The 72,089-nt window shown below is 41.6% G+C and overlaps 1 protein-coding gene across 5 annotated transcripts; it reads right to left on the bottom strand.

The window, feature by feature from the left end:
• Nucleotides 1-14,450: 14,450 nt before the first annotated feature.
• KMT5B (lysine methyltransferase 5B) lies at nucleotides 14,451-46,273 on the bottom strand. 5 transcript variants are annotated; one of them, XM_030039116.2, is made up of 10 exons: nucleotides 46,083-46,273; nucleotides 37,695-37,940; nucleotides 36,695-36,842; nucleotides 26,698-26,863; nucleotides 25,228-25,337; nucleotides 23,049-23,215; nucleotides 22,361-22,380; nucleotides 22,041-22,177; nucleotides 19,252-19,448; nucleotides 14,451-17,296 (listed from the first exon to the last, which is right to left on the bottom strand). In XM_030039116.2, exons 2-10 carry the CDS (start codon nucleotides 37,852-37,854, stop codon nucleotides 15,828-15,830), a joined length of 2,574 nt encoding a protein of 857 aa, XP_029894976.1. In that variant the 5' UTR covers nucleotides 37,855-37,940; nucleotides 46,083-46,273; the 3' UTR covers nucleotides 14,451-15,827. The 5 variants fall into 5 exon arrangements, with proteins under 5 accessions (XP_029894976.1, XP_029894975.1, XP_029894977.1 ...); XM_030039115.2 differs by having other exon boundaries at nucleotides 37,695-37,937; nucleotides 46,083-46,244; XM_030039117.2 differs by having other exon boundaries at nucleotides 14,451-17,298; nucleotides 19,263-19,448; nucleotides 37,695-37,937; nucleotides 46,083-46,244.
• Nucleotides 46,274-72,089: the final 25,816 nt, after the last annotated feature.

The following is a 72,089-nucleotide window of genomic DNA, read 5'->3' as shown; positions in this document are numbered from 1 at the left end:
CATCCTTGTTTCAGTGGACATGTAATTCTGCGGGCCTTTAGTGATTCTTCAGCTGTGGAGGTCCAGAGTCTAAGGTCAGGCCCTCATAAATAGGAATTTACTCATGCTCAGCTGACTGATGTTGCCCTTTGAATGGACACATCAACAATATGAGTTAAACTGCCTCACCCACTTCCACTTACTCCCTCCCTTTTTTATACCATTTTTGTCAATGCAAACTGGAAGCAGAGTTACAACCCAGACCTGCTAGAGTGAACTTTGGCTGCAGTGTGAACTGTTTACCCTGACCACTGGGTAGTATCACCCACCTGGCTCCAAAATCAACATGAACTACATGATCTGATGGGCTTAGATAACATTCACTAACAGCAAACTGAGCAACACTAGAGAAGTAAACTGTCGTACTCCAACTACTGCCTTGTGAATTGCAACACCGTTCAGGTGTAATATACTCCTCTACCCAAAGAAAGAACACACACAGCTTTATAACTGAAATCCCACTTCACTCATGTACAGAAAAGAGGACTTCAGGATGGGCCTAGATACTGTTAAATTGGAGTATTGGGGGCTGCTTGTAACACAGGCTGTTTGCAAGCACTTGATCACACCTGCTTGTACTAACTTAAAAGAAGCTACACGCTTAAAAGTTTACCCCCTTTCAGGCTATGTCTCTAGCACTGTAGTCTCCTAGGATGGCTGTTAGCACTGATACCTTGCACTGTTCTCAATCTGTCCTTCAGAACTCTGCCTGATGCTCCCTGGAAAATTTCCCAGAGTGGTTCAGCTGGCAGTAGCATTAAAAATCACAGCATGTGTCTGTAGACTTCTTTGTATCAAACATTCAGAGATAGCACACAGCAGAGATGTAATTGTCACAGCTTTGCTCTTAAAAGACTGCTTCCATCTCAGAGTATGTCTTTACCAGAAAGGACCATCTCCAAGCAGACCACTGCAGATCCCACTCCAGTGAAAATAGTTTGTTCCCCTAACAGCTGTATAACTTCAAGCCTTTGCTGCAAAATCCACTACTCAAGTTTTGCCCTTAATTTGAGGGTCATCCCCACACAAAACCTCTTAAATCTTTCCGCTGGCACATCAAGATAGAGAGTAACACTATTATTAGTGCCAATCACTGCTATGACAGCCTCCCTGCCACACTAGTTTCCCAAGACTGCTGTTGAAGAGATACCTTGCGCTGTTCTCCTCACCTTGTCCTTGAGAATTCTGCCCATTATTCCTTGGAAATTTCCCCCGAGCAGTCCAGCTTACAGCAGCACTTAGAATCACAGCACATGTCAGTAGATGGTTTTGTATCAGATGTACTGAGATACAACGCAGCAGAGGCTTGATTATCACAAGGTTAGCTCTGTTATATCCCCTCCTCATTATTAAAAAAAAAAAAAAAAAAAAAAAAGGAAGGAATAAAGAAAGAAGTAAGTCATCAGCAAGAAACCGCAAACCCTTCCTTAAGCAGTAACCAGGCTACCGTTTTTTGGAACTTTTCCTGATATAACAAAAGGCACCATGAAGACAGGAACTTTGGCAGCAGTGGTTTTGAACTCCACAATCCCTAATTTTCCTCTGGTTTTCTATGCAAGCGTCACTGGAAATATAATCGACTGCTGGGGAAACAGTTAACCTCCAAATAGATATCTAAGCAGCAGCAAGCCTCTGGAAGTTACAATTGCTAGAACTGAAAGAAGATTTTCACCAAAGCGGCCCCAGATTCCTGAGTTAACCGGTGTCCTGTTTTGCCCGATCACTCTCCCCATGGTGACTGCGGGAGCTGCAGCTGAGCCATTGCTCTGTGGCTCGGGTCAGCGATGAGTGAACAGGATGCAGCACTGGGAAGGATCTGACTTGAACCCCGGGACCAGCGAGGGAGGTGTGGGCTGTGGGACAGGGCGTTGGAAACAGCCTTGGGGTGCGCTGCTGTGGGAAAGGCAGTTTAAGAAGGGAAGAAGTGCGAGCATCTTCACTGAATACCAGCCTCAAAGGGCTGGCGCAGACAAAGGTACTGCAATATTACGAGAGGAGTCAGAAGGTGAAGGAAGAGGAGTTGAAGATGAGGAGTGTGAAGGAGGAAGGCGTTCACTGCAACGCAGCAAACGCAGTTTAGCTAGAGCTGGAACGAGCTGATTCATTCCCCTCGACATTTGAGTGGACTGCTCCCTCTCCTGGGGAAAACTTGCCAAAAGAAAAAGAAAAAAAGAAAAAAAAAGAAAAAAAGAAAACACAACCCAAACCATTTCTTCAAGCAAAGTGCACCCACAGAGCTCGCAGGCAGTCAGTCCCCATGCTTGCAGGTTCGAGTTGGAGAGGGCAGGGTGCCAGACCCCCATGCTGCTTTTCCCAGTGTGTGGCTCTGTCCTGGCCAGAGGAGCCCAGCGTGGTCGAGCAAGCTGTAACCTCCAGAATCCGGTGCAGAGCTAAGCATGGCTCCAGCCTGCGCAGACAACAGCAACAGTGTCTTCCCCCTGCGATGGTACTGCTGCCAAGCACCACCCAGACCATCCTCCACGCCCAGACCAGTGGAGTTACCCCGTAGCGCAATAGGCTAGGATCCAGGAAAGAGGGCTTGCAAGCACTTTTCAGGGGGAACGCTGGAGTGGAAACGCCACTTTTCTGGGAACTGGACAGAGATCATCAGTTCCAGTCATAAGCGCTGGTAAGGACTGACATTTTTAGCCATAGAAATAAATTTCAGAGTCTGTGAGCAAGCAAAAGGAAGGACACTCTCGAAACAGGCTCTTGTGGTGAGAAAGATTCACTACCTACCTACCCTTGACTCCTTTAGGATTCCAAAGTCCAGTTAAAATCTTCACAATGAAGCTAGCTCAGAAGATCTTCCAATAAGATTAGAACCAGGTGGTGAAAAATGGTACGTTACAGCAGCCAGTAAGTATCCATATGAAGCAGCCCTGGAGACGTGAAAGGGTCTGCTGAGCTTAACAGCTCATGAGCATGTACCATACTGGCTGATACTGGTGCATGACTAATGCCCCTGTAGCCTCTTCCTTCTAAATCCTTGCCCAGTTGATGATCTCTGCTGTAGAAAAGTTACAATTTAAATACACACAGTTAAAAATGAGAGAAGAATTACTTCCGTTTTACAGAGGAGAAAAGGGGGACAGGTATGCCTGTAAGCAGGAAGCAGTGCCAGAGCTGTGAAAAAACCTAACACTTTCCAAATCCCTGGAGTTTGACCAAAGTCATCCACCTTGCCTAGTTGCACGTGCTATGCCAGCTTTGTGGAAGCTTTCATCCGAGAGATGCCTTGCTTGATTCTTAATAGTCTGAGTCATCATATCATACCACATCGGGCAGTCACACAATCATCAAAGGTCACAAGACATACAGCCATTCCTCTGGGCTTTACAGCTGCTTTCCAGAGCCCAGACTCCTCCTTCTTACACCGTTTTGCAGTCAAGCGCAGCAGCACTCATGCCTGCCAAGCATGGGGAAGCCCTACCATAACAGTCAGGCCCTGTAAGAGACACATGGGGTTTTTGTCTACAGGCACCAACAAGAGAACCATAATGGATTTGCAAAATCTAATTAGCCTAAATAGATTCTTACTGACTGCAACTGCAGCTGCTTGGCAACATAGAAGGGGTGCAAGTCTCACTTTTACAGATAAGCTAGGTTTGTGTAGGAGGGCAGGGGAGACCTTTTCCAAAGATAAAAAGGAATGGAGGAAAGTTACTGTTGCCCTACATCTTCTACAAGCTAAAAAAGGAAAGACATCCTCTAATTATTTTACTGTTCTAACTATGGGAGTTATGGCTACCTAATTCAAGACTCATAATACATACATAAAAGTTTGCATAACTAGGAAGAGTCCTTGTCCTGAGGACCTTATAGCTTTATGAGACTTACAGGCTTTATTAGGTGACAGATATTATCACCCCTGTTTTACAGACAGAACACAGTTCAGGAGCCAGACTTCAAATGCTTTGGTAACATGTAAGGCAAGTCTAGTAAGGCAAGTGTGAAGGACACACTGGACCAGGAAAAGTAATAAATATAAGGTGGAAAAGTCCAAGACTATAAAAAATAAAATCCTTTGCAGCCCTCCCTGACCAAAGCAGCCGAGCAGTCCAATTCCCAGGCACTCAAACAAACTGCTCCTTTCCCCCAAGGACTGCCGTCTCTGCCCCTGGGGCTGCAGCATAGGATGGTAGCCAGCGCCTCAGAATCCACAGTGCACAGCCCTGTGCTTTGTCACCAACACACCTCTACCAGGGATCACGTATGCAAACTGGGCGGCTGAGGTGGGGGTGCAGGTTCCCTTCTGCCTCCCTTGGCCTGCTGCTTCTGGCAGAGGCATTTCTCGGTAAGCTCTGGAACAGCTCAGCTCTCAGGGCCCTTACCCCTCTGATATCTGTGACTACATATGCTTTAGATTTGGCAGAGCCTCCTATCTCCTCACCTTCCTTTCCGTGAGTCAGTTTGACTTTCTGGAGCACCCAACCTTAGCCAGACTTTCAGAGCAGATCAGTGTTTGGGTACTGTTCTGCTCTCTTTTCCTACAGAAGTAAAATTCCAATTCTGGGGCCCCGCTCAAGGGCACACAAACAGCTTTTAATAGGCAGCCGAGATTTCCTGCATCTCTGACCAGTCATCCCACTGGACTAGCCAGTCAGTGTCAGGGAATGCTTAAACCTGCACAGAAGGTCATCAAGTCTTTTCTCTGCACTTTAAGCAGCGTTTAGGAGATCAGTGCTATTTCAGAGCCTGTCACTTCTCTGCTGTGTTCCGTTAGGGAAGCCAGTTCATGTTTCTGTGCCCCAGTACCTCCATCTCTCTGCCACTGTAACTCCGATCTCCTTCACAGATCATTGTGATACATGGTAGATTATTGCTGCATTGTTCTTGAGAATTTTTGTTCCAAAAAAAGGCAGGGGCAAAAGTAAGAGTCCTGAGACTTAACCCCATGGTTTCTGTGAGAGCAGCAAGCCAGGGCTGCAGAACAAAGAAAAAGGGCGACAGCCTGGATTGAAGGATGGCCAGGTAGCACTCAGCTACATCTTTCACTATTTGTATTCCTCCATAGTTTTCATTAAGACTTCACAGAAATTAAGCTACTAGGTCAGTTTAGATAATAAATATCTTGCAGTGTGGGGGAGAATATCAAGTAAACCAAACATGAGAGTTCAGTATTCCAGAAAGAGATGTTAACTAGATGGCCGGGATCTTCCAGCTGCTGACAGCACATAGCACAGAGGTGCAACCCCTGAGCAAATATTGATTTAAAAGTACTGCATAGCAACAGAACAGGCAGCAGCTGACTTGTTCTCACTTGATTTTGGGAGCTGTAAGACCAGCCAACAACCCCTCCCCCTCAAGAACACATAGAACATTCCAGAGGCAAGTGTTAATGCTGGATCTTGACCAAGAAAGGATTCCTACAGACTCAGCAGATGAGAGGAGGATGTTACACTGCTTGCCTCCTTCCACTCCTTTCCCCACTAGCCCCATTCCTCCTGTGCTTGTACTTCCCCTTGTCTGAGGACCTTTATCGGGGTGGCAAGCGGCTCTCAGCAGGATGCAAGGCGCAGCGGCACACAGAGCCTGCCTGCCCTTGGCAGGAGTTATTCTAAGGGAAACAGCAGAAACTCAAGAGACAGGCATGGATAAGGCTGAAGGGGGAATCTCCTCCTGGTGGAATGCAAAAGGATTAAAACTAGCAAAAGCAGAGCTGCATTCAGCATCAAGTTATTCCCCGATTCCCCTTGCTGAGCACTGCTCTCTAACTCAGATCATTCGCCTCCCTCTGGATCACTGTTACCTGGTTGTTTTCTTCCCCCAGGTATTGTTCAGATGCACTCCTGGGGTATCACGCAGTAAAAAGCAATAAATGGCCAAACAGCTTGTAACTAAGACATACTGGTTTCCAAAAGGGACCGGGGCTGCAGGGCCGAGAAATCCCTCCCTTGGAATGTGAGTGCCACCTTGTGCTGGGCACGCTGGCAGTCAATGGATAAAACCCAACTTGTACAGAAAAGCAAACTAGAGGAGGGGGACGAGAAGCCATCTTTGCAGCAAAGCTGCATTAGGCGTTTTGGCTTTTGGAGATCTTTCCTCCTGGTATCAACCAGCATCACTCTCAATATCCTGCTGTAGGGTAGATTCTGCTTTTTGAAGGGACGGGTGGGCTACAGTGAGCAGCTCTTTGCAGATACACTCTGACCCCAAACAGCAGCACAAAGGTCTCACCCAGCCAAGCTGGGCCTCAGATGTAACTGTGCACAAACAGCATGGTTGGTGTCAGCTCTGTCCTCAGCACAGACAAGTCCAGGGAGAAACAAGGTGTCACCTCAGACAGTAAAATTCTGCTGAGTGTTACTGACATCCACAGTGGAGCCTGGTTTGCAACAGACAAACAGGTAAGTAATCCAGGTGTGGAAGATGAACCAATAAAATGCAACAAGCATTTTAACAGAGCAATTTCCAAATGCAAAATACTGCTATCCTAAACCAATGTGCAGGCGAGAGAAGCCAGCTGGCTTGCTAGGGGAAAAGAAAAGCAGGGTTTGAGTTTCTCCTTTATTTCTTTAAAATTCACTTTGAGGCTTTTACTCTAAAGATGGGTAAAGTTTAAGCCAGTCAAATTATATAAGGTACCTCAAATGAACTTCTGAAAATGCCTGCTTCTCTACACTGATTTTTAGGGGAGCTTTAGCAGAGTCAGCCTCATGGAAATGGTTTTTTTGCTTGCTTGTTTGTTCAGAAATGGGAGGTTATTACCGTGTGAAAATACATTTCAAAGTCAGCTTAAAGGACTTTGCACTGCTGTTGATTAACTTAGGTTTAATCTTTTTAGAACCTGGAATATTTTTGCAAACTGGCTATAGACTTAGAGACAGTATTGCTTTGAGTTTTCTTCACTTCAGGTTTTCTTCACAAACTTAAGAGGGAAAAAAAGCAGCTTCTGGAAAATATTTCTGCAGCAAAGTAGGAATTCCTTTGCAAACACCTTGGAAAGCAACAGGGTGTATCCCGTTCATGAAAACTGCTTGCAATCAGAATCCAGTAACCTGAATTTTGAAGTTAAGACTACAGCTAGGTACTCTAAGGATTAAAACGCCACAAGGACAATACTGTTTTATCTCAGAGCAAGAGAAAGAAACCCAGGAAATTCAGAATGCAAGTTATGTTCAAAAGAAATCTGACTGTGCCACAGAAATGCAAATAGAGCACACAGCTCTTACCCCAAAGGGTCTTACACAAAGCATGGTTCCAAAGCTACACATCTGAGCAGTCGCTCTGTCTCCAGCAAGACCAGAGATGCATAGAAAGGTTACCCTCTATGTACATACTCACAAGGCTGAGTCAAATCAAGAGAGCCATTTTTCCTTAAGTGATTAACCACCACAAATGCGTGTGGGCAGGGGGAGTACATCTCGGCTTCTCAACAGAACCTAGCACCGCATCCTGAAGGGGGAAAGACCATTGACTGAAACTGCAGAGTGCTGAAGGCAGACAGAACGCCACCAGAGTTGAATTTTGTCTTCCACTTCCCTCTCCCAGACTCCTGCCTCCTTTGGCATTTGCAGCGCACGAGCTCTGATGTAACAGGACAGATGAACATCGTTAGTGATGTCACCCAGTTCAGCAACTAAGGTAGCAAAGAGGTGCCAACGTTGGTTCCCAACAGCAGGGCCACTGTTGACTGCTTCAGTGCTGCCAGTACAACCTCACCAGAGGTGAGACTGCACCGCAACTGCACAGGGGTGAAGGTCTCCGTTTGACTGAGGCAGTGGTCCTTACGGTGATGCTTGGCACCAACCATCCACATCGGCACGGGGACAAACATAAGCACCTACCGGGAGTGCCATTCAGGGTTCTTGCTGACTGCTAGCTCTGCAGTCATAGACACAAGCTCTTAGGTGGTTTTCTCCAGTCTCCAGACACCCCTCTCCTCCCTCTACAGATGCACCACTTCTAGGGCAGCAGCTACATCTTGCATGCAGGTCAGCTGCGTGTGATGGAAGTATGAGATCAGAGAAGCCCTTGAAGAAAAGAGCTGAAGATGGAGTAAAACATTAAACTCCCAGATGGAAGCAGTAAGCAGGGAGCAGGACTGTGCGACCCAAATATTTCCCAGCAGGGAAGCATACCATTTAATTGGATGCTTGATGCCATCAACATGGTATCCATGTGCTCTGCCTGACAGAGCTGCGAGAAGGGGTTTGTACATATGAACCAATTACTGATTAGCCTAATAATGCTATCCATAATATTCGATCACAACACTTTTACTGACTGCATAATTACTGCCCAACCTAACAGAGAAGCATTACACACAAGCAGGCACGAGACAGCGATCAGCTCATCCCCTAACCTGTGTGTTCTCACTAGCCGACAGCTATCACTTCCCTTCCTTCCTACCAAACACTCCTCATAGATCTCCCCTCTTGGGGTTTCTCCCTCTTCAAGCCTCTGAAAGTCCCATATGTCCTGTCCATCCTGACACACCTTGCATGAGCAAAGCTGTAATGGCTCAGACCAAAACAGGTCCATCTATCGCAGCATGCAATCTCTGGGAGTGACCGATAATGTAAGGTTGGCACACAGGTAACACATCCACAGACTTCTTTTTAAGAGTAACACTGCCGCTGTTTCCTCACAACTGACTGAAGCTCAATGGTGTAAACTCACTCCCTGTTAAGTGACTACACTTACAAATACTACCATCAGTGTTTCATAGGTGTTTTACAAACCTAGGAAATATTAATGTTTTGTGTATTTTCTTCTACAAAGAATAAGACTTTAAGTTTTGGGTTTGGCTTTTTTTTAATAAAAAGGTAAGATGCTACATTTCAGTCTTTCTTGAAACCTTAAAAAATGTTCAGAACGCTTTTAATATCTCAATTCCTTAACCTTTCCTTAATGCTCCTCCCATGTATAGCCTGCTATTTTTCTTCTATCTTGAGTTCACACTTGATGATATTTGTATCTACCAAAATAACTGACACACACATATGGTTAGTTTCACCAGAAATTAGATTTGCTATCCTGTGCTGTAAATTAAAAGCAGATATACCAACAGCTTTGGGCTTTTTGCTAGAAATCTAATAAACCTGAAAAGATTTTCATTTTATTACACAACATATTCTCCAAGCTGGAATCCTTCCCCATTAGTCACTTACTCTAGACAGCTGAATCATCTCTGCTACTCAATACTGGCCTCAGAACTCAGAGTTACCTTCTACAGAAGAGGACTTACTCTAGGCTGAATCTTTATGCAATGCAGCATGGAACAGCATGGATTTGGGGAGGTGAGGTGAAACTATTTTTCCACTTGATTTTACAACACTCAATTTCAATATAAAAGTTAACAAGGCAGCTAAGAGAGGACAGGAAAAGATAAAAAACTATTCTGCCTCAAAACATATCCCCTCCTCCCTGCTGCCCCCTGCCCGAAGAATACAAAAATATTTATTTATTTCAAAATGGTTTTAAATGAAAGCCAGCATGCAGAAAATGCATGGGACATCTACAGATTTTTAACAACTCAAGATTTTAATAAACTGATGTGTTATTCAGCTATCAACAGATACACAGCTTTGAAAAAATAAAAAGAGAAATACACTGAATTATCAGGAGTGATTAACATGACCTCAGAACCTATGTTCGGTCCCATGTTTAAATGGGATAGAAGTAGTTTGGCATCTGGATTTCACTGTAGATCTAAAATAGCCAGACTATGCATGACTTTTCTGTGCCATGTCAAGAAGAAAACTTTCAGAAGCATTTAAGTCACTTAAAAGCCTAAATCTGGTTCTTAAAAGTACTGCAAACCCTGTCTTACTGTTCATGACTGAAGGCATCAGCAGTGTTTTCCTTTCTAGGGAGGTATACTCTGAGGTCATACCCGAGGTTGGATCTCAAAGCTTGCTGTTACTTCTGAAGTCGGAAAGTGTTGTTCGCTGAAGCATTGGCAATTTGGCATTATGGGAAGGTAACCCCTCCTGGACTGCTGTGACTGGATGGGCCATGGCTGATCTTCGGCTTTAAAACATTTTGGGCGGGCCTTGCCCTTGAGCTACAGGAGAGAACTTAATCTCTGGATCCAGAAAGACTATCCTTCTGTCTCGGCATCCAGTGTTATCCAAGAGACTTTGGTAACCCTGACCCTGAATTACCCAGTAGTCCTGTCCTAATGCTGTATGGACATGATTTACATAAATACGAGTAAAATCATGTCCTATCCAACACATTTCTACGATTGTCATTCTCTACCTTAGAACTACCAGTTTACAACCAATTCTGTTGTAAAACGTTGCAGCCAAACATAGTAATTGGAGCAGAAAAGACTATAAAACTAATTACATAATAGAATTGATTTCTGAAGAACATCAGAAAGCATCATTGGAAAAATCTATGGTTTGTTGGACCCATTGATAGCTCCGCACTTGACTGAAACTCACTGCCAAAACCATGAATCTTTGCTTGTTAAGCTAAAACAATTCCCGAGCAACACTGTTTAACTGGCCCCATACCTGTTTCAGCACTGACGCACCTGTACCTACAACGAGTCCTCCAACACCACCACCTATGCTCCTGTTTCTGTGGTGGGAACTGTTCTGATCAAATTTCATGCAAGGATGAATCCAAGTAAAATTACAGTTAAATCAAAAGTAGCTGCCTGGGAAGAAGTCACGGATTTCCTTTGCCTGTGGGGAGGAGGAGTAATGCTCAAACAACCACGTATACCTTGCAATAATAAAAATATTTCATGGGATTAGTGTAAATAAGGTATGTGAACTCAAGCGTGACTGCCACAGGAGTTCCCTTGGTAGGCAAAAAGCAGGAGCTACAACAGGCAAAAAAGCACAAATACATAGCTAGCATTGCTGCCATGAAATGATGCTGAAGAAAGACAACCTACCATAACCTTGTTAACTTGTGAAATCAAGAGCTTAGGAAGGGGCAACAGAGATTATACAAGGCCATCGGTTTACTTATGACCCAGCCCAAACAAGCGAATACTCAATGGGGAAGGGGATTTCAGAAAACACATGACAATAGCAGACATAATGCAAACTTGAGTGACTTTGATTTTACTTTTCAGTAAGTCTTATTCTGCACAGCTCCCAGACCTTCACCCTTTCATTCTAAAAAGGGCAACCAACCATACAAATATGGGGAGCAAAGGAATTCTGTTTCTGAGCATATTTTAAAGAGCATGCACTGGCAGCACTGGGCAAAACGGACAAAAAGAAACCAGAAAAAAACCCAGCCAAAAGCTGACATAAATATGTACTTTGGGGAGTACCTCGGGTGCATTTAACACATAGTGGCCGGCAGCATAACTGAACAAAGCCAATGCATTGTGAACAACACAGTAACACTCTGAACGACGGTAAGCTTCACGCAAGCTAATACCCGAGCATACAAAGTACATACAGAGACAACACCTACTGCCCAACAAATACACTGGAGGGGAAAAAAAGAAGAAAAAAGCATTTGCAAAACAGAAGAAAAAGACGACAGTAACAGGACATTCATGTTAATCTTGCAGAGAATCCACAGCAATTCTATCAATTTTTTCAAGTCCAAAACCCCCTGCTAGCACACTAGAGCTGGAGTTACAGATGAGGTAGAAAAGAACATGCTTGATTAGCTCAGAGGGGGACTCACTTCAGACAATATTACAGTAACATCCGACAATCACACGCTTCTGCTGTTTGGAGAAACATTGCTGCTTCCCGGCACAAGCAATTTTCCAGAAACTCCTCAACGTCCAGGGAAACGTCCCTGTAAACGTAAAGCAGGAAAGGCTTGATTCTTATTTGACTATGTCCAGTCAAATCACTCCTCCTCAAATAAATGTAAAATACCTTTCTGGATCACTCCAAAGAGACATGGGAAAGGTTAGGCTGCCCTATGCAAGGCAGACAGAAACGCACCGAATAATACCTTTTCTGTCTCTCTGGGATTGACATGAATAGTATCCAGTAAGACTGAACTGCCTGTAATGTATTTTGCAGTGATTTTACTGTACAGTAAGTCTGTGCAAGCTTCTACTTGAGCAGACTGCTTAAGACTGCTCCCTCTCTCATATGCTCACTGCATTTTTATTTTTTTTAAAGCTCACAATTTTTTAACAGTTTTGTGAAGAAACAGTATTTGTTTTCCTCTCACGAAAAATTAACACCTTTGCCTCTACCCTATTAACTCACCACATCAAAGGTGCAAATCAGCTATCAGTTCCATCTGCTACCCAAACATTCAAAATTTCATGCTAAACCTGTCTTCAACTACATGGCAGCTCAGTATGCACTGCCCATGCCAGGACACTCAAAGATCTGCAGCCAGCCTGCCATTTTCGTGGCAGTTGTAACGCTTCTTTTTTAGCCTCCCACCCTGTTACACGTAACACAAAACTAGCTGACAAAGGCCATCTGCAACACGGTTCCTCCCATTCTTCAACCCACTAAAAGATGTGCTGCGGTCACCCTAAACCTACCGAGCCTTTGCAACTTTTCTCTCCGGTATCTTGGGAAATGAGAGACATAAAGGCTAGACAGGGTCCCCAACAGCCAAGTCACTATTATCTTCACAGTGCTTTGTGATTTGAATTGGACAGCAAGAAACATCCCCAGGTTGTCAGGTTCTCATACAAGTGACACAAACATTCATATTCCCCTAGCAGTAAGGTTAGGGAAACAGCACAATCTGCCAATTCACACCTAAATGGTGGGGAAAAAAAATTCTGCGGCAGGATAAGGACAGAAGAGACGGGTTGTGCAAGCCCTGCCTACCTCATCAACTTGGGGGAATGCATTTAATGAAGGCGTCTGTAACACCAAAAATCTGTGTAGCAGGACATCGCTATGGACCTGTCTACCCTGGAAATGACTAAAAGCTTTTGTTCCAAATTCTCCAAGAAGGTTGTTCAATGAACAAGAGCAATCCCGAGTTCCCGATGCCCAAAGAGCTACTTTTACTTACTTCTGCATCAGAGAAAAAGCAAAGCAGCTCTCATTAAGGGGTTGTTCCTACTAACTCATGGTTCACACATCTACTCCAGGCAAAAAGCTTCTGCCTCTAAGGGCAGGATTCTCTTCCAATGTCTTTACTACCTGTTTCATGATCTGCTTTCACTGCTTGAGGCTGGTTTATCAAGCCCTTAAATTTGCTCTTGAGCATACTGGTCAGTAAATGCCAACAACAGCTGGCAATGTGTACTTGCTGCACCCCTTTTCCTCGAATGCCCAGGTGAATGATGTTTCTGCAAACCAATCACCCCTTCCTAGAACCACCACGACTGCCAGAGGACCGTTCAGCACAAGTCTGCAAGCAGGAGCAGCAGGGAGACAGAACAGCTGCAAGAAAAACTGGCTACAGAGCGAAGTAGGAGAAACTGGTATCCCAGAGCACACTCCAGGAATAATCTGTGAGGCACCGAACAGAAAGCATGCAGCTGCTCTCTTCAGCTCTTTACCTCTTTCGCCGATACAGCACATACTTGCAGGGCACACCACCCAGTGAAAATGCAAGTGAATTCTCGAGGAAAGAGCTCTATTACTGTTACTTGTCATCAACTATTTGCTGGTAAACTTCCTACTACAAAGCAAGCCCTTAATAACACAGCTATCTTCCCTGTAACCCAACCTTTAATAACCCATTTTTGTATGATACAGTACAATTAAAAATCCCACAAGACAATCACCATAGCTGACTCGCTACTCAAAAATGTCAGCATACTTACCAAAGCTTTCGTGTTCAGTCTTCCATGAAGTAAAAACCTGACAGAGATTGTGCATTACATATAGACCAACCCATTTTTAAAAAAATATATATACTCCATACATGAGACACAGCGGGCTGTTAACAGAGACTGGACATTGTAAAAACCAAAGTTACAAGTATTATGTTTAATTCTACACTTAATTCTCTGCTAAGAATACAGAAGGGAAGCGAGATGAAGGCAGATTCCACGAGCTGATGTGCAGTCTAACAAATTACTGAAACGCATTTGAAAGGATTTCTTTGGAAAAATTCTTCATTTCTGTGAGGGTCAGAGAGATGGGCCAAACCATTACAATCAGCTCACATGCATATTCACCCACCCATTTCCACTAATGCTCTCACAACTGGGTAATACAGTGGTCATGTAACTCAAGCTCTTGCTCTTCTGGGCAGAAAGGGTTGGACTTGACATGAAAATACCGTTCAGCTAACAGTGGATTCAACTAATCCAACAGCACACATTTTATGATGTGACTTCTGTTTCTACACCCCTAGATAAGAAAAAAAAAAAAACACAACAAAAAAACCCAACTCTAAACCTTAATCCATGGTTGAGTAAAACCACAAATACCATAGACCAAAGTGCTATACAGTTAAGTCAGCTATGACATTTTAGACCTGTTTCAAAGAAATGGCTTATAAATGAGCCGATTTATACATACAAACAAGTCCATTGTGCCCAGAAGTTTCCTAACATTTTTATTAAAAACAAAAGAGCCAAAAAAGATTGCCCTGATACTCTTCATTGTTATAAAGCAGACTCTGAAATATTAAGTGAACTACGTATGAGCAAAGAACTCCAACTGATGCAGAGTTTAAAACTAGGTTTACAATTTCCTATTTTATTGGCATGGATGTATTTCTAAACTTAAAAACCTTTCTGGCAAGTTATCTCAATTTCTTATGACAAAATTTCTCACAACACACAAATATTTACAACATATACATATTTTTTCAGTCTTTTACAACTGGTTCTTAAAAGACAAACAATTTATAGGTTACCACAGAACAAAAGCTGTGACTTAGTTGTTTTTAATTTCATAAAACTATCATAAGTTAAAGTGAATAATTTTCTTTAAATTCCTTGTAGCATTTTACAAGTGCAACAGAAAAATATGAAGAACCAATTTAGGATAGCTGCAGTTCATTGGATAAATGTTGCCCGTTGTAATCACATTATTTCACAGCAAATTCTTGAAAAAATAAGCACCAATCATTCTTGCAAAGAACAATTTTATCTAAAAGTATTGAAAAGTGTTAAATACAAGGTGTTTAATTTACATAACAAGCAATAAATACACCATATCCAAACTTTTATTCTGCATACTGCTACCCTTGTACATATAATGTACTAAAAAGTCAGCAAATTGTCAACACCTTTTCTTTTTTTTTTTTCCTCTTTTTTTAAAGAAATCAATTTGACTTCCAACCAACGGTTTGCTACTATAACAAAGGCCACAAACAGTACGTCTGGGACAGCATACAGTGTTAAAACTGACAAACTCCAAGGGGGAAAAAAAACATCTAGCAAATAAATCGAAAAGCTGTAGATCATTGCTGGTGATATTAGCATATACTAGAAAACCTTAATATGCTGCTACTATGATTTTTTCAAATTGTTTAGTCAAATATCATAAGAGCAAACTAATGCTCTTACTGATCAAAAATAATTATGTAGCCACACTGTATTCTCATTGTCCTGCATGGAAAGTTTTGATGCAATTTCATAACTTTGCTTGAGCCTTTATTTTACAACAGAGCATTACCTCTAACTCAGAATTGCACATAAGAAGGCTATTAAAAAGTACAATAAAAATCTGCACAAATCAGACTTAAGAAGAGTCAGTATGCTGTACACTTTCTACAATATTACGTTGATAGGTGAATAAACAATAAAGAAGTGCTGCCACTAAGTTTTTCAGAAAGTTCTTCAGTTGAGGAATAATCAAATGGAATTTTTGTTGTTTTTTTTTGTTGTGGGTTGTTTTTTTTTTTTTTTTTTTTTTAATTTTTTTTTTTTTTTTTTTAAAAATGACATCCAGGTCAGTTTACGACCTATAAGCTTATGCATTGAGCCTTAAAGACTGATCTTCTCTCCTCCTGGAAGAAATATCAATATCTATTGAATCCTTGCCAACAATAAGCCTTAATCTCTTCGCTGGAGGAAGAGGAATAAAGTCATCAAATTCATCATCATAGTCATCTTCCTCTTCATCATCCTCTTCTGATGAAGATTCATCTGCTGTTTCCTCTTCATAGTGACCATAATCATCTACTTCCATTCTTGACTCCAAAAGGGAAAGAGTTTCACTACAACACATACCATTTTCATGAAGGTCCTCAGGGTACGTCCCTCTGTTTTCTTCCTCTCGTTTTAGCTGTATTTTTAATTTTGTTGAACTATTGCCTGATCCTGAGTTAAACCCATTATTTAGCTTTGCTACATATAAATTATTATCTTTTTCATGGTCTTTACTTAATTTGATGCTTATTTTCGAAGAATTCATTCCATCACCTTCTTGGTCATTTGCCTTGCTACTGCTATCGTGGCGTCTACGAAGAGTCAGTTTAGGGATCCCAGAGCTATTTTCAAGGATAAGCTGTGCATCATACCTCGTGATTCGTCTTTTCTTTTTACTTTTTGCAGTTCTAAAGCTGTCTTTTGCTTTAAAATTGTCAGATGTTACAACAGAGCAGCCACCAGATCCAGGGATACAGTCTTTATAGCCAACAGGTGTGCCCACCACATTATTCCTCTCTCCAAGCTCTGAATGTGAACTAATCAAATCTGGTACTTCATCTTTCACAGGTGTATTGTGCATAGTATCAGTTTCTTCTGTTTTTGCAGATGGTTTCACAAGCTTTCCTTGTCGAGATTTCTTTTTTGATATGCCTGCATCATTTTTCTGGCACCTAATCTCCCCTTTATGTGATGGTCCATGAGCCACATCATTTTCATTTACCACATGAGACTGCTGCTCTAAAATGTCCGATTGCGTTCCAGTCAAATTATTCTTATAGCTATCCAATGTATTTGGTTCAAGCTTTAAGTCAGAGGTCTCCTTCAAATTCATCCTTGTTCTCATTGACCTCCTTGTTATGTATGTGCAGGGTGGTATATCACCATGCTCATGAGCACCTTTCACAGAATTCAGTTTATGTTCTCTTGCTGCATGCCTTGTTAAGCATCCACTAGAGACTGCAACTTTGACTGGTCCCTCCAATTCTTTATCCTTTTTAATGGGCAAGTTTTTATACAAAACTACTTTAGGCTCTTTGAGAACTAGATTTCCCATTTCGAGCTTTCTAGAAGCGTTCTTTTGCTCTGGCCTTTTGCACTGATTTCTCAACTTTATCTTTGAAAGTAAAGGCTTTGCAGGCTTTTTCAGTCTCTTTGGTACCCTGGAATTATTTATATGAGTTAGTTTAGATGAGGTAGAATTTGATGATGCTGGAATTCTTGATATAGACTGTCTTGTTAATGTTCTATTTTTGCTGTTCTTTTTTACGCCAATTGAAGATTTTCTGTTAGCTGCAAAAGAAAAAAGTGGTTTTGTTATGACAGTGCTTTATCCTGAGTTTCCCACTCCCAAATACAGTAGTTATTTCATTTATTTTAAACACTTCATCAAAATCTGTGAAACAGGCTAGACAGTACTCAGTAAGGAGTGAGACTGCTTAACTTGCAACTCAGACATGAAAGGAATTGTCAAACAAGTCAAAGGTACACCTAAATTCCAGGTATACTTCCCTCACTGCCCCCAAAATACTAAGTTTAGTTTTTACTTAATTTCTTCTTCTACCATTTTTTTTAAAAATCCATCCCACATTGTCCACAGTTTTTACTAAGTATTATTGAAGCAAAATCTGAGGATCAGCATACTCTAGGATTAACCCCAGAATTTTTTCCTACAGAGGGAGGAAAAAACCCCCCAAACCTTAAGTACTGTAATGGTGTCCTGGTTTCAGCTGGGATAGAGTTAATCTTCTTTCTAGTAGCTGGTACATCGTTATGTCTTGGGTTCAGTATGAGAATAATGTTGATAACACACTGATGTTTTCAGTTGTTGCTAAGTAGTGTTTATACTAAGTCAAGGATTTTTCAGCTTCTGATGCCCAGCCAGCAAGAAGGCTGGAGGGGCACAAGAAGTTCGGAGGGGACACAGCCAGGACAGCTGACCCAAACCGGCCAAAGGGATATTCCACACCATGCGACATCATGCCCAGTATATAAATAGGGGGGAGTTGGCCGGAGGGGTGGATTGCTGCTCTGGAACTAACTGGTCATCAGTTGGCAAGTGGTGAGCAATTGCATTGTGCATCACTTGTTTTGTATATTCCAATTCTTTTATTATTATTATTGTCATTTCTTCTTATTATTGTAATGTTTTATTATTATTGTCTTTTTTTATTACTCCTCATTATTTTCTTCCTTTCTGTCCTATTAAACTATCTTTATCTTAGCCCAAGAGTTTTACTTTTTCCTGATTCTCTCTCCCATCCCACTGGGTTGGGGGGGAGTGAGCGAGCGGCTGCGTGGTGCTTAGTTGCCAGCTGAGGTTAAACCACAAGAAATGGTTTCAGTTTCAAGTATCCAGCTGTCTGTCACCTACTGTGGTAAGCAAAGGGATTTTTGTCCAAGCAAAGCTGCAACTCTAAAGTTTTGTAATTAGAGATCATAAGAGGGTTTTGGGAAACTTTTTTTTCTTTTTTTTTTTTTTTTTTTTAAATATCACAGCAGCAAACAGGAGCCAGATGGGACCATAATACTTTACATAGCTCCAAACCTGTCTGCTAGTTAAGTCAAAGTTTAAGTTATTTATTTTTGCCTATACTGAAGGTGGCAGACATGGGGAATGGGGGAAAGTAAATAAATGATACTCACTACTCCATGAAGAAAAGTCTTTCAGGAGCATCACAAACAAAAACCCCTTCCAATTTCTTCCGAGATTACTAACTGCGCACTTTCACTTCAGAATAGGTACCTGAACTATATCAGTCCTGGATGTGGAGAGGGAATAGCTGCCCAATTTAAAGGATCTCTAAAGGAAATGACTATTTGTTTAATAATCTCTACTAAGAGTATTTATTTAAAAACTGTTTTCGTACAGAATGTAGATAACTCAAACTACGTAAGTTTTCTTTCCTAAACTATACTACTACATGTGATAGTTTACAGTATTTTGAAATACATACATTACTGATAGAACTTTAACTGACATGTTCAGAAATATGACACTAGCTATTTGCTTTTGTTATAAATAAAAGAAAACAAAACAAGAACATACCAACCTCTTGTTCTTGAAACACTTACGGAAAAGTGAATTGCTATTTAAATTGCCTTTAGAACTGTAATTTATACAGGAATCTTAAGACCAGCATCTGAGATGCATCTCAACACTAAGAGAGAAATTCCATGACAGTGTAAGTTTTTCACGGTTTTATGAAACCTTTAATCCTGCACTCCAAGCTTTTCCCCTTACTTACTTGCATTAGCTTTTTCCTGAGTGGTATCTGCATCAGTGTTAGAGCTGACGGACTGGCTGTCTGAATTTTTGCTGCTGTCACCCAACTTTTTAAGTCTGTTCAATCGTTTATCTGTTTCTCTCAGTCCATATTTACTATTAATCACAGGAGTAGGTGCTGGCAATCCAACTCTTGACTTAAAAGCACCAGTTCCACGTCTACAAAGAAAAAGAGGACATAATGTATTAATAACTCTTAATATAAACTTAGAACTGTGTTTCATATACAATAGTTTGAATCCCAGGTATATTTGGGATACCAATAACCACTGAATTTATTAGCATTTTGTGGGCTGCTTTAACAGGATATCCATATACTCATCTCATTTTAGTAAGATGTGCAGAAAAAAACCTTCATTTATTTCTTGCAAGAAGAAAAGTTGCAAAAGTAGGTTTCCCTTGCTTTACTTCTATTTCAGTATCATTTCACAGTCAAATTATACAGGTGAAAATGAAATATGCTCATTCAAAATACTACTTAGCTTAGATAACAACTTCAATTTTTTCCTAATCACAGCAGGCTAGTACAAATATGTCAGCTTCAGTTACAATGCTTCTTACTGCATCAGCAAGAGTTGAAAAGTACAGAAAATGGAATAAAATTATCACATAGTTCTGTGTTCCTTTGTAACTGAAAGACTCCAGTATGTATGTATGTATTTACCATGAAAATGAAATGGCTGAGCAAACCGAGAACTTTTTTTTTTCCTAAGTAATCACAGAAAAGGATGAAGATTAATAATTCCTGTACTTGCACTTCAACCACTACTACTAGGATTCCTTTGATACTCTTTAACAATCCAGTATGCTTGCACTCTGCAGAATTACTAAAGACAACTTCAGTGTGGATTCCAGTGTGTTGTACTGGAAGAAAATCTACAGAACTTAACGAAAAGCATACCAAAAAGATTAGACAGGCTCTCAAGCTCCTCAAGGTTAATTATTATGCAGACACAATACTTGTTCTCAAATTAACTGGTATTTGTTTGATATGAAATGTTCTTTCAGTATTATTTTGTATTCTGCAAATTACAGGCAGCTTAAGATACTAGACTGAACCTAGCACAAGCAACAGCCACTTTAGATCAGAAAGTAATAGTGCTATAAACAACCACAACTGTCTTCTGACATGTCATCTTTGGTGCCCAGTTGTCTCAGTTAGCCAGCATGAACAGCAGGCTCACCTAAAACCAGTACATGCACATATGTAAAGATATGCAATTTTCTTGGTGATGACTTTCAGAGACTTGGAAAAAAAATTGTAGAGCCAACCCTCCCAAACGTACTCCACAGATCCTTACAAGTCTAGCAGTTTAACATTACAAATTAACACCCTTTACGGCATAGTCAAAATTGGGTCACTTAAAGATGATTTTTTTGTGGTGTACAAAGCGACAGTTGCCTCATCAGTGTTGGTAAGGACTAATTTTTCCTTGCTCAACTTTGCTAAATTAAAATCTCTCATATTCGATTGCTGTAACACAGCCTTGTGACCGAAAAACAGATTCCTAAAGTTAGAATTACCCAAACATTAGCTTTAAAATATAACTTTCCTGTACTTAAAATACGAAGATGACAAGTTAGTGAAAATGTTCAGACACATAATATTGGTTTGTCCTGAAAGAGAAAGTATGTCCGTATTACATTAAAATCAACAATCAAAGGAACTTGAGCAAAAAGAAACATTATCACTCCAAGTAACAAGGAAAGAACAATCATTGTGCCCATTTATTCAATACTAAACACCTCCCAGGACCGAAGTACATTTTTACTAGCAGCTCTCTAGATAGACTGAGACTGTACCCTTCACTTGGAATGATCTACCAACAGCATATGAGCTTGAAAGTCCACACCAGAAGGTTTTCCCTTGAACTGCAAGAATTGTTAGTGACCAAACTAGCTAGTAAAAAATGAAGGTAGGGTTATTAAACTATTTATATGTAGGTGCACAAAGCTATTTCTCAATATGATTAATATTTTGTCCTTTGTAGGTTTTCTCTCTCCACACTTAGGTGAAACAGTAATAGAACTGTCATAGGTTCTGTGTAGTTCTTCTTGGAACTAGGTGAAGCTCTCACATATGATGTTAAGCCTCCATGCTCACAGTAAGCAGAAGTTTCAACACGGCAAAAACCAACTATGAAATTCTTTCAACTGATTTTGTGAAGAAACTAGGTTGGGGCAGCACAGGTGAAAAACAAGTATAACAACAACTTTGCTGATATTGTGTGATGGACAGATATAGGCAAGTACCGTCCAAACCAGTAGATCTTTATGAGTACACAAACCCCCAAGTTCTAGTACCACAGGGTGAAAACTACTTTGCCCATTCCCAGCAGAAGAGAATTTCAGGTCAACATAGAAAACATTAATGAAGTTTACTTTTTCTATTGCAAAAAAGAGCAAAAGTTGGGGGTCAGTTGCTAATGGCTTCGCAGAAGCTACAACCGCTCTTCCTTCCAATTCTACTTTATTCTGTACAAATATTTTTAAGAATCTACACTTGTTTTTTGTTATTCTCATTTTGGGATATGTCCAGAACAGAGAATTAAAAGAAAAACAGCATGCAGGAGTTCTCAGGAAACATGACCATTCAGTAACAACATAAAAAAAATCATTACAACAAATAGTTAGGAAGCAATTGTAATGTGTCCAAAAATCCGAGTACTCGTAATAAAGGACTTCAAGTTTCACAAAATATATTGTGAATATGCCCAATTCCATTTGAAACTTATTTACATCAATGCATACCTTTCACAGGTGTAACATTCGCAGTATTCATTATTTTCTCCAAAAAACCCATCTCCATAGTAACAAGAGATTTCTTCTCCAGGTTCAATATCTCTCAGAGCTTTCACACATGCTGTATCTCTGCCCGTTGATACAAACTGGGGAAGGAGACAACAGAAAGGGGAGGGGGGAAGAAAAAAAAAAAGTTAATCATTAAGGTTGAACAGTAACTGAATAAGGAAAAAAAATAAAACCGTTGGGGAAGAAAAGGTGCAGGGAAAAAAGGGGAGGAAAAAAAAAAGTGGGGTGCTTTATTTATTTACTTTTAATTTCTTGCTTACCTTACAGTTAGGTCTGCAATCTGAAAAAGGTCCAAAAGATAAAGTCAATTAACTGTTGATAAGACCTGAAACATGAATAGTTGTAGATATCTAAAGTAAGGATTCACTCTGACTTCAATAACTGTAGAATCTCAACTAAATACTGGGAGTTATGTTAGTATTGCACAAAGCTATACATCAAAAGTTATCTATTTTGATATAGTTTGGTTTCTGAGATCTTCCCTATGCTACCACAAATGTTTAGTTTCTCTCCTCTGTAAGGTAACAGGATTTATCTTAAACCCTACCTGCTTTTCCTTCAGCATACAAATGCAACAGAATCAGTTAAGCTTCTGTGCAAAAGGTTAAAGGCGGCATAAGAAGTTCACCTAAGAAATACGTTACTGTTGACTAAGTTCACAAAGAATTCAAGGTAACCCACAATATGCTCCACTAATTTAGCTGCCAGTCCCAAAGTCTCTGTGAAGGAAGAAGGCATCACTTTCCCAGAGCCTTCTGTGAGTTTCCCAGTACACAGCCGATCAGGTCTGGTCTAGGAAAATCCCAACAGGATTTTGTCCTACAGTAATCCAGTATGCCAGATTCAGACATTTTCTCTAAGGTCCTGCATTGTTCAGCTCACATATAACAACACTTCTGAGTAGAATTCCTTATGTCCTTTAACATGCTTCCTATACTTACTACTCACCATGATTGATAAATGCAGCAGGACCAAGCCACAGCTGTGCACAGTTTTTCCGTGTGGAATACATGACGCTGAAGTCATTTTCCCCATGTCTCAGCAGCATGTTTTCTTCCATTTCTGATAGTTCAGCAATACAGCCCACAAGTAATTCTATTTTATCATTTCGTTTCCTTTAGTGTAAAAAGTAGCAGAATTAAGAACACATATGCCAAAATTGCAAAGTAATTTCACACAAAAAAAAAAGTCGTCAATAACAGGAACCGTTTTGTAAACGGTATCTCAACCCCTACAAACCTCATGTTTTAATTCAGTTAGAGACAGGATATTAGGCTAAATAGACTTTTTATCAGACATGAAATAAATGGTTTTATGCTACTATATAGAATCAATTACATCAATTCTGACAGACATTACCACCATTGTTTCTACCATGTCCTGACACTGCAAACAAGAAATTGCAAGAGTTGATTACTTCAGCTTCTACAGCTGTTAAAACGAAAAGCAAGATTTTTTCATTTGTGCACACTCCCTCCCCATCAGCACATAAGACGTTTTGACTTCCTCTAGCTGCTCTTGTTTGCATTTCCTATACTTCTTCCTTTGGCCAGGAAAACACAGCATAGTGAAGACACTCAGAACTCCGCGGCTTCTTAAAAAAGGGCCAGTATTGACTCAAAAAAAGGCCAGAATTCACACAAGATGTTTTCCTCTCTCATGAGATGTTCTTCAGCATCAAGCTAGTCCTTGAAATAGACCATTGGCAGGGGGCTGGGACACACACACACACACACACACACAGACAGACGGATGACCAACAAAACCATGATGCTTTCATGTGCAGACAGCCAAACTGCCATCATAAATATAGCAGATCAGAGACGCTGAATACTCAGCCTAGGAAGAAGCACACAATTTCCATTATCTTGCAAGGGCATTGTTTCTACTGCTTTTTAGAGTGGCCATTCCAAATTCTGGCCAGATTACTTTGACACAGATGAATATGAAGATACTAAATATACACAAAGGACACAAACCTTCCAAGGTTTGTGAAGACAAGCCTTTTAAGTCCAAAATTCTCCTTTTATAGAGAGTGCTGAGAACTCTATCAGTTCTGAGTCTCAATAGTTTTCCAGATATTGGCAGGGTTAAGAAGCAGCTCTCCTGTCTTGCTCTCTCTCAGGTCACTCAAGATTTTGAGCATGAAAAGTTAGTTCATTTTCAACACACCTAAATACAAAGCTTCCACCCCAAAGAATCAGTTAAGGGGAGAATTCAAACAAACAAAAAAAACCAACTCATGATTATATCATAATTGTGGAACTTCCAGCTACAGTCATGAAGAGCTAGAAACTGGCCTCAACCTTCTTAAAGCTTACCCTCCCACATGTTGAGGCCATAGCCCCACAGTAACGGCATGCTTACTTGGTACACTGCCTGTGTAATACCTAGCTACTCAATCCTAGCCCGCACATAATAGCATTACCATCATCTCAGATGTGATGTTATGAGTATGTACTGCCACAAAGCAAAACAAATATAAAGTACAGGGGGGACGGGACAGGACACGGGGACGGGAGACGACACGGGTCGACAGGGAACGAAGGGGAAAATTTATTTTAAAATCTGAATTAACCCAGGGATCTGCTGGTGCTGCCACCGACATGCTTATAATGAAACTCAGATGTGCAAAAATGAGATGGGGTAATACACTGTGGTTCCAACTTTGTGTTTCCAGGAGAGATTTATCTTGCACAATCAAAACATGCAAATAACACCCCTCAGTTTCACAAAGGTGAAAAACTCATTTTCCTCACAATTATTTGTTGTATAACAAATCCAGCATAATGCCAGTCTTTACATGGCTGTGTTTCTCACAAGAGGCCAACAACTCACAATTAGAGGAAAATAATTATCTGACTGAAAACAAGATAAAAAAAACTTGTATACTGAAAACTGTATGGCTACATCCAAATATACAAAGGCACGTCTTACAGATGCATGTATTATGTGTTAAGTACTTAGCAAAAACAGACACCAGATTTAATTTGTAAGTAAAAATACAAAACTTTCTATTTCACTGGTTGCAGTTTTAATTCTAAATCATGCTTCTTCAATATCATTTTTTAGAACCTTTCAAACTAATTGACAGAAATGGAATGCAACAGTAAACTATATTTCTTACCATTCTTTTGTTGCAACAATTTTGGCTCCATTTTGTTCAGAAGAATACCGATTACAAGGCAGTATCTCAAACCCACTGTCAGTTGCAAACATTCGTAAATAAATAAATACCTGCAATGAAAGAAAACAGTATTTTTCTGTTACAAGCAAAACAAAAGCAGTGGGGAACTTCATATAAAAATAATGAAAGTCAGTGAACTGCACAAAAAAATACACAAAAAATGGATATTGCAATGGGATGTTGTTTGCTGAAATGCGTGTCTGATTATAAATTTTAACTACACACATTACGCTAATCTTATTTTTCCAGACTGACTTGCAGAAATCCTCACATGGCTAACATGACTATCCGAAGAGTTTAAAAAAAATTAAAGATGCCTTCAATGGTACAAAATTGGTCCAACCAATGAAAATCGATTATTTCTTCTTAAAGTCACTGAGTAGTTGCATTCAAGAACTCTTCTCTGATCTTTAAAAACCACCAAGACCTAACAATCTACAGGATCCAATTTTATTCCTTCCAGTTCTGAGAAAGATACTACTTCCCTGACAAATCTAGATACTGAATTCAGGGATTGCTCGATCAATTCTTTTTAAAGTACAGTTGTATTACTCAAAAAACACTATGGGAAAGCAGAATTTGCTGCCTCCTTTTTTCTACACTACTAGATTTGATGCACTTTAAAGCAGGCCAAATTCCTTTTGGTTATATCTGAAAACAACGCACTCATTCCTGAAGGATTTGGGTTTTGTTTTGGTTTTTTTTTGGGGGGGGGGTTTGTTGTTTTTGGTTGTTTTTTTTTTTTAAGTAAAAAAATACTATGATTTCCTTGCAACTTTGAGAACCAACAACATTCATGCTATACACAAAATGGATTTGGGGTGTGGGAAGTAGAGGAAGAGGAGTAACACTCCCACATAAAGCCCCCATACCCAAACAACTGAGGTAATTTGAGGTAGCAAGGCTTCTCCTTTTTCCTTCACCTTTCTTTGTCACACAATTTGATTTAAAATAGCTGCAAGTTAAAACAAACAAACAAACAAACAAAAAAAACCCAACACAGAACAAACACAAAAAGGAGCAGGGGGAGAAACCCCTTCCAAAGAATGAAAGAAGTCCTTGAAACTCTTCATCTCCTGGAAGTAGGTCTTCTCTATTCTGCTTATGACTTAAGCCAACAGCAGAAGAGGCAAATGTGTCTTCCCTTCTACATGTCTATTAAATAAAAGGCAGTGGTAAGTTAACTCAAAAAAAAAAAAAAAAAAAAAAAAAAAAAAGCAGGGGCAAGGGGGAGGAGGTAGAAGCTAGGTGGCTTTTAAAAAACAAAGGAAGTTTCTGTTGAAAAGCAATGAAAGAAATAACATAACAGAGCAGTGGATTACTTTACTACTGCTACATTCCTAAGAAATTTTTACATTTTCTTAGCCTTTCAACCATCTGAAAAAGCACATTAATTACAAATACACCTACATGTTCCTTGAACAACCTTTCCTGCATTTTGTTCTTGTTAAGAAAATAGTGCCGGGCCCAGTCACCTGACGTCAAGGACTTGAAGGCTTTTTCTAAGTGCTCATCTTTCTTAAAACGTTCAATCACCTCTTTTAGTTCTTCTTGCCTTCCTTTAATAGGTCGAAATCTGAAATAAAGAATAAAGCTATTCCAGTCCACTGTTATTAATTTTCAATTCTTCCTCACAGTTACTCACAGCACAGAGTTCTATTGCTAGCCATATAAATATTTAACTTTTAGCATAAAAAAACTGACCACTGTGTACTCAAATCACAGGCCCTCATTTCCTGAGATAATGGTAGAGGTAAGGTAAAGCCGAGCATACTACTTGGAACTTGGAAACCCTCCATTCTGCCAAGAAGCACAATTTATTTCTAAAACAAATCTCCAATAAGATTAACCAACACAGAATAATATTTCACTTTTTTCAGCACCTATCATTTGGAACAAAGAAGCTAAAGAACTAGTATAATAAAAGTGTCACTGCCCTTACTTTCCTAATAAATTTACTATCATTAGAAGTACATGTGCAAAAAAGTCCAGCAAGTAAACTAGATGCTGTAAAGCTTCCTAGTTAACACTAGTATCAGGGGATCTACGCACAGTTCTGGCTTTTGTAGCTGGGTTGGGGGGTGCGTGATTTTAAATTTAAGCCCTCTACAACCTCACATATTACACTAAATTTTTTTAAGAGGGAGCAAACAATTAAGACAGCGCAACTGAAAAGACCGAGTAATAAATCTCAAAACAGAAAAAATGTGTAACTATCTTGAAGAGTGATTTCAAATCAACTTTTGCCCAACGCAAAGCCTTATTATATTGACAAACCCACTATATGGGTTTATGTAGATTGCAAACTCAACATTTGCATTAATGTAAAACACACCTTTTAATGACTACACAAGAAGTATCTATAAATAGTAACATACAGCACAGACACTACATCTGTGGAAGACTGAATTTCCACAGGTTAGTGCGATCGTAAGATTTTTTCCCCAGAATATTGGCTACAGGAAACAGGTATCTGAAAATCATGGATATATAAAAATATGAAAATAAACCCCTGTATATTAGCAGAGAATTCTGCCTTCTTCCCAAAGCTTGAGATTTAAGAAAAACTATCCTTCATATCATCAACAGGAAAAAAACTGGCTACAGAAAAAACCTGTATGACTGCAAGAAGCAGGAGCTCCACTTCTGAGCTGCAAAACCATGAAGAGAAAGAACAACTTAGAGATTATGTCAAATCTCTATAAATTGCCTTAGACCGAGCACATACCTGTATATGCTCTGCCTGGGGCAGAGGTGTGATGTGTGTACTTTTAAGTGTATGACACACCCCAGGGGACTCTTTGCAAAGGTAAAAACTTTCTAGGGTCATGAAAAGCTGTTTTCTGCAGCTCCTTTTACAACTCACGCCTTTTGCTTACACAGCATATAACGGAAGTGTTGAACAGGCTAACAGCTTTTGATTAAATCCATAACACTAGGTCCCATTACTTGTTGCTTGAAGTGTGTTACCATGCTGATTTTATTTCCTCCTACTTACCAAATGAAGTCTGTATTTGATGACAAAAGTAAACAAGGGGAAATAAATTCTTGAAGCTGGTGAAAGGAAACCTCATCAACTCCCTCACTGATACCCTGTTTTTTAAATTACCATATCACCTGGCTTATCCTCAACTTAGAATGCTGAATGTTGTAAGTAACTTCTTTTCAGATGACTGAATAAGATTTGCTTCTTCTATGCAACTTGTATGAAGGAAACAAAACACCTTAAGTGTTGCACATCCCAATTTTATTGCACCTTGTAAAATAGTAAGAGTTTAAATCATAAATAACTAGTAATGATGAGGATTCAAGCTCCTTCATTAGAAATGAAATGCTCTATTTATGCTCCTGATACAATAAAGACCTCCTAACAGCAGTATCCCTTCCAGCAGCAGTGCGGGTTATCAGCGTTTCATGCATCTTCCCTGCATTTCTCCATCTGAAAAACTTCCTTGTAATATAACGACTAAGCAATCTTTTAGATCTTTTTGAATATGGCAAAAGTTATCAGCATAAACCTGTGAGCTTTCAGATATGATATAGTAAGTAGTTCCAAGAAGACATTACATAAGTTTTCTTCTGGCTGGGATAACATCTAACAAGATAGCAAGAGTCAGTCAAGAAATAGATGCCCACTTAGAATTGTAGTATGTACCCTGCCAAGAAGTTTCAAATCAAGTCCTTTAATAAAGAATATACTTATCCCATCTCCCCCAAAAGCTAACTGCCTAACAAGCTGCTGAAACCTCATCATGGAATAAAACTCCCTTCAGACTACAGATGACATGATCATTATTATTTTTGTTCTGTAGCACAGCAAAGTCTCCCTCAACTTGCCAGATACAAGAAGAATATCTCCCAGTTCTCCCAAAACCAGAAAGACTTCTCCTGGATTTGATAGTCATAACTCAAGAGAGCTTCCTCAGACATTAAGGGAATTTAAAATGATATAGCCTGAGCTGAACCTGACTAGTTTCAGAATAAGACTTGCTCTCATTTTCAGAAACAGTTTTCCCAACAAGGATCCAACTGTATTTGTATCATGAGAAGTACAAAGCACACCAATATGCACAAACATGACAGGTCAACATTTGGTTTACATCTTTATCTGCAAACATTATAGGAGGAAAAGCCACAGGATTTACAGCTAAAACTGGTCTTCAGCTATGTCTATTCTTGCCAGGCTAAATGAATGATTGCCCTCTCCCTTACATTTTATATGTTAAAATGCACCATTTTTTTTTAGCTAAGTGACCTGCAGGAGCAAAGATAGGTGGAAAAACCATCACATTCAAAATTGCATTAGCACCTGAGACAGGCAATGTGTATGTGCTGATAGACATAATCATACTTGTTTATCACCAAGAAGCAGTTTAGTCTAGGCTAGCTAAAGAAAGCAGTATCCCAACTCAACCACCAGCAGGGAGGGGAGGGAAAAAAAAAAAAAAAAAAAAAAGGCAAGCAGGTGTTTCTACAGGTTCTTGTCTCAGGCATTCCACACTGCTGGCAGAATTCCTTTAAATGTCTAGCAGAAACTCATGTAACATCATTCCTGAGAAGTAGAATAGTTACTGTATGCCCAAGCCTTGAAAAGGCCAAAAAGAAGGGTGGAAACAGGAAGGGGGGTGAAGAGATTTTAAAAACCCCAAAACATTAAAAGGTCAGATGAATGTTACAGTGTATGCCAAGCATTTGAAACTTGAAACAGGGACTGGGTTTTTCAAAGAACACGACTCTCAGCACCCAAGGGTTCAAAAATTAATACCAAGGCCCTCCTGCAGAACAACTATCAAAATGTTGTACTGATATTTTTTACATGGTCACAAGACAGAGATAACTAGAAAAGATAAACAGGAATCCAAACAAGCAAGAACTGTCCACAAGTACATGGGAAGATGCTGAAAACCAACATCATGATGTACAGCGTTTCACTTCAAGGGTTCCCAAATCAATGAAGCAGAATGATACTTTGCACCCTGAGCCCGAGTTAGTGAGTTGTTCACAGCTCAAAAGCATGTGTAAACTGCACTGAGAGCACATAAAGTTTGAGCTAATCCAGAACACTACAATCCAGACTCCTCATGAAAGCTTCAGTGCTTTCACAGGTGTATCTCCATACTTTAAAAGGCACCTTCTGATTTGAGACACTGAAGAAGCCAATATGCCAAGAGAGCCTAAAAGTCGAGCGTTCCTTAAGAATTTGAGGGTCTGCTGATAGACACTTCACTTCTCCCAGGAATATCATGAAATAGCAGTTCATTCATTAGTCTTTCCCAGCACTACCTACCAAAAAGCCAATCGGTTTTGAGATGCAACCTTAAACACTATCGTTTTGGTGTTACAGTGCTTCCTCATTTACACACGGCATTTAAAAAAAAATAATACAAAAATCTATGCATCTGCTGAAAAAGTCTACATGACTGTTTTTGAGCACCACCATGAAGAGAGCCTGAAAAGACCCCACAGCTAAATGTGTATATATATATACATATATACATATATATATATAAACCAAGCCAAAGAAACTGGCTTTTAAGTGTCAGGAAAATAGGAAACTAGTTCAAAGAAGAGAACTAGAGAGATAGAAAGAGCTCAAGAAAACCAACAGAACAAACCAGCCAACCCAGTCTCTAAACAGAGAGTCAATTAACATCAGAATTGTTTATCCAGACTTCTGGTTTGCTCCTATGAGCAGCACCTTTAATAGATTCCATCATGGAAACTGAACAAGACACTCTGTTGTTTGAATCTGCTCACAGGCACAGACCCATTGAGCCACCCTACAAACAGCTTCAGGGGTCAGGTCTCACAGAACATGGAGTCTGCCACAAAACAGTCTGTTATTAAAAGTAAGCTAAGAATGAAAACTCAGCTATCACAGTATCTTTAAAGAAATAATAATAATAGCCCTTCTTCCTGCAGAACAGAAAAACTTTTCACACTTCCCTAGGAAACACTCATTTTTCCCTCGTCAACAAGATCCAAAAAAGCTAAGGCTATTGCAATTTCAAAATCAGCTAGAAGATGATCTTATCCCAGTTAAGGGCAAACTGAAGCGGTCTCAATAAGGAAGACGTAGGAAAATGGCTTGGGGAAGCAAAGCTCTTTCTCTCTCTCAAGTTTCTCTTACCTCGGGAATACTTAAAGAATCTTGAAACTCCAAGGTATAAAGCCAAAGGTCAGTGAGATGCTTGCCTATAAAGGAAGTTAAAGGAGAGTTTCTGGTAAGTTCAGAAGCACAGTACCTTGCTCAGTCTCAAGTCACTGAGAGCAGTGAGTTTGAACAAAAAGGATAAATTGATCCTGCAAGAGATCCAGTATGGAACTCCACATAGCATATCAGTGCATGATATAGGGTTATACTTCTAAACCTGTTTCTTAACTTCTGTCTACAGAACATCAAGAAGAGTGAATTTATCATAACATAGCACCCCATTAGCCTCTTAACAACAGGCACTTTGTATGGATGATATTTTTATTTAAGTGGCTATGGAAAGACAGCAAGTTACTGTTCATCTAATACCAGAGATTCAGCACAGAAGCTAAAACTGCAAGGCTGTTAAGCATTCAAGACAGCACAACAGGAGTTGAAAATCATCTGCTTATAATAAGTGGAAACAATTGATTTAGTTAACATACATTTTGGCTTCCCCCTGCCCAACCCTATAGTGTGAGTATCTTAATTAAAAGCTAGTTACATAAAAATCAACTTGTTCTGTGTTTAATCTCCAGTGTTGTTACCTGGAAAAAAACCCACACTCTTTAAAGGCCAAAGTTCAAAACAGAATTTTTAATTAAGAAAGTATTCCATATTACTTAAATTTCTTGAACTGAAACTATACATGCACCAGTGTGGTCAAAACTCCAATACAGCCTAGAATAGAAGTAAAGAAAGTTCTAACAGCCACATGATTTCATTCTCCTTAATATGGTTATTAAATAAATGCTTTTTTAAAATAAATATGGGCAACAAAAAAACCCCAAACACTTTTCTTCATTCCTATTCTGACATTCCACATAGTAAATTTAATTTAGCAGTTACCATGACTACTGGATGCAAGCCACTCCAGCTTTTAGAGATATAACACTTTTTATTGAAGTTAAAGGTGCAACTAGAAAAACTGTGGAAGAGTAAGGTGGTGAGTGTTGGTTTGGAGGGGTGGGGTGGGGGGTGGTTTGGTTGTTTGGGCGGGGTTTTGGTTGCAATTCTTTTTTTTAAATCCAAAACATTCAGCAGCAGCAAAACAGTTAGTTCCAATGTAATCACTGTGTGTGATCACATACAGTGAAGGAAGACAACCAGGACCAAGTTAAAGGACTTTACTGAATTAAGTTATCAGCAAAAATTAAAAGGAGACAGCAGACTTTACACAAAAGTCAAACAAGATCATTTTGGAAAGTACACAGACACTGAGGTCTGAAGAATGTAAAAGCTTCACTTTGAAACACGGTGTCACTACATAAGAGCTGTGTACCTCTAATCCATTATCTTCATAGGGAGAAGAGGAACTATACAGCCATGTAACCTTATTTAGCAGAAGCCACATAACTTGTTCTACCTCCAAACCCCATTCAAGATGAATACCGAGCCCCTTAATTATTATATCAAAATGAGCTAAGGAGCACAGCAGAGATTCAGCACAGACCCATGAACACAAGTGATATGGAACTGCTTTGCCTTCTTTGTCTTCATTGCTCAACAGTGACTCTCCGGGACAAAGAGTGACGTACCCTGTCAAGTACCTGATGGTTTACACCAAGACCAGCAATTGCTCTTAGTGTAGTGTTGACAGAAAGCAGCTTCCCACACATCATCCCCAACACACTTCATGTTTGCTATGGAAAACACAGAAATTCTTAAAGCTTGGTCCTTTAGTCTCACATTATCAGACAAAACTACCCGCACCACACACCAGTTTGTAACTTCACTGAAGGCAGCAATATGGAGTTAGGAAACACCCCTAGATTCTCCTAAAAGAGGCTACAATGAGTTTGACTTCCTAAGTCACTTGCAAACTTAGAAACACATTGGAACTGCTCTCAGTATTCCATAGCCTGATGCTGGTGCTTTAGGGAACCAGGAAACAACAGTGACTGGTAACAGAAGCAGTATTATCAGAAGTCTGCCTTAAGATTTAAATACTAACACATTTGTATGCAAGACAGTGAAGAGTGGATTAGCCATTAAGGCATGCAAACTTCAAGATTCAGCACTCAGCCTAGGGAAAAGCATCTGAAAATAAGAGATGGTAAGATAAACACGAATTCACTTTGCTTTTTACAAGCATCAGTTTTAATCTCTAGTGTTAGACAACCTTCAACCCAGGAAGTAATACCTTGCAAAATCAGTTTTGTTTTTACAAAAAAGACAGGCATGCAAGACTAAGTAAATCTTACAGCCAGGATAGCCTTTGTCACACACACACACAAAAAGAGAAAAGGTCTGATATAACAGGATTTGTACAAGAAGCAACAAAACCTCTCAGAACAGCTATACTTGACAAGATTATACTTCTAAAACATGGATTATTTTTTTTATTAACTGCTAACCTCCTATTTTGTCAAGATAAGATCTACCAATTTGATGAAAGAATGACCACATGGCCTGTAAAGAGGGCCAGAAGCTCTGAAAACAACCTGCTTTCTCTTGGAAATCCAAGAGGATGAAAAAAAGTTACTTTTGGGTAAAGCCACTGAAGACATTTCCAGAGCTACATTTTATGCTGTCCATCAAATCACTGGTGACAAGAAGATATTTCAGAGGAACACTGGACAAACTCATTGAGTGATCTAATTGTAATCTTTTGAGAACTAGTCTTCAGCTCTTTCAGACATTACTGACTTGACTGACAGCTTACAGAGCTAATAGCTCAATTCCCAAGATGGAGGGCATTCAGGAATTCCAGGACTTTATTTTTATGGCCCCCGGAAAAAACAAAGAAAAATAACAATCACATTCTTGTCACTACTCTACCATAAGATGACTAACTCAGTATAAAGAAGATGGAAAACAAAGACATTCCAACAATAATCTAGATATTTTACTAGAACGTTATGAGGGTTTTTTTCCTCTAATCAATATACTCTGGGCAAAACAATGTCTTTACAAACTCTTCAACTAAAGGAACGAATGAAGTACAGAAAATGCTTATATAGAAGACACTTATACATACAAAAATACAGACCTGGCTTCCAGAGGTAAGGTAAAGTACAACTTCAATAAGTGGTCATCAACTTACACTGGGCTGCTAGTTGCAAAAATACAAACCTCTTATGTGTTTCCAACAGCAAAGCAGAATGCTGGCACAGTCACTTCCACAGTACATCTTCAAACAAATCACAGCAAGGGAACAGGAAATACTTGCTTGCCATCATAAATGGCTGTTTTATTTTAAGCACACCTCAATACACAAACTATGTAACTAATATGACTTCATCACACTGAAGAAGAAGCCCAAATGTAAGCTGCAAATCTTAATTTCTACTACAATCATCTACTTGGGTACTGGCATGTGGTATTTTGAAAATGGTCTATTCTTTTTGTATTTGCTTTCCCCCCTGCCTTCCCTCAAAGCCATACAACAACAATACATCTCAGGAGCTCTAGAAAGACAGCTTGCTAGATGGAAGGAAGATGATCTAAGCATCACAGCTACAGTAACAAGCAGATGTCATCACTGTACCAAAAAGATAAACAAGAACTACGCTGATGCCTTCATTTTAATTCACTGCAACAATAGAAACTCTCTCAATAGGACATTATGAAAGAGGCAAGAAGATGTGTTTCTGTTAGAAGTTGTAAGCCTCACCTAAGTATTTCCCATAGTGCTCCAAGATTATTAACTATTGTCCTTGAAGACTGCCTGTAACTGTTTTCCAAGTCTGAGAAAGGAAGAAATACATGATGATAGCCTTTGTGTAGTCTTTTGATTCAAATTAGTAATCAAAAAAGTATTTTAGGTGTTGAAAACATATCAGCAGAAAACAACATTTATGAATGTAGCTTCTCCAACTATTAAACAATGAATACATCATTTCCTTAGCAAAAAGCATAAGAATTAACTACCCGTGCATAAGCTGTAGACTACCATTTGTGTAACAAAACAAGTCAGTCTTTCGAGCATATATATTTAGCTCGATTAACTGCTGGAAATACAAAGACACTCCAAACTGAACTGTAAGAGTATCTACCTAGACACTGTTTTGGGCACAATGTGCTATTGTAACCAATAGCATGGAGGGAACAGGAAGAACTCAAGCATTCCTCTTAAAGATGGATGTTGCACTCTCCAGCAAAAAAGAAAAATCTCTCTGGAGTCTTTACAGTTATTAGGACCACATTGCTGCAATTTCCTGTGCAACTAATGCTGTCAGGTTACACCAGCAACCATTTATGTTACGTGACAACACCAATTAATCTAGCAGTCATTTTTGAAGCTATCAGCTTGTTACATACATACAAAAATCTACTTAACTGATACTCTGGTTATGCCACCATGCTGCACAGGTAAACTGTTCTTCTTTAAAAATAGCCACAGCAACAGTTTGAAGGGTTGAGCAGCCTGTTTCCCATGATGTGCTGCCTGGAAACCCCAGCTCTTATTATTGTACAATAATAAGCACATGATTCCTGTCCTTAGAAACTTATCATTTATATATAGCTTCTTCATTACGCTAGCAATGCAGACCTTGTATGCAAACAAAAGCTTAATAGAGATCTATAGAATATACTTATAATCAGTGGTACATCTGTAAAACAGGAAGAAGCATGCAACAACTAAACCCTAAGACCACACTGAATTTAGACCAGAAATATTCAGACAGGTCCATAATGGTGCAAAAGTATGTACAATTCTGGTAAGCAAGCTCCCAGCATGCACATTAATTTATCTTATACATACAGACATGTTTGAGTAGCATTCCTTCAGCATGGGTCTGCAAGAACTTAAGATCAAGTGGCACCAACACTGAAGTGCTCAGGAACTATATCTTTCTTGTGATATTATAAGAGTAAGGGAGGGGGGGCAACAAAACCAAAAAAGCACCCAGGCACATGAAATAAACAGAAAAGTCCCCAAACACTAGCTTCTGTATTTGAAATATTTCAAATGACTAATGCTTTAAAACTTATGATTAATTAACTGTTTAAGCTAAGAAACAGTGTCTATTAACAACCTGTTCTACAGCATAAACACACGAGCACTAGTAGACCTATAATAGCATTACAAACGCACGCTGTCTCAGAGCTCTGAGGTCCAGTCTCACATGCAATACCATTTTAAAGGCAGAAGCTACTCACAAATTGCCATTTTTTCAGACTTTCGTAAACATGCAAGAAACTCCACAGTTTTGCACTGATTACATCAACTAAGATCAATTCTTTTCTAGAAAAATAAAGACAAGTTACCTAGTATTCATTTTGTGTGTCTGAAAACCTAAATAGGGATCAAGAACCAAACTAGTTGCTAGGTCATCGTTTTCACACAGTTCCTTGGCAGACATTCCAGAGGAAGGCACGTAACGACTTTGACCCTCAAATCCTGAAGCACCACTACCTGCAAATAAGAAAGCATAAATTAGACATCATTTAAGGAATGTTATAAAGCCCAGCTACACTCAGGGACAGACAGCCACAGGTCAGAGACAAAAAATATAGAACAAATAAGGAAGATGATAAAATATCTGAAGAAGCAGGGGCACAGTTAATTTTTCACTCTTGCTTTTGTTCATTTATGTAGCAGCCAATGGAGAAAGTATTTTAGAACATATTTTATGGGTGTCTCTAATTAATTTTGGTTTCCTTCTCTCTTCCCCTTCCCCAACTACAAGCATCTTTCCAGACTACACCGCTCAGTCACACTTGTCTCTAAAATTTCTGACCTATAAACATGATGAAGCCATGAAAATTTCAAACCCAATTTTCCCAAAATCTGAATAGATGACTTACTCTGAATTTGTATTTAGTCCTTCATCCCAGACCAATAGCAAAAATAAAAATCCATGTTCCTTAAAACCGATTCATAATGACTATTGATATATGTGACTGCATTCAAAACTGGGTTTACTTCTACATGTGCATTCACTACAAGTTGGGCTCGTAATTCAAATTATACATTATCCACTTCCAATCACTCTAGTTCTCCTTAGTGCCAATCATGTATTTTATACTTATACCAGTTCAAAATTAATTTACATCCAGTTATTCTCACTTAACTTTTAAACTGATCTGAAGAGATCTATATTCCTGGAGTTAACACATCCAACAAATACAAACATAATTAATACTTCCAATGATAGCTACATGCTGAATGCAGACCTCCTTCACGAATTACGACAAGACAGAAGCCTGACTTGCAAATTGATAGAAGAATCACATACTGCACTAAGCTGTATAAACATGTACATACATCTGCTTGATCTTCTCTCAACTCCATTTTTGCCTGCCTTCGGATTCTCCTTTCCTGCATGCTGCAATTTGGTCTGATTCTGCGCATGGTCATTAGACGACTTGTTTCCACTTCTCCTGCCATTCACCACCATGTTCTTGGATTCTCCCAGCCACTTCATTCCCACAGACAGTCTGACTCAGTTGCATTTAGTCACTTTTCAAAAGGCTTGGAGAAGTGGATGAATAATTTCAGTTCCAATTCCTACTGGAAGCAAAACATAAACATGATTAGAACTTACTGGGAAACTGTTTCCAAGACACAGATTTTAACAAAAAGAAAAAACCAAAACAACCCAACAATAACAAAAAAACACCACCGGGGAGGGGTGGAAGGGAGGAAAGATGGTGATCTGCATTTGCATTAGGAAGAAAGAAAAGCAGTTCATTAGCACTAGTACAGGGAACTATTGCAAATGCAGATATCCACAGGTGAAGTATTGTCCTACAACTTACAACCACATCTGGAAGCAAAGGTCGAATTCTGAAGCTAATAAATTGCTAAGGACAACTCAATTTTAAGAGCTGGACTATACACACACATATAAATCTATGTACTTATATAGGCATACATACATACGGGTAAATACACACACACAGCTATGTGACTCCAAAAATGGAGTATTTTCAAATACACACCCAATTAAGATTATATTTCCTAATAAATAAAATTTGTAACCTGTTTGGAACTCTACAGTAAAGAATGACGTTATACAAACATCCTCCAAGAACTAAGGATGAACACAGTTAAAAAAACAACAAAAAAAACCCCAACCAGAAAACTGACAAAATTTTTGGAATGAGGGTGGGGGAAAATGTTAAAACTTCATTTAAAAATCAGAGTTCAAAAACCCCTCAGAGATGATCTAGAGAACCCAGGCTACTATGTTTACTGTTCCATGTAACACAAACACAGTCACAACACACCTGGCTCAATGGGCCAGTAGTAAGTGGGGTCACAAGTAGAGCTGAAATTTTATAGTACATAAATGGCCAGCAAAGCACATGCTAGTTTTTACCTGCAGTCTCAATGCCTTTTGCATAAATAATTATAAGAAAGCTACTAATGCTTTTGTACACAGTTGCATCTCACTCTGTATAACTTGCAGGAAAAAAAAAATCCAACATTGATTTACACAATTATTTTACAATTGCATTTATGCATTAGTAATTCATTTACTTGGTTTTATTTCATCCTCCTCCCTACTGCTTCCTCATAAAGAAACAATAAATTGTGCCTTTTACTGTAATTTAAAAAAAAAGCATTAAGGCTCTGTTCACAGCAGATAACAGGCACCACTTAGCAGACACTTCAATCTGGTGGCAGAAATTTGCAACAAACTAACAGATGTTTTGAAATAGTGTCTTTTATAGAAACTGTTTTTAATCAGTTGAGTAGCAAAATACTGGATTTCTGTTAGACACCTATGTGATCCAGCTACTTAAAGCTACAGAAACATTTATAGCCAGATGATTAGTAACTAAATTACTTACAAAGATTCAGAAGATTGATGTATTAAGTCACTTGTCTCTACTGTTTCTCTTAACAGATGTATTGTCTCAAACATCTTACTAGAACTATCATCCAGAAATCTACAGGTTTTAGGACCTTTTACAAATTGTCACAGAAGGGTAGTAAGGTTAATCGACAAAGTGTAACAGAATCATACTGGGGAAAAGCTGGATGAACTACTGCCTCAATATAAAGAAAAAGAATTCAGATAATTTCTTCCTTCTTTGAAGGAGTTTTCTTGCTGCCAGTGATAGAAGGGCTTGGCTTTGACCTCAAGATTAAAAAAAAAGTTTAAATGTCTATTTTAGGGGACCAGCAAGCTTTAACGTAGCTCTTTAACAGAGTTGGAACCAAAGTTTGACTACCAGAATGCAAAAGTTGCTGTGCATACTGACAAAATTCTTTAGGAAGTTACCAGATACAGCCTTCAGAAAACAAACCAGAGACTTAAAATTTACTAGGGAAAACCCTATTCATTGCATTTAGCTATACGTAGAACCAGACATTTTTACATAGTACCTCCAAAAAACCCCTTGGAAATCTTGCAGCTAAACCTGTATTAGACAACACTAGGCTTTTTTTTTCTTTCTTTCTTCATAGAGCTTGCCTGATAGCATACATTTAAAAAGGAGAAAGAAAAAAAAACAGAACAACCAAACCAAAACCCAAACCCCAAAATTTTCTTGTTAAGCATCCCACCTGAACTTCTTTCAGAAGACAGCTACCCTGTGAAGATCTGCACTGAGTTAACACGAAAACACATAATGACAGACTCATTCTTAAACTTCCCTCTTTCTGCTTCTCAAACAATTCATTTTACAGCTCTATATACTCTAATTAAACCCCATTCCCCATTTTTGTAACAGTGGTAATAAAGAGTATTAAAACAGAAACTACATTAAAGATTTCGACTACATTCAGTCTCCGTCTCTTTGCAAACCAGGACTGAACTATACTCTGTGGTGTGCTACAGTTCAAGAGCAGTAAAGGTAAATGAAGTCTACCATGAAGTCCAATTGTAGATGAATACTGGTATGCAACAATCTGGAGAAAAACCATTCAATACGGTAGTGTTTCTGACAACTAACAGGTATGGTCGCTACATTTTCAGCTGGATAAAGGTGTACTCCACACAAAGAAGGTAACTGATCTTTCTTAAGTCCAGTTTGGGAAGGTGAGTACTATCTGTGCTAACACCCTTCTGCCTAACAAATACAGTAATGACAAGGAAAGAAAGATAGCAAAGGTAAGAAGGAATGTGGCCACAGAAGAATACTCAAGCCATACTAAGCATTAGGAAAAACACTTGGTTTTGTTGCAAAATATATTGATACAGATGACAACAGAAGTCCTCCCCAAGCAAAACTGAAAGTAATTTAGTGAAGCCTAGCAAACATTCTTGTGAAAAATCATTATTTATTTGAGCCTAGCAGCCTAATGAGGAAGAAAACCTTTGTCTCCATCTACTGCTGTCTTTTATTTTCTAACACCAGCCAAATTACAAACTTGAAGACTGCATGAGTGCTTCTTCAGCCTCTATTCCCTCACCCAATACACAAACACTGCTTTCAAGAGACGGTTTCAAAAGCTAGAGCCAACAGACAGGATTCCTCTCCCAGTGAATATCACAGCTCCTAATGCCAACAGATAACCTAAAAGGGAGCAAGAGATGCCCCTCTCATCACCACCATGTGATTTGCTTTCAGTACTTTCTACATCAGATTCATGCTGACAAGTCCTTTAGGAACGGAGGGAGAAAAGGAGGAGATGAACACCATCTTCCTATTCAAGAAAAACCTGGAATATACTTACACCTCCACATACTTAAAAATTCCTGCTAAAGGGCTCTGCCATCAAATAATATAACACCATGCATGGATCCCTTATGACTTTGGGTTTATCTATACTGTTAAGTTTACCAGCACAATTACAGCTTCGAAGGGACCTTTTTTATTTCAATGTAAATGTCCACATTGCTGTTTTAACCCTTTATTAATTATACCACTACTCTTCATAATTATACTGTCTTTTATAATTCTATTATGGTAGTTTTACAGACACTTTTCCTAAAATGTCAAAATATAGCTCAATTGCATTCAGCACCTCTCATTGAGAAATTTAGCATTTCATTGCAACGGTACTCTCAAAACCTAAACCTCAAGTTTCATTTACCTGGTTCTAAATTTATTAAACCTATTAAACACACTTTCTGAGCATTATTTCCATTTCAGTAACATTTGGAAGCAACTGAAGCATAAACATGATTAATGCTATCATAGCGTGAGATACTCGCAAAGCCAGATTTATCCAGAAGTGTTTACCAAACTGATTAAACAGTACCATTCAGATTTATATCACATATGAAAAGCCTTAGTCCTTTTATACTGAGAAGTGTAGTAAATCCCTATGAACTTGAGTAAAGAAATTCTATGGCTGTTGGATCTCAAAAGCTGTCTGCACCTCCCAGGTTTTGGGCTCTCATCTGTGAAATCTATCAATTCAGAAAAAGCTTGTTGTGATGGGGAAAAAAAAGCTGCACAAAACCAAATCAATAAAACCCTAAACCATACAAACACAAACATCAGTAACCCTAAGAAATTCAAGTATCATTTATTTTAGTCTTCTGTAACACAGTTTTGGCATATAAATGTATACTGCTTAAAGCACAGGGACAGCTTCTAAACAGAGGCAGTGGATTTTGTACATCCCTCTCCAGGACACAGGCAAAGGCACTAGTATCAGGAGGTTTCCTAGCAGGCAGGGTCATACTCCCCTTTCCTATTGCCTCCAGTACACAGGCAGCCAAAGGACCTTCTAAAATACAATTTTTTTTTTTTTTTTTTAAATTAACTCAAGCATCTAAACCAGTTTTGGGATTTTTTTTTTTTTCCTTTTTAAATTAACTATAGCTGCAAAAAGTCTTCCTCAACAAGACAGTGGCCTAAAGCAAATACAGGACACAAAACCAAAACACAAGACCACAGCCTCAGCTTTTCCGGACAAATCAATGGCATTAAAAGAAAATATGTATGTTTCATTACTGATAGCTCTAAAAAAAAGCAATAGACCTTTTAATTTGGGAAGCAGACCAAAACTATGCAACCAGTTTTTCTATAAGATCACCAGGCTGTAAACGATTTCACTACAGCCACCCCATCTGCGTAACAAGAAAATCCCACCCACTCCTAAAAAGTGTTCAAGCTTCTAAGAATACAAAAGACTCTGAGCAAAATCAAAGCTGAATTAAAACTTGCACAGCTTTAAGGGGTTATTCAAAACAGCGTCAAACCTTATTTTGGCTACTGTTTTTGACAGCTCAGACAAGTACCATTAAGCCAGAGAGGAAAGGGAGGCACAGAATGCTTCTGGCTCACAGAAGGTATGAAGCCAATGCAGCGTCACTTTAAACAGGAACCTGATGTTCTATGTTACACTACAAATTATTAGTGATGATACTAAAACACAGCAAAACCAGCTATGGAAGAGAGGTCTGTGCAACCACAGAAGGTGACAAAAAAAGAAGGTATTTGGGAGTTTACTTTCCCTTAATCTCTGTAGTCAAAGCTCTATCTTAAAGAAAGGTCAAGCAGTCCCACAGGACTTCAAAGATTCTGGAGTTGAGGCTGCAATTCCTCAACAGGATAAAAGTAGGAAGGGCTACTTCAGTCCCACCCCTGCAGATGCTTATTTCAGCCACCTGATTTCACATCCACTTTTGACTTTCTTTGCCCCAGGATGAACTGGTTCAGTAAATTAAACCACCAGGAAAAAGAAAAGAAAAAAAAAAAACCAAAACAAAAACACCCAACAAAAACCCCTGGTTTTTGAGTGTTTCTTTTCAGCTAGTTAGCTCTCAGAACAAGCTCAGTGCAGAATTGGACATGGATTAATAGAGGCACATGGGAGAATGTAAGACTGTGTCAAAACTAACTCACGTCAGTTCAAACTTTTGCAGAACTGCAGCCCCAGGATGCAGGTTTGTGAGAGCACACATGGATCCAAACCTGACCCAAACCCAGGCTTCAATGCCCCACCAATAGCTCGGTCTGTACTTTCCCACTTTCTCTTGTGCCAGTTCTTTTGCAGCCACGTGATTTTTGTGTGTCAGTTTGGATACTAATCCAAGCACAATGCAGGCACAGAAGCAATAGCGTACCAGTACAAATGAGTGGCAGAGAGGCAATGCACATACAGAAGTGCTTCAGCAGCTCCTGCCCCTTCTCCTCTTCCCTAACCGCCCCCCGCCCTCTTCCTCCACCTGGTGCCCCCTCAGGGTGAGGCTGAATAACTGGCTGAGCAAAGCACCCTAAAGGCTGCGTGATCTCCCAACTCACTGCAGCAACACCAGTGTTCAGCAGACTTTCACAGAGACAATCCAAAAGCTCACTGCTTCTGGGAGAGGGATAACCTCCTTCCTCCCCCTTATCAATTCACACAAACATTTCCACCAATTCTGGAGCTCAGTGGACCTCTCCATAACTCAATTTAACATCATTAATCCAAGAGGGGGGAGAGCAGGTAATTTTCTGCTGGTTTAATGTGCTGAGCAGACTCAGCAAAGGATCCAGCGGGCACTAGAGCAAGCGAGGATGCAGTACTGGAGGAGCAGCGGCAGGACCACTGAAAGGGGAAGAGGTGTCAGCTGTTTTAACAGGTTAGCTATGAGACTTACACAGGTTCAACTGAACCTAGCAGTTCAGGCCAGTCCCACCATGGCTGGCACAAACAGCACTACAGTTCAATGAAGACTTCAAACCAGCCTAACCCCAAAAGCAGCCCTGCTGCTCCCTCGCCTGCTTATGCCCACTTACATGCCATCCTCCCTCTGTGCCAGCAAAGCAAGTGCAGAGCCAAGTGGTGACTGAATCAGGGGAGTCACCAGAAAAGTCTGAACCTTGCTAGCTTGAACCATGGTGCAAGAGGACATTACAGGAGGGTGGGGGGACAAGGTCAGGGAAGTGGTCAGGAGCACTTAAGCTGGGACTGCTCCCAAATGCTTTGCATTCTCAAACCACAGCTCTGGATTCACTGTTTAGCACAGAAGTATCATACCTTACACTTACTATGTTAATTTGGGCAACTGTCTGTTGTATTAAAGCACAATGCTGTTTGAAGTGAAAAGAATACTGGGAATTGTAGTCCTGCAGTAGGATAGCGCTAACAAAGCAAAACAAGTATTCTAGAGCCCTGTTCAGTCCTGTTACTGAGTATACAAGGACACATCATCCCTCTTATTCATTTAATATGCAATGCACTAAGTAATTACTTTAAAGAAATCTTATTCTCCAGTTTGCGAACTCAAATGGGTATAAAGCAGAGATGTTTGTACATGTCTGTCTGGCTCTAATAACAAAATAGCACAACAAACAAACAAACAAATCCCATTTTTCAATCAAGTAAGTTTTGACTTCCTCACAGTGTTACTTGCAAGGAAAAAGGCTTAAAGAATTCAAGACAAAAGTTAATTTTTAATTAAAATGGAAGAGGATGCATCCATAGCTATAGTGACCAGATCATGGAAACAGGGCATGACTTGGCTCTCTGTGAACTTACTCTATAGTACACTTTAACCTCATTGATTAAAACCTCCCACTATGTATTTATAGTTACACTATTAAACACTCCGATCAGATTGCCATCTCATACGTGTCACCCTGCACTGAATTCAACCCACCAGAAAACTACACCAAGTTATATACTTATGATTCTCAAGCTGCCTGTGATACAACTCAACAAAACACCATGTACTTTCTCTCTCACCCCCCATCTTTACTTTTTCGGAGAGTAATGTGTTGAAGATAATTTGACTTTAAACTTTCAGATACAGATGCCGGACAAAGGTGTGCTTTACCCCTTCCTTAAAAGCATACATCCCCCAATGAAAATACACAAAAAACCCGCAGGATGTCAGGCGTTTCGATCTAACGAAGGCAGCAAGCTCCGAGGCCGGAGCGGTCACTCAAAACAGACCTTAATAAAAACCAATCAGTAGGAACACGGCTTAAAACTCCTATGACGGCTCATACAGAGGAAAGCCGTGCCGCCGGGACCACTAACCATTTAGCACCAGGAGTGCCACGAACTGCCAGGTAGCTAACAGCTTCCTCCCCCAGCTCCCCACACGCCTCCCTAGGCTGAAGCTACCCGCACAAAACCCAGCGAACGAACCGAGGGGGAAGCGGGCGGCGGAAGGCAGCAGAGCGGAGCGGAGCCGGGCCGGGCGGCACCGCCCCCCCAGCCGCCTGCTGCCCCCTAGGGCTCGCCTCCCGCCGGCGGCGCCGCCGCCGCCAACCCCCGGCCCCGCCGCGGCCCCCCACCTCCCCCGGCCCCCCGCGGCGGCGGGGAGGCGGCACCGCCTGCAGACGCCCCTCTCTCCGAGCGGCCGCGGGTCCGTCGTCCCCATCGTCCTCCCACCCCACATCGACCGCCATATGGAGCGCGGGGTCCGTCTGTCAGGGCCGCCGAAAGCCGCCCTCGCCCTGCCCGAGGCGGCGGGGGACGCCGCCGGCCCCGCACGCTGTCCCCTCGGCTGGCCCGCGGCGGGGGGCGGCCCCGGGGCTGGGGGGGGGGGGGGGGCAGGACACCGGGCACGGCGCTTCCTCACACCCCCTCCCTGCCGCGCCGCGCTCTCCACCCCACGGAGCGGGCCCCCTCCAAGTTCTGCACACCCCCCCCCAGCTGAGCGGCACAGCCCCCTCACAGCCCCAGGCGCCCCCGCCTCACCGCCCGCTGACAGGCTGCCCCTGGCGCCTCCCACGCGTGGGGGCACCCTGCTCACAGGGCCCACGGGAGCCGCGACACCCCCCTCGACCCCCCCCAATTCACACACACACTCACCTCCCGGCTGCCCTCCGCGCTGGGTCCCTCGCCGCCGCCGGCGCTGCCCCAGCCGCCACTGGGGGAAAATGAATCATCAAAGGGAAGGGGGCGAGGGGGAAAAAAGGGGAGGGGGAGAAGCGAAGACTGAGCGAGGGAGGGGCGCAGAGGGGAGGAAAACTAAGGAGGTGGGGGAAAAAGCAGCGATAGTGATAAAAAAATAATTCCGAGTGGGGGGAGGAAAAAAAATGGCGGATTAAAATCCAAGATGGCGGCGCCGAGGGGCGAGCGGTGTAGGGGGGAGGTGACAGCGAACGCTTCCTAGAGATCCCTCCGCCGAGCCCCACGAGAAAGAGTCCCCCGGGCTCCCTCGCAGAGACCCCGCGGGGCGGCGGCGAAGACAGGCCGCCGTCGCCGCCGCTTCCTCCTCCTTTTCCTTCTTCTCTGCGGGGAGCCCTCTGTCCGACGGCCTGCCGAGCCAGGCGGGCCGCTGCGCCGGCCACCGCGCTCCGAAGTTTCTTCTTCTTTCTGCCGGCGAAGCCCGTGACCTCCTCGCCCCGTCCGGGGAGACGCCGCCTGCCCCTGCGCTGCCGGCGGCGGAGGGACACCGCACACAGGCGCGGCCTTACGCCCGCCGCCGCGGAAGGATACACCACTCGCAAAGAAACGCAACCCGCCCCCCCGCCCCGCAACCTGCGCCGCTCCCCGCCTCCTCCCCGCGCTGGCGCTTCACCCCGGTCGGCGCAGAGGCAGGCCGCCAGCCCGCGAGGCCCCGCGCCTCGCCCGCGGAGGAGGTACAGCGTTAGCCGCAGTTCCCATCAGGGCGCAGCGCGGCGCTGCGCCGCGGCGGAGGGATCTCGCTGAGGGAAAACAAGGTCCGGGCTACCCCGCGGATCGGGCCGCCCGGCCGTGTGTGGGGAGAAGAAGTCCCGGCCGCCTCACGCGGCGGAGGGATGCCTCCGCCCGGAGCTGCCCTTTAAATGCGGGGGACTCCCCGCCGCGGGGGCGAGCGGCCGGCGGCTGTCCTTACCCCGCCCCGCAGCGGCTCGGCGGAGGCGTTAGGTGCCCCTTCCCCCTGGCGTCTGTGAGGGGACAGCCCACCCTGCCCCGCCTGAGGGAGCAGGGACCGCAGCTTCAGCGCCTCAGGGAGCTCCCGGGCTCCGGCACCTGCTTCCCCCGCCGCTGCCTGACAGGCATTTAAAAATGGCCCCCGCGGCCTGGAGGGGCTGGGACGGCGCCTCCTTCCCCGGGCCGCCGAGCGGGGCAGCCCCGCGGCGGGGGAGAGGGGCCGCGCCCCCCCCCCCCCCCCCCCCCCACGCGTGTTGGTGGCCGGGCGTGGGCGCTCGGCCCCGGAGGCGGCGTGCCGTTCGGGCCGCAGCTCCGTGGGCCGACCGCCGCAGCAGAGCCCCCGCGAAACAAAAGGTGGCTCCGCTGCTGCGGGACCCGGCAGAGGTGGTGGGGGGTGGGGGTGGTACCTATCGCTCGCAGCAGAAGCGGGCCGAGTTATGTGCGTTTGTGGAAAAAAAAACTTGCTAACGCGCTAACTGCCGAACCTTTCTACGTTGGAAAACTCGAAAGCAAACGTTTTTCTGCTCAAAGTTCAGAAGTTCTATTATGTACTTAGTATTTTGTGTTGCCCTTCATGTTTCTTGTCATATGGCATGCTGGTTACGGTATGGACTGTTCTCAAATACAAGTTTTATTTTTATAAGTTTACTAGAAGCTTTTAGGTTATTTGCATTCATTTTAAGGTAACCATAAACGTTTGTGGAAGAGGGAAAGACTTGCCACGATTTGCCACGTAACACCTTTCCTCTCAGCAGCCACTCACCACAAATACCAACTCCTCAGTTTTATTCATAGTAGGATGCTGAAGTTTTTTAATAAAATACAATTTTGCATGGAACTGGGTTTAATTGTGCCTTAATTATACAACTGAAACAATATCTGGAAATGGCATGCGTTCCAACAAACCAAATTGCTAGCTAAATTGATTTTACTACAATTTGGTAACAAGAAATTGCCTCTGAAGCTAAGATTTTGCGTGCCCCATTGCTATACCAGATTAACACAGACTTTTACAGTTAAATTGTAAACCTCTGAAAGATTTACTTCAAACCAGAATGGACTATTAATACCATCGCAAGCAGCGACACTGTGATAATATTAGTAACAGCATTTGTATATTGTTTTATTGATGTACCAGGTTGCTCTGTATATTTATGGGAATGGCTACAGTCATCTCAGAAGTTTAGATGTTGCCAGACTGGAAGATGGTGGCTTCAGTCCTAATGGCAACAAGAGTTCTCCATAGCTCCAACAAGGGGTGGTGAGTCCTTTATGTGGTTGAAGCAATGCACATAAAAAACTCTTGACATCCCCACCATAGACTCCAGCAGGTGCTCTGGTGACAAAGCCCTGGCTATGTCTGAAAGGATGTTACTGTTTTTCAGAATACATTCATCTAAAACTTATTTCCTCTGCTATTCTGGTGACAATTCTAAAAGTTAAAGATAAAATAAGCACTGTTCCCAGTTTGATTACAGTTGGGTTCATTATTTCTTCTACATTCTAGCATTTTCCCATTGTAGGTCTTTCATTCAATAAAACAAAATACTGTTAAAAATATTTGTAAAGGCAAATAAGAAAGTTGGGTGATCAAACCACAGTCCAATCATGATAGAATGCTTCAGGAGTAAATTTACTACGTTAAACAATTTCGAGTGCCCATGGAAACCAGCAGATACATGGTGACTACTAAATGTAATTTCAGAAATTTATTACATTTTATATTGTGAAAAACCCATAGATAGTTTCAACATTGGTTTCACTTCCTAAATTAATACTGCCATATCAGGCTTAACCCTCACCAGAACGTGAAAGGTCCCAGATAATAAACTTTTATTGTTTTCAAATTAGTTATCAAAGGATGGTGATGATGGCATTATTTTTTAAAGGTGTAAAAATTTCATTCAGTCACATGTTACTCAATATATCTATGGTGATTTTGTGACTTCTGCTGCTGGAGAATTTTTTTCTGATGCTGTAAGACCAAAAGGTTTCAAGCATACGCCAGGCAATGGATGAGTTTATTTCAGTGTGTGTTGGCAAGAATCAGGAGTCTTTAAGTCCCAAAGTAGTATTCCTAAATTGTTACAGTTAGTAGCTTTTACATTTTCAACATCCCATATATGCTATGACAGTACAGTCCTAATATCACAAACTTTTTTGGTCATCCAGTCTTCACTGAAAATTTGTAGTTATTAAAACATTTATGTGATGAGTGGTTTTGTAAAAACTGTATCTTTTAAGAAGCAAAACTTGAACTTTAGGCTCGAGTTACGTGTAGAAGCTCCTGCTGCACTGCGATCTCTGTGGCTTTGTATCAGTCCAGACTTTTGCCCACAGCTGCAGGGTCAGAATCCAGCCCTCAGCCCTAAGCCTCTCTATTCAAAACCACCCCTGCAACAAAACCTTTCCATTGATATGAAGCCAAATCCAGCTTAAGCTGAAAAAGATACAGCTCTAGCTGAGCAAATGGTGTTTTGTCCCTGTATGCCTCTATGTCCATTCTTACTTTATTTGCAAATCTGACTTAAATACTGTGGCAATGGGTAATTTGGAGGACTACAAACATATAACCACAACTGAGAAGTCCATCACCTGCTTGACAGTTTTACTCAGCCACGCAGGCATTTGGGGTTTTTTTGCTTAGTTTTATTCTGCAGGACTTTTACATAGACCCAGCGTAAGCATTTCTGAAATGGACATCTAGGAGTGTCTATGTGCCAATAACAAAGCTGAGTTGTCGTATATGTTCTGGCTCTTTAGCAGGCCTGCCAGGCTATAAGGCACCTTTGTGCCATGAAAGTTTTAAAGCACACCATGTCTTATGCTATAATTTATGTTGGAATTTTAAACTGGAAATGCTGTGCCCAAATCCCTACCCTCAGTTCTGCAGATTCTAAGAGCCCAGCAATATCACCCAGTGACGTAGAAGCATGAGGAAACAGAAAGAAATACAAGGAGCCAAAGTAGATCGTCAGGTGTAATGAACTTGATCTTTCATTTATGGCAATGTTTTATCTTCTGTTTACAGCAAGCAGATGCTCTATAGCCATTATTTTTACTCTTGGGAAGAAACTGTGTGCAAAGGAGTAACAGGTTTCACATTGCAAACGACACTTTTCTATTGGCACAGGCACACAGAGAATTTGTTTCCTTTGTATGCTGAGTGAGTAAATATCTTTCTGTGACATCTTTGAGAGGATCAATCCCTTCCATCTGTGCAGGAGTGTGGCCTTAAGCACTAGCCACGGTGCCTTGCTAAACTTGCTGAGGCATACTGTTGCATCAACATGTAATTACCTCTGGCTGATGTCACAAGTCAGTTTTCACTGATAATTACAAACCCAAAGTTGCACATCACAAATGAATGTACATAGGAATAAATTAAAGATGTTTTCTATCAAAATCTTATTAATTTATCAAAAATGTACATATTCCTAGTAACAGATGGTCAATAATAAATGATAGATGGCCTTCTCTGTGTAAATTAATGGCTGTAATTCACTTGAGGGGATCTGCTGATGTCATAAGCTGCCTGAGTGCAGCTTGAGTGATTTATTAACAGCTGCAGAAATCCTAGAGTGAATTACATCCTTGTATTCACTTAGGGTCTGCAGATTGTTATTTACAAAATACAGTGGTTTGTACTTCTTCATTACCATAGATCTCTTTTCTGTGACTCTAATACAGGGGCACGGTGCAGAAATGATGAGTATAAAAGCTCAGCTCCCTGCCTGCAGTAGAGGCAGATTTTCTCCACCAATGCATACCAACAGCAACCCTTTCCTTTATTTTTAAAATAAGCTAATCAATATCCGCAGAGGTTTGCATAAGTCATGTTTTGGTTTTTTTTCCCCCACCATCAAACACAAATAATGTCAGTATCTTCTGATCCAGGAGCCTCTGTCACTCAATGTTGTAGTTACTGCCTCTCTGCATGTTAGGCTATGTCCAAAAGAAAAAGATAGAAGAGGGCTGGTTGCTAAACAGGGATAATGCTATCTCTAACAATAACTGGATTTTTCTGTTTAGGAAGAAGGCAACAGATCCAGAAGGCTGGAAGAGGCACCTGCAAACCAAAATCCTTTGTGTACAGGGAAGAGACTGTCCCATTTCCTAACACAATCCCTCTTCAGGGAGAAAACCCTTCCTTCATAAAATTCCTTCATGGTGAGAGGGAAAATTTTCTTAGTATGGATCCCAGGTTTATCACACCCTTCTAACACGTGAGCATATGCAAGCAAATGAAATAATATTCATTTCTATTCCTTTTTCCCTCTCCCCCAAAATAGGAGGCGATTAGGATGATATTAAATCCTGTTTCTCAAACAAGGGATACATTTCCAAAAAGTAAAGCAAATTGTAGAGGGAGAGGAAAAGGGAGAGGAGAATAAATGATGAGGAGTTGCATGGCAGGAAGGAACCGTCAGAATTCATTTGCAAATAACTCCACATATTATTTTTGCTAAAGATGCAGAATTTCTCATCAGAACTCACAGCAAATGAGTGTTTGGATGCCAGCTAGATTCCAGTGAAAACCCTTCCAGCCTTCTCTCTTCTCCAAGATCAGTTTTGTTTGTTGATAGTTAGATTTGTACCAGTCCTTGGAAGAGTGCTGCAGTTACTGTCCTTCAGCAAGGAATACTGCTTTGGTATCAAACAAATACTGCTTTACTCCTGCTTTCTTTCCTGCTTTTTTACTCCTGCTTTTCTTTCTTTCTTTTTCTTTCTTTCTTTCTCTTTCTTTCTTTCTTTCTGAGTGACCTGTCTCTACATAAGAGGTACTAATAGAAGAAAGGCGATATTTGTACAGAAAACAAAGGTTAGAATTTGTAGAAAAACAAGCTCCAGAAATTGTTCACTGCCTTGAGGCAAAGCCCTTTGAAGTCATTATGAGTTTACTAATTTCAGTAAGCCTGTTATTGCTCTTAGAGTGTCATGGACAAAGCCTAATCACATCAGGATCCCACTACGTTAGATATTATACAAATGCACAGAAAGGTATCAAGAAACAGGAAAAAAATAGCCTTTTTTCCCCTCCTTTTTTTTTCTGCTTTCTGGAATGATATGCTGTCCTTTGGATGCTTTTAAAATTGCTTATGATTTTGTAGTAGCATATATCCAAAAGCTTGACTCTCCCTGCTTACCTTTAACTGTGTAGAAACTACACATAGAGCAGATGACCAGGTGGACCACAGTCTGTCCATGATTTGCAACTTCCAGGTCAGTTCTGAAACAGGCTCCTTCATTTCCTCTCAAATTGTATCTGAATCCATCTCTTTCCTTTTCAAACTGAAGTTAGGTTGGTTGTTTTTTTTTTCTTGTTTCTATATGTCTACTTGCTTACTTCAAACCCAGTTTATATGAAGGAAGCTATGCAGAAGAACTGAGATCTCAGCGAGTATCACCCTTAAGTTGTATTGATCTCCGTCATTTTCATGCTTTGGAGGGAGGAGTTGTTACTCTCTTCCCAAAGCTCCATTGTTCTTCAGAGATTCATTATATTGACAGGGGGTATTTCATTTTCTTTTGTCATACCAACAAGGAAGGCTACTAGTTCTGTACAAGTGCTACGCTTCAACACCTCTCACTTGTCTCCCTTTTATAGCCAGGCTTTTCCTCCCCATATCAACTGGCAAAACAGTGCAAGACTGTGGGGTCCCAAGGAGTTATGATGTACAGTACTTCTCCCTGGTCCTGCATTACTTCTGCAAGTTCTGAGATGATTTCCTCCATAAACAACAGTGAGCTGCCTAATGCTCTCAGTCCCCCAATTCCTCTAAATGGCAAAATAGAGGTAGTTGTTACAGCTGATCTAAATCCTGAATGGCTACCAAAAGAAACAATGTACTATTTATTATCTATAGATCCATGGTAAATAGCAGTGGACCTGGTTCTTCTATGCAGTCTCCTTGGGTTGCCTAGACTGCACCTATTATAAGGGAGGAAGGAAGGAACTTCATTAATCCACTACAGATTTCCAAATCCAAAATGGTGGTATTTGCAGTTCTATTACTGAACAGCGTCTCCAGCCATGTGAACAGTAATGGCATGCTTTCTTTCGAGTCGTAGAACAAAACCAAACACGGTATTTTCACCTTGCAAGCTTTGTTACTGTAAAAGGTTTTCGTTTTGTTTTTAAAGTACAGGATCATGGAAAATTTCTGATGGGTACCGATCTGATTCCAACAGAGCATGCTGATCAAGGCATTTTTTGCCCATATATATTACCTGTACTCATTATCTTACACCTGAAAAAACATAGTGTCTGTTTCTAAAATGGTCCAAAGGGCAGAAAAAGGGCAAAAAGGGACCCAAAAATGTGCTTATTTCATATTTTTGTTTGCAGATTTTCATGCACTGACACTGTTCTGCTCATTATCCAATTATGGAACCTAGTAGTAATTTCTTCTCATCACTGCTTTTGGTTATATTGGAGAGATATGTGGATATTCATCTTTCTCCCTCTACTGCCAGAATCTGGCAGGCCTTTGGTTTTCTCCTGATGGAGGGTGGTTCTCAGGTGCATTTTTTTTTTAATTCATGGGATGCTGACTCCTTTTATGCTCATTAGCACTAAAGAGTTACCTCACAGTGAGCATTGGATCCACATGCGAATCGTGTATCCCTTCTGACATAAACCACACAGGCACTTTGCCAAGAGTAAATCCCATGAGAAGGGCATTAAATCAATCACAATGTTCTGTTTTCCCTGTAGATACCTCAAGCTCCAGCTATTGTTTCCAGAGAGGCTGCTTTACCCAGCAATGATGCAGAGGAGAATAATTTGTGTGCTTGTAATTTTAGCTTCATGTCCCAGGGCTGACATAAGAATTTTTCCTCTCCTGGAAAAAAAAAAAAAAAAAAAAAAAAAAAATCAGAAAAACAGAGCATTTCTGTCAAGTGACAAAAAATAAGTTGAGTGCATCTCTGCAGCATTCCCATCAAGCAAAATGGAGTTTACTGTGTTCACTACTTGCTCGTAAAGGGAAAATGTTGTCTTTCACCATATGATTACACATTTGGGAAGCGTGCAAGAGGTTAGTTCAGGGGAGGGGAGGTGTCCTGGGTTCAGCTGGGATAGAGTTAATTTTTACAAGAACCTGGGAGGTGTGGGGGGGGCACAGCCGGGGCAGCTGACCTGAACTAGCCCAGGAGCTATTCCATACCATGTGACATCATGCTCAGTATATAAATGGGGAGCGGGCTGGGGGGAGGGCTCTCGACTTTCGGTGGGGGAAGCGGCGGAGCGTCGGGTTCCGGGTGGTGAGCAGTTGCACTGTGCATCACTCTTTTTGTATATTCTTTTATTAGTACCGTTGTTGTAACTTCTCTTTTTTTTGTGTGTTGTCCCAGTAAACTGCCCTTATCTCAACCCTCGAGGTTCCGTTTCTTTTTTTTTTTTTTTTTTTTTTTTTTTCTCCTCCGTCTCCCCCCTATCCCACCGGAGGGGGCGGGAGGAGTGAGCGAGCGGCTGCGGGGTCCTTTGTTACCGGCTGGGCTGAAACCACGACAGTCCTTTTTGGCGCCCAACGTGGGGCACGAAGGGTTGAGATAACGACAGATCTGGCCAGAGCGTGTTGAAACAAATTTGTCGTACACATTTCTTGTATTAGATAAATAGATGTTAGTCACAATGTTGGTTCATTTGTTTACATGGTGGCGTTTTGTAAGTTCCTATGTGCTCTATGTATTGCCTGTAGTTACGTTTCTGACCTCTGGGAGAGTGATTGGCATTATCATTTTGCTGTACTGGGCAAGGTCGACTTGTGAAATGATTACATCACTGGTCATGAGGTTAAGCTGGTATCTGTATGAGGCAGTGATATCATTTCCATACTTTGGGCACCTTCTACCGGATTTTATGGGTAATTACACCCAATCCATGGGGAAGTCGGGGGGGATACTTCCCCCTGTCTGTTCGCCTCCCTTCTCTCCTTCCAACTAATTACAACAGCTTTTGAGAATTTTTAATATCCTTGGGATGTGCAAGCCAGTGTGCTGTTAGTGCTATGCCTCCTAAATATGTTTCAGGTCTTGTTTAGGGCTACAAAAAGGCTCTTTAAGAGTACCGCCCAGAGATCTGCCCCAAAGCTGGATATTCATGGGTGGCACGGCATGTGGGAGAATATGGGCAGGTATCTAGAGAACTTCTCACCTCCAGTGGCTTGGAAGTTCACTCCCGAACAACTACAGAACCCTCATGAAGTGGTAGAATATTTGAAAGGAAAATGCTGTGGCTATTCCAGAGACACACAACTCACTACACTGTGCTGGGCCCTGGCCAGTATCTACCAAACACTGCTTGATATTAGGCAGCACCCTCAGGGGGAAAAGAGGGAAAACAGGGCAACAGGCACCGCGGCTACCCCAACCCTGACGACAGGCACCATGGCTACCCCGGCAACAGGCAGCGTGGCTACCCCAACCCTGGTGACAGGTACTGCAGCTAAACCAGAGAACCAACCTGTGCCAGTATCAGTCGCCCCTGTACAGAAAAAGAAACACACAAAGAAATCAGTTCGATTAGTGAGAGATGAAGATGAACCAGGGTCATGGCGAGAACAGGAGGAAGAGGCAGAACCTGAAATAATCACCCAATCTCTATCTCTGAGTGAGTTGCATGACATGCGAAAAGATTTTAGCCGCCACCCAGGTGAGCACATTGTTACCTGGCTGCTCTGATGCTGGCATAATGGGGCCAGTAGTTTGGAATTAGAGGGTAAGGAAGCCAAGCAGTTGGGATCTCTGTCTAGGGAAGGGGGCATCGACAAGGCAATTGGGAGAAAAACACAAGTCCTCAGCCTCTGGAGGCAACTTCTGTTAGGTGTAAAGGAAAGATACCCCTTCAAGGATGAAGTTACATGTCACCAAGGCAAGTGGACTACCGTGGAGAGAGGTATCCAGTACCTGAGGGAATTAGCCGTGCTGGAGGTGATTTAAAATGATCCAGAAAATGCACAGTCACCCACAGATCCAGATGAAGTCCAATGCACACAACTGATGTGGCTGAAGTTTCAATGAAATGCACCACCAACCTATGCCAACTCATTGGCAGTAATGTCCTGGAAAGAAGGCCATGGACAAATGGTGGACGAATTGGCTGTCCAACTCCGGCAATACGAAGGAAGTCTCTCTTCCTCCCTACGGGCCTGTGTCTCGGCTGTAGAGGAATTGTCCTGAGAGTTCCAGCAATTCAAGGTGGATATGTCCTCTTCCCCACCTGTACAGGCCCGCATCGCAGCTATTGGGAGTAAGCATTCCTCTGCCCAAGAGAGAGGAGAGAGAAAAGTACATACGACGGGCTAACCTGTGGTTTTACCTGCGTGACCATGGAGAGGACATGAGGAAGTGGGATGGAGAACCTACCTCAGTCCTGGATGCACGGGTATGGGAGTTGTGAGAAAAAGCAATCAGAAAAGAGGATTCTTCTTGGAAAACTGCTGCTCCAGTTTCCCGTGAGCAGTCCCCCAGACGCAGTAGAAGGGCTGATCTCATTTCTGATCCTCTTGAAGGGACTTTTGATTCACGTGTGCGAAAAGCGAGTAACGGATACTCTAACCAGGATTAGAGGGGCCCTGCCTCCAGCCAGGTGGAGGAAAGGGACAACCGAGTCTACTGGACAGTGTGGATTCGATGGCCTGGCACATCAGACCCACAGGAATATAAGGCTCTAGTAGACACTGGTGCACAATGCACCCTAATGCCATCAAGTTATAAAGGGGCAGAACCCATCTGTATCTCTGGTGTGACAGGGGGATCCCAAGAGCTAACCGTATTGGAAGCTGAAATGAGTCTAACCGGGAATGAGTGGCATAAACACCCCATTGTAACTGGCCCAGAGGCCCCATGCATCCTTGGTATAGATTATCTCAGGAGGGGGTATTTCAAGGACCCAAAAGGGTACTGTTGGGCCTTTGGTATAGCTGCATTGGAGACGGAGGAGATTGAACAGCTGTCTACCCTGCCTGGTCTCTCTCAAGACCCTTCGGTTGTGGCGTTGCTGAAGGTTGAAGAACAACAGGTGCCAATTGCTACCACGATGGTGCACCGGTGGCAATATCGCACCAACCGAGACTCCCTGATCCCCATCCATAAGCTGATTTGCCAATTGGAGAGCCAAGGAGTGATCAGCAAGACTTGCTCACCCTTTAATAGTCCCATATGGCCCGTGCGGAAATATAGTGGGGGATGGAGACTAACAGTAGATTATCGTGGGCTGAATGAAGTCACGCCACCGCTGAGCGCTGCTGTGCCAGATATGTTAGAGCTTCAATATGAACTGGAATCAAAGGCAGCTAAGTGGTATGCCACAATTGACATTGCTAATGCATTTTTCTCCATTCCTTTGGCAGCGGAGTGCAGGCCACAGTTTGCTTTCACTTGGAGGGGTGTCCAGTACACCTGGAATCGACTGCCCCAGGGTGGAGACACAGCCCCACCATTTGCCATGGACTGATCCAGGCTGCACTGGAAAAAGGTGAAGCTCCAGAGCACCTGCAGTACATTGATGACATCATCGTATGGGGCAACACGGCAGAAGAAGTTTTTGAGAAAGGGAAGAAAATAATCCAAATCCTTTTGAAGGCTGGTTTTGCCATAAAAGAAAGTAAGGTCAAGGGACCTGCACAGGAGATCCAGTTCTTAGGAGTAAAATGGCAAGACGGGCATCGTCAGATCCCTATGGATGTGATCGACAAAATAGTAGCTATGTCCCCACTGACTAATAAAAAGGAAACACAGGCTTTCTTAGGTGTTGTGGGCTTTTGGAGAATGCATATTCCAAATTACAGTCAAATTGTAAGTCCTCTCTACCAAGTTACCCAGAAGAAGAACGATTTTAAATGGGGGCCTGAGCAACGACAAGCCTTTGAACAAATTAAGTGGGAGATTGTTCATGCAGTAGCTCTTGGGCCAGTCCGGGCAGGACAAGATGTTAAAAATGTGCTCTATACTGCAGCCGGGGAGAATGGCCCTACCTGGAGCCTCTGGCAGAAAGCACCTGGGGAGACCCGAGGCTGACCTCTGGGGTTTTGGAGTCAGGGATACAGAGGATCCGAGGCTCGCTATACTCCAACTGAAAAAGAGATATTGGCAGCATATGAAGGAGTTCGAGCTGCCTTAGAAGTGGTTGGTACTGAAACACAGCTCCTCTTAGCACCCCTACTGCCAGTGCTGGGCTGGATGTTCAAAGGGAGGGTCTCCTCTACACATCACGTGACTGATGCCACGTGGAGTAAGTGGGCCGCACTGATCACACAATGAGCTCGCATAGGAAACCCCAGTCACCCAGGAATTGTGGAAGTGATCATGCACTGGCCAGAAGGCAAAGATTTTGGAATGTTGCCAGAGGAGGAAATGACACGGGCTGAAGAGGCCCCGCTGTACAATAAACTGCCAGAAAATGAGAGGCAATATGCTCTGTTCACTGATGGGTCCTGTCGCATTGTGGGAAAACATCAGAGGTGGAAGGCTGCTGTATGGGGTCCTACACGACAAGTCGCAGAAACTGCTGAAGGAGAAGGTGAATTGAGTCAGTTTGCAGAGGTGAAAGCCATCCAGCTAGCGTTAGACATTGCTGAAAGAGAGAAGTGGCAAATGCCCTATGGGGGTGGCTACAGCAATGGAAGAAGAGCAACTGGCAGCGCAGAGGTAAACCCATCTGGGCTGCCGCTCTGTGGCAAGATATTGCTGTTCGGATAGAGAAGCTAGTGGTAAAAGTATGTCACGTAGATGCTCATGTACCCAAGAGTCGGGCCACTGAAGAACATCAAAACAACCAGCAGGCAGATCAGGCCGCCAAGATTGATGTGTCTCAGGTGGACCTGGACTGGCAACGTAGGGGTGAGCTATTTATGGCTCAGTGGGCCCATGATACCTTGGGCCATCAGGGAAGAGATGCAACATAGAGATGGGCTTGTGATCGAGGGGTGGAATTGACCATGGACACTATCGCACAGGTTATCCATGAATGTGAAACATGTGCTGCAATTAAGCAAGCCAAGCGGCTAAAACCCCTGTCATATGGAGGGCGATGGCTGAAATATAAACAGGGGGAGGCCTGGCAGATTGACTGTATCACACTCCCACGAACCTGCCAAGGCAAGTGTCATGTGCTTACAATGGTGGAAGCAACCACTGGATGGCTGGAAACATATCCTGTGTCCCACGCCACTGCCCAGAACACTATCCTGGGCCTTGAAGAGAAAGTTTTATGGCAACACGGCACCCCAGAAAGAATAGAGTCGGACAATGGGACTCATTTCCAAAACAACCTCATAGACACCTGGGCCAAAGAGCATGGCATTGAGTGGGTATATCACATCCCTTATCACGGCACCGGCCTCTGGAAAAATCGAACGATACAGTGGACTGCTGAAAACTACATTGAGAGCAATGGGGGGTGGAATTTTCAAACATTGGGATGCACATTTAACAAAAGCCACCTGGTTAGTTAATACTAGAGGATCCACCAATCAGGCGGGCCCCGCCCAACCAAGACTTCCACATACTGTAGAAGGAGATAAAGTCCCTGTAGTACGCATGAGGAGTATGTTAGGAAAGACAGTCTGGGTTAGTCCTCCCTCAAGCAGAGACAAACCCATCCAAAGGATTGTTTTTGCTCAAGGACCTGGGTACACCTGGTAGGTAATGCAGAAGGATGGGGAAGTTCGATGTGTACCTCAGGGAGATTTGATTTTTGGGAGAGAATAGCCAGTGAATTAGGCTGTATGATATTTAACTGCTAAATAACCTGCCAATGTATGTCATTGTATCTATAGTGCCTATATGCCATATCAAGGGTATTACTGTAAGAATGACCCAAATTACTGAAGGATGGACTTTTGAAACTGAGCCAAGTACAACAGTGATAGAACTTTAACTGGCGCCCAGCAATTTCCCCGAGATCAACATCTTCAACCTGCACACCAAGGGTGTGGGTTGCACCAAGTGTACCAGCTGCAAGTTCCAGAGGCAGCATACAACAACCCAGCACCTCACACCATCTCTCGTATCCTGAAGGACTGTTACAACAGATGGAGCGCCAAAGTCATGGACTAAATAAAACTGATGGACACATTAGAGGGATAGCCCATCGACTAAGGGAATACTATTTGTGTGTGTGTGTGTGTGGGGGGTGTCCATATCCATATATATATATATATATATAAGACAAGGAAAGTGGTAGTGGTTGATTGGAAAATGTAAGATCTGGGCATGATGTAGATGGTATAGAATAAGGGGTGGATAATGTCCTGGGTTCAGCTGGGATAGAGTTAATTTTTACAGGAACCTGGGAGGTGTGGGGGGGGGCACAGCCGGGGCAGCTGACCTGAACTAGCCCAGGAGCTATTCCATACCATGTGACATCATGCTCAGTATATAAATGGGGAGTGGGCCGGGGGGAGGGCTCTCCTGCTCTCGACTTTCGGTGGGGGAAGTGGCGGAGCGTCGGGTTCCGGGTGGAGAGCAGTTGCACTGTGCATCGCTCCTTTTGTATATTCTTTTATTAGTACCGTTGTTGTAACTTCTCTTTTTTTTGTGTGTTGTCCCAGTAAACTGCCCTTATCTCAACCCTCGAGGTTCTGGGTTTTTTTCCTTTTCTCTCCTCCGTCTCCTCCCTATGCCACCGGAGGGGGGCGGGAGGAGTGAGCGAGCGGCTGCGTGGTCCTTTGTTACCGGCTGGGCTGAAACCACAACAGGAGGGAAGGACGAGGAATTAAACAAATTCTGTCCCCCTGTCATCTTTTTGGGGGAAGAATAAAAAGTATGAGCTGAAGTAAGTTTGGACACCTGCAACAAAGGAAAATGGCTCAGGATTTAATATGTGCAACTATTGAACATCTTTTTTTCTTGCATTTCTGTTACAACGGAGGCTAGCATCTTATGGAGGTAGCTTTGAGACCAGGTTGGAAGGAAGCCAGAAAAAATTCTCTTTAAAAGCCAGCCAATTTTTGTTATGCATTTGGATACAGTACCAGCTATCAGTTATGTGGGCAAAATCACTTTGGTTTATTTAAGGTTTAAAGACATACACCAGTCTTGGCGTTTCTCTGGTGATATGACTCTACGGGTGCAAAGCATCTGCTTTGCTATACCACCCTTACAGTTCTGCAGATGGGAGTGTCATATCATTTTACAGGACATTGGCCCTAAAAGAGGACTTTCTCAGCCTCAGGAGAGGTTCAGGAAGGTCCAAGGCAAATTCACTCTGTAGAGATGGAATTTTCTGTGACTTTCCCTTCGGTTTTCCCAATCACTAACCATTTAAGGTGCCAAGCTTACACTGATTGAGAGAGGTTGTTGCTCTGCTCTTTCTGTAATTAGAGATGCTGTAAAATGTCACAAAGTGGGCACTCAGTCTCTAGCTGCTTTTGCAAATTTTGGTCATAATGCCCAGTTGGCTATTTTGTTTGTGCAATGGTGGGTTCTGCTAGAGTCTCTGGGATACATAATGAGTTACTTCGATTACTCAGAGTGGAAAGAAAAATAGATCATTTGTCTATGCTTACATTTGAAATTTTCACTCAGTGTGCCTGTGATAAGAATGTATATCTCAGTGTCATGGAATTACATCTTTGATAACATCCCATCCTTAAATATGATAGAAAGTCTCGCTCTACTCCAAAGAGCAATGCAATAGATTTGCCTTAGTTATTATTACTTCGGGAGCTGTCATAATTGACCTGCTTCCTTGTGACCGTAAAACACATTGAAATATGTCACTGGAAATGGCCTTTTCACTTTCCTTTCAGCTCTGTCTAAAATTCAACTTTGGAAAAAAACATCTGGCTACTGTCATGGGTGTATACGGAGGTGGCTTGATATCTCTGTTCTAAGCTTTGGAAAGACTGTGTTATTCATCGAGGCTGAATGGAAGGCAAGAGATGGAAATTTTGGCTGTATGCATTCTTTTGTACAGGCAAGTGAGAAACTACCAACACATCTGGACTGGGCTTTGCCTTGGCAACAAGGATTTTTTGGCTCAAAAGGGTTTTTTTGCTCCTTTATGGGCTCCATCCTGATGACTTTGGCCTTTGTGTGAAATTGCAAAATGGCAGATGTAAGGGGCAGGATTGCAAGGTTTGAACTTGGTGAGCGGGGCTAATACTTTTAATGACAGAAGGATGGGATCAGACAAACTAAAAAAATCAGGATATAATGTGTTCTAGGTATGCCTGCTTATTCTGACTTTGTTTTTCTGCAGAAGATACCTTCCTCTTGGTCAATCTCAAAAGCTGTCTGTCTGCTTTTCCACTTAGTCGTAACACTTTGCTAGCAGTTTACAGAGGAAGCATTACGAAAACACAAAATCCTTCTGCTGAAAATTGTGCCATTAGAGGTTAGGGAAGGACTGGGATGACAGATTCCTCAATGCAGTTCTAGTTTTGCATGTGAAACATTTCACTAATCTCCTGTCTCCCTCTGTTAGTTCATTGTATTTCTAATCCTCCTTTTTTATACCTATCAGTAAGTTAATGAAATCTACCCCAAAAGTTTGCTATGTAACTTAAGAGTGTTTAAAAAGTGCATTGCGATGAAGTAAAAAGTCCTCCTGAAATTCAGCCTTTCACATTCTCCACCTCTCCCTTTATTTAGAGGAAAAAGGAACTTGCATCCAGGTTTCTAGCTGAGCTGGGAAAAAAGTTCTTTAGTATTCTTAGAGGACAAAAATTGTCATTGTTGTTCAGGTCATCTAGAAGGAAAAGTATCGAAGCTATAGTCTGGAGACTATTGCTCCTTAATTGCAAATGCAGATCGTACCCACATATGTTATTTGATTTGCTGTGATTATCTGACATTCCTTCTCAGTCTTCTGACAGAAGTAACCATGGTGGTAGCAGTGCAGATGATAGGTCTTGCAAGATGAAGGCTGACTGGGCAATTTCATCTTTGTTGAAATCTCTGTGGGTTTTGAAGACCTGGATCAGTTTTATAGGAGGGTGTAGTTTTACCAGCAGGAGAAAGGAGGCCCCAGTGTACAGATACTGAGTTAATGAAGTGTTGACAAACCAGCAGCCTGTGCTCTGAGACTGAGGGCAGGTCTGGCTCACCTGATTCAGGGCTCTGAGTCTGTAGCTGAAGGCCAGTCACTTAAATGCCAAACCCATTTACTTCTTTGAAGAGCTCCAAGATGTCTCTGAGGGGAGGTGGAAAGGAACAGAGAAACTTCCTCAGTAATGCAGCAGGATAAACAAGGAGTTTCCATGTTCAGGGTTAGTGAGAACATGGAGTGATCAGAGTAGACGCACACATGTCTACATACAGAAAGCAAATTAATCTTGCTTCTCCTTTCTATGCTTTGCTGTCCTTCTTCATTCCTATTACCTGAATGCAAGAGAACATCTGACGATAGGGGAAACTTTCCTTGAAACTTCTGATATTGATGGGAAGCCCCTTTTTCTTTTAAGGAGATCCTGGCTTTTCTAGTCAGTGGTTTTTCACATGAAGAGGAACTTTGTAGTGCTTCTGCTTTCAGAAGTGCATTGTACCATCCTGTCAGAAAGCTGCTTCTCCAACAGATGTCTGCAACATGAATGATCATATCAGCCTGACCTGTCACAAGCAGAGAGTGACTGTTCTCTCTCAGGGAGTCAGAGCCCAGTTTATCAATGCAGCCTTCTTCACATCCCAATTACCCTGGAAAAAATAACTACTTGCTGGCTGCTAGGCAGCTAATAAATGCTTAGTCCCAAGAAAAGGCTATTAGGTTCAATTCTGTAGGTGACATGGCAGGGGAGTTGGCAGGGAAGAGCTGTCTAGGTGGTTGCAGAATGCATACAGCTTGTGATTTTTTAGGGAAAGTTGAAGGCAGTGGGAAGGCCCTGGTTTCACTGAGGACCTTAAGGGTAAGAGCAATGCCTTATTAAATGTCTAATTAGGCTGATAGACTCTGCCTTATGTACCCACAACAGAATTCCAGGCTCGAGATTGGGCATTAAGGACTGCTTTGTGTTCCTGTGCATAAAGGGCACTGTGTGTAAGCCCCAGCTGCCAAAGATGTTGCTGCATGTGCAACGTTGTGCTGAATGCAGAGGGATTAGTGTACCTTGACAGCAAACCATGAAGGTTTTCCTCAGCTGCCTCAAGAAATACAGCAAATTTATTCTTTGCTTTGAAACAGCTTCTGTGCTGAAACTGGGAAGCACAGAAGAATAATCATCCTTTTTCCAGTCCAGCTTTGCTTTTGGTGGTGTGTTCATCTCCGCAAGAAAGCAGAAAAGCTGGTATGGATGAGCAACCCCTTTAAAGGGCTGCACAACTGAAACCAGAACTTGTTCTTTATTATAACTCCCTGATGGGTTTGGGCCTTATTTCCATTATGTTCAAATAATATAAATTTGCTTTAATTCTTTCATAGTAACATCTAATGTTTGATATAGGTACGCTTTTGGCTTCTGCCATTCTTTTTTGTCCAGAAAGTATAGATACACAGAACAGATCAATGATTTTAGTTAAAATATAGATGCTTTAAAAAAAAAAAAAGAAGTTAAAACCTGCTTAAAGTGATATTTGGGTTGCAAATGAAGCTTAATGCTAAACTCCAAAATTCTGCTTCACAAAATCCTATCCTGCATCAGCTCTTTTGTGAGGCTACAGTCTGTATATGGTCCCCAGTCCACCAGGCCTATTGCACCCCATAATAACCGCTAACCTGTTCTCTAAGCTTTTTTTACTTTTCATCCAGTATCTGTTAGGTGTAGCAGGCAGGGCTAGTAGGACAGGGTTGGCCAGTCTCACACATCCTTGCTGCAAAAAGGCCACTTCACACTGATGCCCTTTCCTTCCAGTCATTGTCTTGTCAGAGCTGCTTGACCAGCTGGTGCTTCTCAGGTTGGGCAATACTTGTAAAGGCTGTTGCAACTTTGAGCCTAAGCTCTGTGTGTGGATTTCAGGTGATACCTTCTGTATTTCCATAGAAATGCATATACCTTTTTTTGCATTCTTCCAGTTGCTTTGTGTTGGGAATGAAACTTTAGATGACAACCATATTTGACAAGCAAGCAGCAGTGGTCTAGTTACAGTCTCTGTAAGCTCTTAAAAGCCAAATGGCCCGTCCTGACTGGGAAGTCATCAGTCTAGAAGCAATCTATTTATTACTTAAACTAGACATAAAAAAGGAAAAAAAAGAACAAACCCCTTCTAGCTGTTCATTTTTTCCTCATATATTTGTTAACTCAAGGCAGAAAAATGTGTTTGGTTAAAGTACAAGTAAGTAGTATTTGCAGGACTAGCAGGGGTGGTTCTACTTTTGGTGTATTTTTCAGCAGCATTTTGTAGCTAGTGTCTAAGTGCTGTACTACTGAGTTGTTCTGCTAGAGCATGTTCTAGCCCATATTCCTCTCTGCTGTGTAAAGGAATGGAAACTCCACAGGTCATAAGCCAGTAATTTAGTAATTCATTATATCAGACAGATACTATATAGCAGACTCTTTGCAAAATCCTGCTGCCTTTGTCTAGCTGTTCATCTATCTGTTTCTTTACGTGGAAAGTTTTGTCATATCTTGTGGATAAGATGATTTGATTTTTATTTGAACTTTCAGTTTCTTTGGAAACAAAAGGTTTTCTGAAGCAGAGTTTTGAAGAGGGAATCTATTAATGGACTGTGTGTGTCTGTAACGTCTTGTGGTGAGACAGTAGGTACACAGGACAGACTGACAGTGCCTTTTTTTGCAGGGGGCAGCACAGAGTCAAGCTTGTTTTCAAACAAGGGATTACTGGATCCTTGTTTGCTCTCTTGCTGTTTGCAATCTTATTTATGATTCTACCCTTAATCCTCCTATTTTAGGAGAGACTTGTGAAGAAAGGTGATTCATCCATCACAACGCCTGACACCCACTGACTCTCTGGAGCCTGGATAGTTTTATGTACCCTGTACAAAGTTGGGTGACTGCATTAGTTTTGTGGCTGCCTGTTGTCAACACTGACCCTTTTGAGTCATCTCTGATTCTCTTGACCATGGAAGTACTGACATGCTTAGACATCATGGCAGGGACACACATGTTCTTTAATGGCCTTATTCTTTACTTTTGGCAAAAGACGTTAGTAAGCTTTGCTTACCTGTTTTGACTCCGTCATCTTCCTCTACTATCTCAAAGTGAATTGAGAATTGTAAGTTTTTCTGTCAGCCTCTTCTCAGTGCTGGAGTCATTTCAAGGTAATAGTGAGGCCGTGCAGGCCATGCTGTCTCCAACACATTGAAGGCAGCCGTATTTCTTGTTTTGGTTGGTTTGGTGTTATGCAGTATCCTGCTGGCAGCAGGGCTGGGATGCAGATAAGGTGGCCACAGCTGTCAGCAATGAAGTTAGGTAGGAATTTGGAGAAAACAATGGAGCAGCAGTCCGTGCTTGTGCTACCTGAAGGATGTCACAGGAGCTGTGTGTTCTTCATACAGCTGTGCCTTAGGACTAGCCATGAACTTCAACTGATGTGATTGCCCATTGACTGCAGAGGGTTTTCCTCAACAAACAGCTCTTTTTGCTGCGCGATCTCTGCTGGCTTCTGGATTGTCAGATGGAATGTGATGCATGATGTCCTAAAACGGTTATTCCTGGTTACCTGAAGGAGAGAGACTGATACTGCTGCTTACAAGACTGTCTGAGATATCAGGGCTAATAGACTCTTCAGTCACAAGATGGTTGCCAGAGAAGGATCTAGGACTTTTCTTGAAAATGAATTTCTGATGAAATGTGTTTCCCCCATCAGGTTGGTACAACCTTAATGTATTGACTTTCAGTTCATATTTTGAATCTGTACTTGTTTTCCTGAACCTTTAAAAATGGGGATGCCTGTGTGCATGCATTTGCCCAAAGTTTCCCAATGCTCTGAACAGCAGGGACTTGGACATGCTTCCTGGTGTGGAAAGCTGGTCCTTGTAACATGTTCAAAAATGTATTCTGTAACTACTTAATATTCACCAATATTTAATAGGAACATCCTGTTATCCACCACAAGCTATGAACTTAGAAAACTGAGAATTAAGTAGAGACCAGGGACTGTCCCAATAGTGACCTTCTGAACACCCATTTCTTCTTGCTCGCTGCCCCAAATTCTGTCTTTTCTGTAGCACACCAACATGACCATCTTACTTGGCCTCTGCATTTTTATAAATATGAAAAATTATCAGGATATTTTTAATTAGCTGTTAATAAAACCCTCTTTCTGATTTCTTGCAGGCTCCTTTGGAAAGTTAAGCCTCCCATAAAACCCTCTAGCAGTGATTTGGAAATTTAATGATGTTTTTGCTTCAGAGGTTATGAAAAAAAATTTCTTTGTGAGGGAAGGAGAAGGGGAAGGGAAGCCGAGCTTTCGAAATCAGTCTCCTGCACTGAGGAAGGCCAGCTAGAGCTAGGTTCATGAATAAAACTTGTTTTTAAGGAGCAACATTTCTAAGTAAAGGAAAAGACAAACTGTAATTGAGAGCTACCATTCAAGGAAGCTCCTGAGGCCAACATCAGCAAAACTTTCGGTTCACTACCACAGCCCAGGCACAGTTGCACTGTTGTAAAATAACTGAGGCAGAAGAACATTACCATTTACCTCCTTTATGAATGCTAAGTACGAACATACACAATTGCCCATTCTGGGTGACTGTGAGAGTTTTTTGGTGATGACGATGCACAGACAGGACACTACCGTCATCTTTATCCAAACCCATGAAAATCCCTCACCACAGTGTATTTACATGGAGGAGCTGCTGATACTGCTGTCAGAAGGAAGGATAAGTGTTTGGGCCTTGATCTGTCAGCTTTAAGACCAGATCTTTGCCCTTTCACCTCTTCTATGCCATTCAGTTAGTGTCTTTTAAAAGCTTTATGCTAGCCTTACATATTTACCTACAGCCACGCATCAAAATCAATACCTTCTCTTTAAAATTCATTTGATGCATTACAGTATTGGAGAGAATTTCCACTGGTAACACCTGGAAATTGGAGATTAGTTCACAAGTAAATATCTGAGGTCTGGTGCCAGATGGCTATTCTAGTTTCATAAGGACAACTTCATAATTTTTGCTTTTATGTATGTCAAAATCATAACTGAATGATTCTTCCTTGTAATTATAAAGAAATCTAACTGGGATCCTTTTCTTTCTTTCAGTGGCAGCTTCTAGACTGTTAACACAGTTGGGGAAAAAACCTAGTCTAATCAGGCTACGCAAGACCAAATGCATCCTCCATCTTGGTCCCCTGGGTCATACAGAGCTCGTCTCTGCATTGTTCCTCCTGATGCTTAATCTAACCTGCTGTGCAAAAGAGTCTGCTCTAATTGTGTTTGCTCGCTACACAAATTTGTGTGGCAAACAAAGATTTTGCCATACTTTTCTTTACGCTAGAAGTCATAACAAAACACTTTCTCAACTAATGGCTTTTTCTCCCCCAACAATTTGGGTCCAGCTGTTCATTTAACAAATAACTAACAGTGTTGCTCTTTCCTTTTAGCACCCTCTAATAAACCAAGAGTAAATTACTGCCTGACCTACTTACTGGGATTGCTTAAATAATCCTCAATATGGCAGTATAATTTGATGCCTTAAAATACGGGGCATACAAGTTACAAGTTAAAAGAAGAAATATTGAATGTTAATGAAAACACAATTGGGTAACATAATAGCCTGAGGGATATTATGTTTTATATCTAACATTCCCCTTCCCTTTTTTTTCCCCCTTCATCTGCAGCATTTGTTGTCACCTTTTGTAGATGAACTAATTCCTGAATCTCTGAATGAACTGGACAAAATACTAATGATCTGGAGCTAAAATAAGAAGTTTACAAAAAAGATAGATGTGTTTTCTATCTTTAATAGGTACTATGTTTTAAAGGGAAGGTGAAATGCAATGCGTGCTTGCATTACGCCATTTCTCGCTTTGTGCATTCCTCGTGCATCTCTCTGCAATTCCCAGTGAGGGCCCCATTTAAAGAAGAAGAAAAGTATTTCAGGAGTAGGGGGAAACAATAAGATACTAAGTTTTCTTTTTTAAAAGGCAATGGAAATGGTTCAAAGTCAACAGTCTGGGCAATCATCTTCCAGATTTAGCAAAGCCATTTAGTAAACTCTACCTAATAATCATTTTGTGTTACAGATTCATGTTATAGGACTGAATCTAAATTTCTCTAGATCAGGAATGACACAAGCCTGTATTCATATTTGTCTGGGACAATTTCTTTCAGTGATAAGTAAGATATGAGAGAGAGATGCTATCCCGTCAAAATTCTCTGCTGATTTTTCTTTCCAGTTGCTACCTTCTTCCTATTATGTTGATTTAAGTCCCCATATTTATAAAACATTAACATGTAGTGCACACTACTGCTTACCTACATAAATAATTATCAACTAACTCTAAGCTTCATATATGACAGAGTTGCAGTTCCAATCTTGACAAGGATGAATCTACTTTTCATTATTCCTGCGTAGCCATGCCAAGCTCCCAGTGGTCTCTAACTGAGAGACCTTCAAGGCAATTGTATTCTTCATGACTCACCCTGTATTATAACAGAATTTGACCTGAAGTTCCTGAGCATGGCTGAGTTTCAGGCATTCTAAATGCATGTCCTGGTCATCACTTTGAATATGTTACTTCATCACAAATCCCTGAGTAACGAGATTTCTAATTTCCACTTAGTTGCTTAAGCAACCTGTTAGGATCTGGGCCTTGGTGTATATGCCACTGAAGACTTCCAGAGAATGTGTGGTTACTAGTAAAGTAAACAACGTTGCAACTTCAGCTCTGTAGAAGCCTTTGCTCACACCTACAATCTTGTCTTAAACAAGGACCATTTATTACACAGCTAGGGATTCTCTCTGCCTGGGTTTTTTGGATTTCTGATCTAACAAGAACAACTGCCAGTCATCTTAAAAAAAATTAATGTCTGACCCAACACACTTTACCAGAGAAAGGGCTCTATTGAGTGAGAAAGACCTAGACAGGAAACTGAGAGAAAACATGAGAGAATCTTCGACTGGTTAGAAAAATGTCTCAGATCTGCCTTAGCAACTTTCAACAAAGAACTGGGAGCATCTGGATTAAATTAAAATGCTTGGTCACTTCAGCGGCTGTGGAAGACGACTAAAAATTACCTAGTGATAGCACTGTGAAATCTCAGCTTCTGATTCTAACCAGGAGTCACACTTACATTCAAACAAGACAATGAGAAAAAAGGACTAGATAAAGAAGAACTTGGCTATGCTACAGAGGTTTAATAACTATTTGGTCGTAGTTGAAAAATGCAAAGAGAAAAGTTGTGGAGCCAGGTTTGTTCACAGGATGCCTTTACAGAGGAATTGGAATACAGCTTCTCTTGCTTAATTTTAGGACCTATGTACTGCTGTCATGTTGTCTAGGAGACTGTTGAATTGTCTCATGAAGAAAGTGATGAAAGCTTTGTTATGAGTCATGTAAGACTGGACTGATAAAGCACTAGAAAATGTTACAGAAGCAATTGGATATTGGCCCTAAATGGGGAAGGTCTCAGTGGATTCAGCAATCTTTATTTCAGTAGTGGAGACTAGGAGAGAAGAGAAAAGGAGAAATGAGTAAAATGCATACGATGCCCCTTAGCTGCATTTTCTCCATCTGCTCAGGATCACAAGTGTTTAGTTAGCATTACTGACATAGGCTTACTGTAACACCTAGCTCCTTGTTCAGCGAGAGGCACTACAACAGAGTTGTAGAATATAAGTGCCAAAACTATGCAAAAATCAAAGGGAAGATTAAAATCCAAACCTCCTTTGCCTTAACAAACACTTCTTGCCTGCTCTTTCCTATCAGTTTATTCTGGAATAATGATCACAGAAAGATCTTGGTTGGATGTCCTTGTAGTAAACACTATGAAGTCTGTTAAGTTTTTGGCATTCTTCCTCTTAGGGTTTGTCTTCAGTGAAACTACACGGAGATACTCGAACTAACTGCAGAGTAGAAGGCTTAAATTAGCCTGTATGAATCGTTATGCTGCTTATGCTTTATGGCTTTCAGGATCTGAGCTAGCTATTTTAATACTCCATGCTATGATGATGTTGGAAGCCCATGAGTCTTCAGTCTCCATTTTGTTGTGAGTGAGTTTTTTTCTACGGCATGGCCAGTTTGAGCTGGGTTGTTCTCAGCTTTTCTGTGTTCCATGGTGAATGTGTGTTATTGGGTTTAGCATCATGAAGTTCTGGAAAGAGACAGCAGAAGTCTTTCATTGCACCACCCTTTCTTACGCAGCAGGGAGTCTGTAAATGTAATAGACATACCAAATGAGAAGTGTTTCTTCAATTTGGGAAGAAGGGTTGAAGGAAAAGAGGAGAAAAGGATTTTCTCAGCAGTAGCAGGAACAGGGTTTCTCACAAAACTTGTATGGTCTACTGAGACAGGTTCCTTCTTAATTTCCATGCCAGAGGTCAACAGGTGGAAGATCACGTCTCTCATTGGGGAAAACCTGCTGTGAGACACTCCTTCCAAGTGGTTTGAAAGGGTGTGGTTGCACATGCAAGTCCCAGCAAGTGCAAGTTGCACTTCTTTACTTGACTGGGCACCCTCTTGAAGTCTTCAGGAGTAAGGCAATGCCCTACCTGAGAGGAAGCAGGCAGAGAAGACAGTACTTAGAGCTTCTTCAGGTCTGTGGACAAGATAAATTAATGCACTGGGAACCAGAGAAGGAATGCAAGGGAAAAAGAAACACAAAGTAAGTAGTCAAGAGACTATGGTTCCATGTTTAGGCTGAAAACTTTCTAGGATGTCCTATGGGCTGACTGGGGCTATGGACTCCAGTGGTGTTTCCCATCATATCACTAGATAGTCTAGATAGACAGTAGAGTCTACCCAAATGGATAGTGTATATAATCCCCAGGATACTTAAAGGGACCTAAACCTGTACATTGTTTGTCTTTCATTTTTCCTTAGAGCAGCTGTGTCATAGGCTTTGTGAATAAATTGTGAGAAGAGATGTCTCCTTCTGAGACATTTGGTTTGTACCTGCGAG

The sequence above is a fragment of the Aquila chrysaetos genome, chromosome 16, assembly GCF_900496995.4.
Source record: "Aquila chrysaetos chrysaetos chromosome 16, bAquChr1.4, whole genome shotgun sequence".
NCBI lineage: Eukaryota > Metazoa > Chordata > Aves > Accipitriformes > Accipitridae > Aquila > Aquila chrysaetos.
This window is presented reverse-complemented; position numbering and strand designations above follow the sequence as displayed.

Bases quoted from the DNA above. Each gene is read 5' to 3' on its own strand.
- KMT5B (XM_030039116.2), bottom strand. From the start codon at position 37,854: ATGAAGTGGCTGGGAGAATCCAAGAACATGGTGGTGAATGGCAGGAGA. The intron at 19,449-22,040 runs GTATGCATTGAT...TTTTCTTTGTAG, and splicing joins GAATGTTACACCTGTGAAAG to ACGTGGAACTGGTGCTTTTA. The intron at 17,297-19,251 runs GTAAGTAAGGGG...TTTCTTTTGCAG, and splicing joins TCAGGAAAAAGCTAATGCAA to CTAACAGAAAATCTTCAATT.